We start from the raw sequence: 71734 nt of genomic DNA on the forward strand, positions 1-71734 counted from the left end.
CTTCGTGCCGAAACAGATTATGAGGACATCAAAATGAGGGCAAGAATGAGGTGTAACCGGGCTCCTCTGTCAAAGCACACACCATACAAACCTCTATCAGCTTCACCCCAGTCAAACTGTCATGGCTTCCCTCCCAAAGAATCCTGGGAACTGTGGCTTGATGAGAGGGCTGACAATTAGGAGATTACTAGGCGTCACTCATGAAACTACACAGAACTCTTGTGCCAGTTTAAGCTTACGGTGCAGATAAGGCTGCTAGTATCAGTGGCTCTGTTCACGGCACCTGCCAATTTAGGGAACCTTTTTCAACCCAATGGCTGCATATCCTCACAGGGAACATTCAAATGGCAGTGGTGGGTGGTACCAGAGGCAAAAATCCAGTGGATATGTGACTCTTACTTTCAAATAGCAGGCAACATGAGAACGGGCCTTTTCTGTGGTGGCCCTGATTGTGGAATGCTCTCCCCAGAGAGGCCTGCCTGGCACCATCATCACATGTCTTTAGGCACCAGGAAAAACAATCCTTTTTACCCACTGAATAATCTACAGGCTGTTAAAGCTGTGGGGTAGGTGGACTGTTATTATGACTGTTTTAGTATGATCCTGTCTGTTGTTATGCTTTTTATTATGTTTTCATTATTGTGCTCTGTAAAATGTCTTCTTAATGTTGTACACCACCCTGGGATCTTTGGCAGTGTATAAACAGAATAAATAATGATGATAATAATAATAATAAAACATTCTAGCCACACACAAAAGTCAGAGGTTCCTGCAGCCACAGCTCTCTGTCTTCCATGCAGGCAAGCAAGAGTCATTGTCACAGTTCGAGCCAGGCAAAAGCACTTGAGGCGGCCACGGATCAAGGCCAGGGAGGGGTGTGGCCTGTGGGGTTAGGGGCGTGGCCTAGTGAGAGTCCCGAGGGCAGCAGCATTCAACCCCCGGGGCCTGAGGTTTTCCGCCCCCTGTACTAACGCCTCAGACCTGGCCACACACACGCACAAAACCCTCAGCAGACTAAATAGTCAAAATAAGACATCATGGTGTGAGGGACAGTACTAATTAGGCAAAAGATGCACCCCTTACCTGTTCCAGCCAGTCTTGAGACCCCAAAAATGTATGTAAAAAAGTCAGCAGGGTGTATATATCTATAGCTATATATATATGTGTGTGTGTGTAGATATATATATTTGTATATTTAAAGTGTCATAAAAATAGCAACAATATTTCCTATCAACACCCTGGAGTAAATTCGACCTTGATGTAAATAGCAGCAATTGTTCCCCTGGTTTGGCAGGGGGCGGGGGCCGCTCAGTTACACCACGGCAGAATTTGGACCACAAGAGCATCGTTTGCACAAGTTGTAAGCAAAGCCCAGCCAACCAAACTAACACAGAACTGATTCGATTCACAAGCACTGGTGAACACCTAGTAAATGCACACTGATAAAGAACTCCTTAAACTTTTGTTTCGTTGTCTTTAAAATACGCTGCGTCAGTAAAAGGCTGGGTCATTTTGATTTCCACACAAAAAGAGAGTTTGGGCAATGGGATTAAGTATATTTCCCTTGTTCTGCGCCACTTAAAAGGCAGTCCTAAATATTCTATATAGCCCAAATTCAAAAGTTAAGCTTGTGTCTCTATACAAAAAAAAAAAGGTACAAAGTCAAATGGTGCCATTATATTACATCAATTATCCATAATATCACAGTGCTAGTTTTTAAATGGCTAAGAGAAGAGAGGCTTAATAGATTTAAAGAGTTCTGTAGCCATGCAAACCCTTTATGCATTGCCACGGATTGCTGATCGTAGCCTTACTCAAACAAGGCAATTTCATTTAAAAGTGCTAACTGCAACAAATTCAGCTTGCTCATGTTTAGTTTACATGTTTCGTGTTTACTTTAATAATCACTGGAATGTATTTCCGCAATGCCATCCGCTTCCTCCCAAAGGAGATTTAAATGATATGAACGCCAGCCTGAAAAGGTAAACTTTTTGAAAGGAACAGTTCTAAAGCCTACAAATTCCTGGTCACGTACTAACTTAATTTTTTTTTTTTAAGGAAAAAAAAACCCTTTTGCAATTTTTAAATAGATCACTCTGACATGTCTTCAGAATATGCTAGCTTTCTGATTAAGTTCACACCAAATCTCCGACTTCTGGCCCACTGAATGAAGTTCCTCAGTCATCACCCTCAGTTCTGGTTTCACCGGATTCTGTGCTGTCTCCCATGTCCTGATGTGGCGAAGCACCTGGAGGAGAAAACGTTTACTGGCTGTTTAGTTTCAGATGAACGTTCACTCGTCTGCAACATTCAGCCGCCTGAATCAGTCCCTATTTCATGCTAAGATCAACACTCTTGCAGCACTGTCAAGATACCAGTCCTTGACTTTATATATCCCTTTCTCTTTTTTAAATTAACCAATTTGTTTTTTTAAAAGTGCCAATAGAACAAAAGGGAGGGGGTTTCAAAAATGTAAACTATAAAGTGTCACCCCCGGGAACGACAAAAATATAAAGATACAGCTCCAAAAGGATAATAATACTCATGTCATCTACCCCTTTCTCAGCCTCTTCATAGGAACAGAGAAAGCTGTCTTATATGGAGACCTCATCTGCACTACACATTTAAATCAACATCATAGTACAGTCATACCTCGGGTTACAGATGCTTCAGGTTGCGTTTTTTTGGGTTACGGACGCACCGAAACCCGCAAGTACCGGAACGGGTTACTTCCGGGTTTTGGCGGTTGCGCATGTGCAGAAGTGCTAAATCACGCTTTGTGCATGTGCAGAAGCACCAAATTGCAACCCACACATGCGCAGACACACCGCTGCAGGTTGCGAACGCTGTGGGTTGTGGACATGCATCCCACATGGATCACGTTCGCAACCCAAGTGTCCACTGTACATTGGTACCTCCGGTTGCGAACAGGATCTGTTCCGGAGGTCCGGTGGGATCCTGAGGTTTCTGCAACCTGAGGATCACTGTTCTGTGCATGTGCGCAGCGGCAGACCGCTTCTGCACATGCGCATGCGGTGAAACCCAGTCCGATACTTCCGGGTTTGCCGCTTTTGTAACATGAAGTTTACGTAACCAGAGGGTTACGTAAGCCGAGGTGCTGCTGTACTCTAAAACAGTCACGGCTTCCCCTAAGGAATCCTGGGAAGTGTCGTTTGTCAGCGGCACTGAGCGTTGTTAGGAGACCACCCTAATCCCCATGAGAAATTGCAATTCCCAAAATGGCTTGATGTGTCAGAGTGGTGCATAAGCGCATCCTTGCAGAGAGAGAAGTCAAGAAATGGTCAAATGAACATTCTTGTCTTGCTCCTGCAGCTCAAGGTCACGAGCTCAATGAACTTATGAGGTGTGTCAGAGGCAAATAACTGCGCTAAGGAGAGTATAAGTGGTCTTGTGTTATCAACAATCTGTGGGCTGGAACCTAACCTTCCTGCGTTGGATCGCTGCTGCGAGGGTGCTTTGCTGGAAACACTTCATTGCTCTATTCTGCAAGCTGCCAGTCTGGAATGAGAGGCAGACCGAGGTATGACCCCTTTCTACTACAGTCCTGAATGTGTTTAACTACACAAGTGATCGAAACCTCTTAGGACCCTAGGAATGCTAGAGAACTGTTCTTCTACTAAAGGTAAAGGGATCCCTGACTATTAGGTCCAGTTGTGACCGACTCTGGGGTTGCAGCGCTCATCTTGCTTTATTGGCCGTGGGAGCCGGCGTACAATTTCTGGGTCATGTGGCCAGCATGACTAAGCTGCTTCTGGTGAACCAGAGCAGCGCACGGAAACACCGTTTACTTTCCCACCAGAGCGGTACCTATTTATCTACTTGCACTTTGACGTGCTTTCGAACTGCTAGGTTGGCAGGAGCTGGGACTGAGCAACGGGAGCTCACTCCGTCATGGGGATTTGAACCGCCGACCTTCTGATCGACAAGTCCTAGGCTCTGTGGTTTAACCCACAGCGCCACCCGCGTCCCTTGAGTTCTTCTACTACCTGTCAGTAAAAATATACTGTTGCTGACCTTACTCAACTATCCGGCATATTTTCTTCTACAAGCAACCTCCTCTGTTCAATGCATAGCTGTCAACTTTTCCCTTTTCTTGCGAGGAATCCTATTCGGAATAAGGGAATTTCCCTTAAAAAAAGGAAAACGTTGGCAGCTATGGTTCAATGACACAATTCGGCGTGGAGCTGTCTGCGCTCTGCTCATGCCGTAACACAACAATGAATTCCTCTTCCCAGGAAAAGTCGGGGAAGTGTCGCTCTGTGGGAAGCCATGGCTGTTTAAAGTGGCGTGACACAGCCTTATAGCAATATACACTGCAGATGGGGCCTTCCTCAGAGCACCAGTTAATCTACCTCAGCAAGGTTGCCAGAAGTCAACAAAGCTTTCTAGGAAAGCACTCTGGCGATTGTCAAAGGGACGCACCAGGGTGGAGATGCTTCATCCTGCTGTATTCTTTTCAGAGGGGGGCAGGCTTCTCCTTGGAAATATTGGGGGGCCTGCCCCCCCAGATGGTGCCCCTGCAGGGAGGCCTCTAAAAGAAGGTGGGGAAACTTGGAGAAGACCACTTCTGTATTCCCACGGTCTTCAGATAAGCAGCTTGGAGGGTGACACAGAAAGGAAGACCAGAGGCCTCACAGCTCTCAAAGAGCTGGGAAGGGATGTCAGGAAATCGGCAGATTGTACACACAGCCCCTGTGGCTTCGGAGGCAAAGGGGCATGTGGGATTCTGAGGGGAGCCAGGAGGGTTGCTCTTCTTCCTCCCCGATGAAGAGCAGGACCTCTTGCACCCGAGGAAAGAGCAAGAATGAATTCCAGTCGCCCTCTGAGGGTGAAGTAAAAGAGGTTTCGTAACATTTCGTGACTCACGAGGTGCAAAGCCAGTTCCATGGCACTTCGTGTCTCTGAGGGGCAAAGAAAGAACCAATCCTATGACAGCAGGATAGTTCAGTCAGGAAGAGCATGGCACTCTTAATCTCACGGTTGTGGGTTTGAGCGCCACATTGGGCAAAATATTCCTACATTGCAAGGGGGTTGGACTAGATGACTCTTGTGATCCTTTCCGAGTTTATGATTATGTTACTTTATTACTTCAGGACAGTGGTACCTCGGGTTAAGTACTTAATTCGTTCCGGAGGTCTGTTCTTAACCTGAAACTGTTCTTAACCTGAAGCACCACTTTAGCTAATGGGGCCTCCTGCTGCTGCCGCGCCGCCACTGCGCGATTTCTGTACTCATCCTGAAGCAAAGTTCTTAACCTGAGGTAATATTTATGGGTTAGCGGAGTCTGCAACCTGAAGTGTCTGTAACCCAAGGTGCCACTGTACTCTGAAGGGTGAAGAAAGAAGCTTTGCCCTATAAAAGGTGACCTATGAATACAGCCAACCAACCAACTAATCAATGCAGCAACTAGGGGCAGTATTTAGGGACAGTCAGTGAAGAGGTACCAGCTTGCCATATTCTTTTCCAGGAGATGTTGCACAACAGTGAGCTGGTATATAGGCATGGCATACCCTTCCGCCATTTTGAAAGTGTCATTTCAGGCTCCCCTCCCACCCCCTGGTAGAGGTTAAATTAAATGACCCATACTTTCAAGATCCATTTTCTGCTGTTGAGCCCTCTGCGCAGCGAGGGCCTTCTTGTCCTCCATGGATTTCAGATCGTCCGGTGGCCAACGAAGCTCTCCGCTTTCAACATCCCCCGTCTCGGATGGCTCCACCACAATGGAGGGTAATCTTTTCGACAGCTTGGGGTACTTTTCGTGTGCCTCTGGAAAAGCCTAAGGCGATATTTCATTTCATTTTTTACATTATTTATTATTTTTTGACATTTCTCAACAGAGAGCAAGGGGCAGACAAGTCTGGCTCTCGGGTGCATCAACCCACTGGGGAATTCATCAGGACATGCCCTATGGAAATGAACGTGAACTACACAAAAGCAAGGGGGTTGTTCTTGTGCAGCTCCTGTTCAGCTCAAGGAGGCGCATGGAGGAGAATTTTCTGTGGATCATGCTCCATATTAATGAGTGGAAGTTGAGAACCATTTGCATTTTCTGCTTCACACACCAAAAGGATTTGGAATGGTTGAAGACAAAAGCAAAGATTCATTAACAAGCTGATTTTCCAAATTTCAAAAAAGAAGAAAGGTCTTAACATCACCTAAATGTAAAGGTAAAGGACCCCTGGCAGTTAAGTCCAGCCGTGAACAACTCTGGGGTTGTGGCGTTCATCTCGCTTTACTGGCCGAGGGAGCTGATGTTTGTCCACAGACAGTTTTTCCAGGTCACGTGGCCAGCATGACTAAGCCACTTCTGGCGAAACCAGAGTAGCGCACGGAAACACCGTTTACCTTCCCGCCGGAGCGGTACCTATTTATCTACTTGCACTTTGACGTGCTTTCGAACTGCTAGGTTGGCAGGAGCTGGGACTGAGCAACGGGAGCTCACCCCGTCGCGGGGATTCGAACCGCCGACCTTCCGATCGGCAATCCCTAACAACACCTACTTTTAAAACAAATAAATACCTATTATGTTTGTGGAAGGGGCAGCTTCTTCATGACCAGTAGGTTTGAATGCAATGTCTTCCTGTGGCTATATGCCTTGTTGAGAACGTTATTTTACTGGAGAGTAATCTGGAGGAGCGTGGATTTAACTGATAAAGGTTTATTTTCTCAATTTGAATGCGGAGTCCTTTTCACTCAAGGATGAACACGTCAGCTTGAAACATGCCAGAACATTGAGAAAATGAGTTTTAAAGTAAACCTTCATTGCACCCATGTGGTTACCTCTCTACAAATTAATGATTTGAAGCCGTTCTCATTGGAACGAGAGCCAGGGGTCCCTCCACCCACAACTTCCACGTTGCTTGCTAGCTAAAGTGGTTGCCGACCAGACATGGTTGCCATGGAGGCAATTGAAAAGGAAAAATGGTTTAACATTCACACACAGTCTCTGGTAACAAAAGGCAACGTTTGCACTACTAAATCAAGACCTTCATCTTCAACCCTTTGTGCTTTACTAGCGGTGCTGCGTTATGAGTTATTCATGGTTTCTTGGGGCAACAGTCGTTTGCTGTGATGTGTTGCTATCGATGCCTCATCATTCTGGGGAAGAATATGGCGCAATGCAAACAAGAACAACTGGTGTTTAATAACCCGCTGTGAAAATGCGTGACAATCCCCAACCCAAAGCACGGTGTATGCTCAATTAACAAATATATTTTGGTAGGTGCAGAGAGGATTGCCAGTGAGCCAAATAAATAAATAGCTGGAAATATAAGAAGAGCCTGCTAGAACATCAGTTCCAGCATCCTGTTCTGACAGTGGCCAACTAGAAGACTCTTGTAAGCTAGCATTCCGACAGTGGAGGTAGCAAATACTTGAAATGGATCCATCAGTATCAACAGGGATGGTTGACTCCATTGATTCAAGTTGATGACTAATGTAAGTCCACGGATCTCAATGAGGGGTCTACCCCAAGTAGGACTTATTTAGATACGACACTCTGTCCCAGGCCACCACCATTATATGCTTTCTCATTCATCTCGGTGCTGTCAATGCCACTTGTCGGATCATATTATTCAGGAGAATGAATGCAGCTCTGCAAGGGAAAAGATGCCTCATTCATTCGAGCACATTTCTGGCCTCAGCCCTGAATAAATATGTGTCGTCTGCCTGACCACCTGTTGAGTGGCAATGGTAGCTATTCTCAATCTCAGAGCTGCCTATGCAGTTAGCAAGAATCCTTTTTTTTTTAAGTGTAACACTCAAAATGATAAAAGCTTGTTCTGTTGTGAAGGACTACATGAGTCCTCTATACCCAAGTACCACTGAAGGAGAGAACCGTAAGAAGAAGAAAAACACTTAGTAGGTTAATATGTCTGTGTGGGTGTACATGTTCTGTTGCACTAAGTTCCAGAAACTTGGTGGATTTTGACATTTACTTGTAGTTCTTGAGTTTCTTCCGAGGTTTAGAGGAACTGGTCAGAAATATTTGAAGGTCTATCAGTAAATTTCAAGTCCTCCTGACAGCTCTCAGCAAAATGTCATCTTCATTCTCATCACTTGCTGGCAGAAGAAATTTGCCACGCACCATGGGCGTATAAATGTTAAACCTCAATACATTCATGACAATTCCCAGTAGGCTGCCTAAACTCTTAAGAATTACCAGTAAATATAAACCACAATCCAAGTTCTGACATTTACTATAACTAACACATATTGAGAAGAATTCACACAGTAAGCATAGGAATTGTTACCAGTAATATCAGAGGCGTGAAGAAACATGTGATATTCTAGCATCAGACATAATTCCCCAAAAGATGCCATCCAGATCTGTGGCAACATCTGGGTAAGAAGTGCTCATACCTTTCGTACCTTGTTCCAAACCCCAAATTAATTAAAAACTTAAATCTCTAAGAACTGCAATGCTCTACACTCAGTTGGGCTTAAATTCTGAGTAGACATGCTTAGCATGGTAACAGTGCAATTCTACATTCATTTACCATGTTTTTTGCTCTATAAGACTCACTTTTTCCCTCCTAAAAAGTAAGGGGAAATGTGTGTGCGTCTTATGGAGCGAATGCAGGCTGCGCAGCTATCCCAGAAGCCAGAACAGCAAGAGGGATTGCTGCTTTCACTGCGCAGCGATCCCTCTTGCTGTTCTGGCTTCTGAGATTCAGAATATTTTTTTTCTTGTTTTCCTCCTCCAAAAACTAGGTGCGTCTTGTGGTCTGGTGCGTCTTATAGAGCGAAAAATACGGTAATTTGGTGTAAGTTCCACTGTGTATAATAGGATTTACACTGGGGACAAGGATGAGTTCCAAACGAGGCTGCCATAAAGGTGCAAATTATTATAAAGAACTGTATGTTGCTTTAAAGGAGGTAGGCAACCTAAGGATCAGGGACCGGATCCGGCCCAATCGCCTTCTCAATCCAGCCCACGGACGGTCCAGGAATCAGCGTGTTTTTACATGAGTAGAATGTGTCCTTTTATTTAAAATGCATCTCTGGGTTATTTGTGGGTCCTGCCTGGTGTTTTTACAAGAGTAGAATGTGTGCTTTTATTTAAAATACACCTGTGGGTTATTTGTGGGGCATAGGAATTCATTCACCCCCCCCCAATATAGTCCGGCCCACCACATGGTCTGAGGGACGGTGGACTGGCCCACGGCTGAAAAAGGCTGCTGACCCCTGCTTTAAAGACATTAAGACTGCAATCCTATCCACATTTGCCTAAAGCTTACCCCTGAGTAGGATTAGACTTAACTGTGGATGCTTTTAAACCAAGCTGCAAAAGTTTATTGAATTACTACTGTTAGGTCCTGGGGGGGAAACGGAGGTCTCGACTCAGGTAAAAGCCTGGCCTACTAAACCTCTGTGGTTATTAACTCAGTCTGAAAAAAGTTCATTTGGGGAACACCTTGGGATGCCTATGGATTGCTCTGACGGCATCATTCTTACCTTATTATTTTGCATGTTAATCCCCTGTAAATGGACGCCAGCCAGGACAGAGAGCAGCTCTCCAGTTTCTAAAGCAGAGGTCTAAAAACAGCTGTCCAAAATTGCTGCAACCAGAACGGGGTCCCCATTCCAAGTGTTGACCGTTCCAATGCATAAATCAGGACTGGGTAACCTGTGGCCCTCCAGATGTTCTGGACTATGATTCCCATCATCCCTGACCATTGAAAAAGGCTGATGGGAGTTGGAGTCCAACATCTGAAAGGCCACAGGTTCCCTATCCCTGCTGTAGATCCTGGATATACCTTTTCGGTTTTATGCACTTAACTGATGACACGTCCAAGTGGCTGCACACCTGACTGCTCCGCCTGGGCTATGAGGAAACATTGTTAGCTGCCATTAAAGCCGACATGAATTTCGCCCCAGGCTTCAAAGGAACAGCAAAAGAAGGAAAGAAGAAAGCCAGGCTCCTACTCCTTATAAAACCTTTTAAAAAAGAATTCTATTTATATATACAGTGTACCTGTAGCATGCCCTTCTCAGTGGCTCCAGAAAGCTAAATACTTTTGACAAACATTAAATAGATAAAATGAGTTGGCTGTAGCATGGTGTGTAATTTGCCTACATTTACCTGGCTGGAGGTGCCTCCTTCTTCCTCAGGCTGGCTCAAGGTAAATTCCTCCATAACAGGTTCGCGTGTGTTCATCACCTCCGTCATGCTGCAATTAGGAGAGGTTTGGATGAATTCCATACACAATTTAAAAATCTACATCGAGGGATGACCAAACGTGTCAACGCTGGTTTCTTTCCGCCTCTCATTTTCCCAGTCTTAAGTTCAGCTTGCCACATTTCTACATCATTTTCCGTTATATAAAAAACCCCAACAACTCACAAAAATAATTGCTTTTGCACATTTTGTTATGTAGCTCTCCACAGTTTACACATAGTTGCAAGTACTTGCACCTAATGCATTGTAACGCTGTATGCAAAATTTCCCCACGTATATACATTTTTGTAAACATTTTTTTAAACAAAATTTGGAGAGGTGAATATTTCAGGAACTGTGAAACTGATAGGTTCACATTAAAGTAAGAACTGAGCTGAATTTCCTACCCTATATACATATACATTATAAAACTCTGTGCCCCTTTAGAATTTATATATCTATATTTACACTATACAAGTGAAGTAACCTTTGACACTTGAGGTGTATATTTTTAGATGCTACTCTATTCTTGAGGCTATAATTTGTTTCGAACTGTTAGTAATGTTGTACGTTCAACGGTTGTGTCCCACCCTTAGATCTCAGGGCGAAGAGTGAACAATCAATCAATCATCACGAGCAGCATAATGATAACTGTAGATCCATTTAATGGAACTGTGGGGGAACTGTTCAGCAAAGAATAAATACCTTGTAGCAATGCAATTGAACCGCCCTGCTCACAGCTCTGCCAGATGGTTGCTCCTCTGTCTGGGTTCTGTTATGCAAAGCTCTTTAAGGATCCTACCCTTATGAGGTATGCATGGAATTCATAGGCACGCTGATGCTATTCTAGGGTGTTTGAAGGTTCTGCCCAACGGAACAGCCTGGAGCAATTGTCTTATGAAACAGGTGAACTGTCAGTTCTCTCCCCCCCCCCCCCGGCCTCATTCACTTCATTACAAGGGAACACATTCAGGGTTAAGTTTGCCAACACCTGTCTCCTTCCCCACCTGCTCTGGCGCCCTTCCAGAAAGCAGTAATGACCTCAGCGAGACGTGAATTCTGGGCTAAGGACAATTGTACACAGTCGATGTGGACTTAATCTGAGTCAAGGTCAAGTCTATAAAAATGTTTTAGAAGTGTTGCTGATAGGCAATGTTCTGCCTTACCACGCCAAACATATTGTATCTTCACCCACATTATTATGGTCTCTTTTTTGTCCTCATCAGCCTTTTTCAACTGCTCCACCGACATTTGACTTCAGCCCTATCCACCACCAATACGTGGCCCCAACAGATGACCCCCAAGGGAATGCAGCTGTCAACTCTTACGCTAGGAAAGAGATTACATGGACAATGCTTCTTTGAAACATATGCTTTTACTCTGTCCCACACTTACTAAGTTTCGGGAGAAAGTTCTGGATGCTTGTAAGATTTTCAGAGGTGAATATGCTCTTGAACTAGATACCCATTGTATGGAAATTGACAACGGGACAGAGAAAATGGATTCTACACACCCTAACGGGTGGCACGACAACATTGGCAACAAATGAGCAGACACCTTATAGACACAGACTTTCTTTGGATAAATACAATGCTATTTGGAATGAGTTGACACAGAATATATTAGGTTATCGAAAAGTATATGTGTATTAGGATAATAAGAACATACATATCGGTATATTAACGTATGGTAATGTAACACTGTTGTTTCTTTTTTCATTCTCACTCACTTTTTTCTTCTTCTTTTTCTCACTCGGTCTTCTCATAAATGAAATTCTCTTAACAAAATATTAATAAAAATATTGAAATAAAAATAAATAAAGCAAAAGTTCCCTTGCTGTAGCTGAACCTCGGGAGCAGAGGACAACCAGGGGGCAGGATGACCATTATTCCCCCTATGCCAGAGGTGGAGAACCTGTGCCTTGTAGGCTCTCCATTTGGCCTGCCAGGCCACTTCGTCCAAGTCACGCCCATCTGCCCTACACCATAAGAAGAGCTCGACGGATTGGCCCAATGACCCATCTAGCATCCTGTTCTCACAGTGGCCTACCAGATGCCTCCTGTGGGAAACCCATTAGCAGGACTTGAGCACAAGAGCTATTCTCCCCTCTTGTGGCTTCCAGCAGCGGTGTACCTTGGTAATATGGCACCCTGTGCGAGGCCAAAATTTGGCACCCCCTAAGCCCCCTCTCTGCGGGACATGGGTGGCACTGTGGGTTAAATCACAGAGCCTAGGACTTGCCTAGGACTTGCCAATCAGAAGGTCAGTGGTTCGAATCCCCGCAACAGGGTGAGCTTCCGTTGTTCGGTCCCTGCTCCTGCCAACCTAGCAGTTCAAAAGCATGTCAAAGTGCAAGTAGATAAATAGGTACCACTCCAGCGGGAAGGTAAACGGTGTTTCCGTGCGCTCCTCTGGTTCGCCAGAAGCGGCTTAGTCATGCTGGCCACATGACCCGGAAGCTGTACGCCGGCTCTCTTGGCCAATAAAGCGAGATGAGCGCTGTAACCCCAGAGTCAGCCACAACTGGACCTAATGGTCAGGGGGCCCTTTACCTTTAAGCCCCCTCTGTTGCTTCCCAAAGCCGGGTAAGCAAGGTGCCAGGCTTTGAGAAGGAGGCACGAGGCTCTGGGAGGGTCCAAGAGCCCTCTAGTCTTCTTTCCAAAGCTAAGCACGCAGTCAGGACCCCGCCAGAGCCCTCGCGACTCCTTCCCGAAGCAAGCACTTAGTAGGCCTTGGGAAGCAGGCAGGAAGGTGCTCTCTCAGCTCAGCGCCCTGTGCACTGCCCCAAATCCGCCTCTTGTTTCCAACAACTGGTATTCAGAAGCATAACGCCTCTGACAGCAGAGGTAGAAGATAGCCATTGTGGCCAGGAGCCGCTGCTGCACAGCCTCCAATGTAGGGTAGGTAAAACTCTGACTCAGCTGAAAGGCGTTTTGCCGGCACTGGTGAACAGCTGATTGGCGGTGCCTGCAAAGGCCTATGCAAAATGCTGGGCAAGATAAGAGCTTTGAAAGGGCCTTCTGAAGACACGTGTGGGCAAAGAATAAAAATTAAAATAAATCACACTATGACAGGTGTCTGGCTCCACCCGCCTGTCAAATGCGGCCCACAAGGTGTGTGGGGGAGATAGCTACCTGGCCCTTTGGCCAGATTCATTCCTCCTCCTGCCCTGCCCCACCAAAACCCTCAAGTTGTCCCTCATTCAGCACCAAAACAGCAGGCGTTCATGTGTATCCGTAATCATAAGAGCTACCTAGCCCCACAATTTTTACTCCCACCCTCCACCCACTCTCCTGAGCAATACTCTGCACTGGTGAGATTCTAGTGTAGAAAAAAATCATTTTGATTCCGAAGGCAAATGTTTTCAGGACAAATAATAATTACTGTCAAGCCTCACGGGCTGCTCACCATGTTGATATGCATCCAGTTCATTGCCACGGACTCTGTGAAGCATATCATTAGGAGATTTAGGGCAAGGTGTCAGCAGGATGCTAATGATACCCAGCTCTACTTCTCTGTAACATCTGAATCAAGAGAGGCTGTGTGCATGTCCTAAGCTGGTGCCTGGATGCAATCACAGGTCTGATATGGGCTAATAAACTGGGCCTGAATCCTGATCATACGAAAGACCCTATGGATCAGGCATAGGCAAACTCGGCCCTCCAGATATTTTGGGACTACAACTCTCATCACCCCTAGCTAACAGGACCAGTGGTCAGGGATGATGGGAATTGTAGTCCCAAAACAGCTGGAGGGCTGAGTTTGCCTATGCCTGCTATGGATAGTCAATTCCCAGGTATGGAAACTGGATTGTACACTAGTTCTGGATGGGCCTGAGCTGCCTGTAAAGGCGCTGGTGTATCACTGGGTGTTCTCCGAGATCCTTAACTGTCATTACAAACCTCACAGCACCAACTGCCAACTTCAACCGACTACAATGATTTCTGGGCAGTGAGAGGGGCATGCACTATAGAACCATCTAGTACAACCCCTTGCAAGGCAGGAATCTCAGCTCAAGCATCCATGACAGATGGCAATCCATTGGTAATTAAGACAATTAAGACTACTGCAATGTACACGGACAAGAGGGCTTTTCCAGATCTTCTAACTCAGCTCTTTTAGTTGAAGATGCACAAGGCTGAATCTGAACCTGGGACCTTCTACACCCAAAGCAAGTGTCCTGCCACTGAGCAATGGTTGTACCCCCAGTTGGAGTACATGCGACTCCCCACTGACACAGTTGGAGAGGGTGTCCGTGCACATAAGTCAAATCAAATAAAGTGAGGAGACCCTCTAAACCAATGTTTCTTAACCTTTTTCTGATTGTTGCCCCCTTCCAACCTTGTTTCCTTCCTGTGCCCCCCCATCCTACCAGTAGAAAGGTAGCTATTTAAATGTTTTGTTTGTAAATAGAACATGTTTTATTTAATTTTTTTATAATTTATACAAAATACAATTACATAAAAATTTATACTTTAGGTATTTCTCAATCAAGGTGACCCTTGGGCTTGATGACCAGGAACAAACTTTTTAGTATCTGGTTCTGTTGTTGTGAGGGATAACCGGAGATCACCTCTGTTCATTATGTTAAGGCGATTCCGTGTTAGGTTGAATAAATAAATTCACATGACTGAAACCTCATTCTCCCAAATACAAAATGCCATGAATGTTTTCTTTTCTTGGTCACTTCTCTCTTTTCTTCACTTCTCACTTTCCTCTAGTCTGTGACTCCCTAATCTTGTGCCATGGGCCCCCATTTGCACAATTTTCACCTGTGCCCCCCTTAAAATATCCTGGGGGGCTCCCAGGGAGCCATATGGCTCCTGGTTGAGAAACTAAAGACCCTCCCTGCAACATGCTCTCCAATACAGACCAAAAATACTGTATCCAAAAATATCCACAACTAGAATTAAAGCTCTGGGACTGGGAGGATCGAGCTGCTGCTGCTGTACTACCACACACGTCAGCTGTTAGGCAGGGAGGCTGAGCAGCTGAAACAAGACTTGCTGCACCTCCGGTCTCTTTGGGACTTACTCCAGCCTCATTGATGTCCTCCTCCGGCCCTTAGGATGGTCTCCTTGCAAGCCACGAGGACCGTCCAGCTCTCTCCCACCATTTCCGTGTTTAATTATTTCCCATTGCCTTGCATATGTGCTACGTCGTGCGAGTCTAGCAAGCGTAAGTGGAGAATCACCTGTACCATGTTTAACACAGGCCTAAAAACATCCGCGAACCTCTAAGCCAGATGCAGCCTATCTGCAATGTATGGTGGATCTCCAGTGTTTCAAAAAGTCTCCTGTGTTGCCAAGTATCAAGAGACTGCAGAAATAAAAGGGCCCACCCCCCAAAAAAAAGAAGAAGAGGAGGAGGAGAAGAGGAGGAGGAAGGGGGCAGAAATTGAGATGTAATACATCGCTGGCGAACTGCGTTCAGTTGTCTGGGACACTGCGACAAGGGGCAATGCCACTGGGAGTAAGTTAGTAGTGCTTTAAGGAGGAGGCACTAACTTTCCAAGGGCGAAAAACCTCATGAGCAGACTAGATCGGGGCCTGTAATGAGATGCTACTGGCATCCCAGCTGCTCGCCACGGGACCTATCCCTCAAGAAACAGCTGCTGCAGACATGCCCAGAATTAGGAAAGACAAATGGCTCCGTCTGGGAGGGGGAAAGCGGAGCATGTTGCATGCCACAGCCACAACAGATGCCTGAATGAATCAGCTTCTGTGCTGATTAAATTAGACCATTCTCCTCTCTCTTCCCTGCTTCCGTTGCACGTAAAGGGGGGATTTTGTGGCGCAAGATGGCAGGACGGGTTATACTTTATGCCATTCCAGGGGGGGAAAAACAGAAAACCAGATACATGGCGGAGGATCAGGTTTGATCTAGGAGGAATTAAAAACGGCTCACGAACTCCACACAGAAGTGCTTGCCCGAGGGAAGAGGCGAGGTGGGCAAGGAGCGCGGGAGGAGATAATGCTGCCTGCAAGAGCAGCGAGGCTTAAATATCGAGGTATCTCCTGAAAATTACTCCGCAGAAATATGGCTAATGGGGAGGAATTGCACCTGCCCATCCATGCAGTTGCAAGATAACAAATGGGCTCCGTGCTAAGAATTCTTTATAGCTGACTGTCAGTCACCAGGAGGTTCAAAATCCCTGAGGATGGGGAGGCAAGCAGGGACTGAAGCCACTGTCCTAGACTGAGGTCAAACCATAAGATGCCTCCCTTATAGTCCATAAGGGAGATGGGAAGCAGTGGGGGGAGAGCTCTCGGACAACTGGCAGAATAAAAAATGATGCGCACAGGATGCTTGGGAGCTGGCGGTTTCTGGCTAGAGTGGTCTCCAGGAAATCCAGATTGTTGCAACTTGGCACTGCGGCTTGGTGGGAAACATTGGCAGGGAGAATTTAATTGCTTCGGGAGCAGAGAAATGTGGTGTGCATAGCGTGTAGTAATGTGAGGGCTGAATTTTCAAAACCAAAGATTTTAAAATAAATAAATGATTTAAATATGTAAGGTGCTGGTCTTCCTGACCACTGATGTCAGGGGTAAAGGTAAGGTAAGTTGAAGGACCCCTGGACCGGTTAAGTCCAGTCAAAGGTGACTATGGGGTTGCGGTGCTCATTTTGCTTTCAGGCTGAGGGAGCCGGCGTTTGTCCACAGACAGCTTTCTGGGTCATGTGGCCAGCATGACTAAACCGCTTCTGGTGCAACGGAACACCGTGACGGAAACCAGAGCACATGGAAATGCTGTTTACCTTCCTGCCACAGCGATACCTATTTATCAACTTGCACTAGCATGCTTTCAAATTGCTAGGTTGACAGGAGCTGGGACAGAGCAACGGGAGCTCACCCTGTCGCGCGGATTCAAACCACTAACCTTCCGATCGGCAAGCCCAAGAGGTTCAGTGGTTTAGACCACAGCACCATCCAATGTCAGGGGTGGATCTGTAGCGACTCCACAGTGACAAATGCCACTCCGCAGATGTGCAACGGACATCTTTCCTTTGTCGTCTTTTTACATGTTGCAAGGATGGCTTTCAAAATCAGGGCCCAGGATTGAATTCCAGCAAATAAGAGCCCCAGCTGCACATGGAAAGCAAAGGTTTAAAATATGATGGCATTTCTGGAAGCTACTTTGGAAGGGCTGTGGCTCAGTGGTAGAGGATATGCTTTGCCTGCGCAAGGTCACAGGGTCAGTCTTGAAGCGCCACTCTCTCAGTGGTTTGGTTTGCACAGCAGACTAAGCCAAACATCAGCTTAGCAAGACTGTGCAAGCTCCTCAGTCGTCTTCTTTTGCTGCCATACCACACTAAACCAAGGTTAGTTTTAGTGTGCCATCCCAACTGAGGCTTGTGGTGAAGCTCTCTCCGCATCAACCATGAGTTGTAACAAACCTGGCTGGTTCTAATTTTCTCTCCGCAATTGCTGCAGCAGGCATCAAAAACGTGTGCTGAATAGTCTGCCTTTGGGGGGGACTACAGAGAAAATCATGAATATATACAGGCTACCCCTATTTTGTGCCCATTCAAAGAATGTGCAGCCATGCACAAGTAGGCTGTGGGCCATTTTTGGACCTGGAAGAGGGAGGAATGGAGGTGGAACAGGGGCAGGGTATGGGCACAGTGGGGCAGACTTAAGCATGCTCTGCTGACATGCACAATGACCCAGAATGCAACCCCCATGCAAAGCAGAGGTTGCCTGTATGCAGTGCTTTTTTCCTGGGGGTACGCAGGGGTACGCATACCCCTAAACATTTTGTGAATCTTTGTGCTTTTGTCCATTTACTGTATTTATTTTTCCCGATTTGAACTATAAAATGGTGATTTTCTTGAGTTAAAATGAGAGTACCCCCTAAACATTTTTTTAGAAAAAAAAAGCACTGCCTCTGTGTGTGTGTGTGTGTGTGTGTGTGTACACGCACAGAGGGATCCTGGTAGCCCTGTGGTCTAAACCACCAATCCTCTTGAGCTTGCTGATCATCAGGTTGGTAGTTCGAATCCGCACAACGAGGTGAGCTCCCGTTGCTCTGTCCCAGCTCCTGCCAACCTAGAAGTTCGAAAGCATACCAGCACGAGTAGATAAATAGGTACCACTGCGGCAGGAAGGTAAACAGCTCTGCTATCTGTCACGGTGTTCCATGCGCCAGAAGTGGTTTAGTCATACTGGCCACATGACCCGGAAAAGTTGTCTGCAGACAAACGCCGGCTCCCTCGGCCTGAAAGTGGAGATGGGTGCTGCACTCCATTGTCAAATTCGACTGGACTTATCCGTCCAGGGCTCCTTTACCTCTACCTTACCTTGACACTCACACACACAAATAATGATAATAATTAAACAGCCCACAGTGCCTTTATAGGAAATAAACCTGGTTCGTCATATAGAAGCTGGCAACATAATGTTGACCATGTCTCTTTCAGGCATATGTCCTGCTGTGTCCTATAGTGCCTTCTTTCAGGTCAATAATTACTCTTCTTGTAAACTTTGGTTTAGAAGAAATCCTTGATCTTTGCGGATGTTCCCACACTTTTAAATTATATTCCTGCGATGTGAGGACTAACAGATGGGCAACAGAAGTGAATCTTGAGAGCCCTTATGGCTTCAAAGAGACTTATACTTCAAGGCTGTAAGGATAAACACTCACCATCCATTTCTCAGTAGACTGAAAATCTCACTGCCCTTTCTACATCTTGTAATAGCCAATATCTGGATTTCAATTTGGACGTATGGACCGCTTATACAAAGTCAGGAATGACAGATTATTTATATTGTTAATGTCAGCTGATGATGTTTTCATTTTTTGATGTTTCATATTTGCAATAATAATAATAATAATAATAATAATAATAATAATAATAATTGCATATGCTAGCACCACTTGATCCATCATGGTTTGAAGGTTGATGGCATTATGCAGAAATAGCCCATTCTCCAGTCCTTTCTAGGGTTGCCATATTTTAAAAAGTGAAAATCCAGACACAAAAGTCATTGAGCTTTTTTCCCTCCCCCATCCCCAAATATAGTTTTTACCAATTTCACACACACACAAAAAAAATCAACACTTCCGATATACATTTTTGCCACTTTTCGAAAATTCCGCCCGGATGCCATTTTCGACAGATGAATCTCAGCTATATCCAGGAAATCCCAGACGTGTGGCAGCCCTAGTCCTTTCTGGACTGTACCACTTTGGCACAGGAAGTGAATGGTTCAGCTCCCCACAATAAAACAGTGCATGTGAAAAGGTTGCATATTGGCAGTGCAGTTAGAAGAAGACAATTCGGGGGGGGCAGGTTTCAGGGTTCATATTATTTTTTATTCTCACAACAAATTGCATAAGGCAGGTTAAGCTGAGGAAGAGGCTGTGTTCGGACTGTGTGCCAAACCATAGTTTCTAAAAACAAACCATTGGCTCACACTATGAAAGGGAGTAGTGAGGCCTACCTCAGTCAAGGGCCTACCTCAGTCAGGGTTCCAGGATCCAGGGAAGCCTGCAAAGGACAAAGGAAATGTGCCACCTCAGACAGTCACGCCAATTCATGGATGGCAGAGGAAGAGCTGAGGGGTCAACCATAGGACCAAGGCAAAAAGCACAGCCCCACAGGTCTCTTCTGCTTACTTTGCCTATTTGCATGAGAAGAGAGTGATTTTATGCTTTTGTGTATGGCTTATCCAACCTTAATTAATGTTTCTGGTCTAAGGCACGGTGAAATGGAAGTCGGTTTTGGTTCTGAAATCTATTAAGCTTCCTGTAACTGGCAATATCACCGAAGAATTGATGCTTTTGAATCATGGTGCTAGAGGAGACTCTTGAGAGTCCCATGGACTGCAAGAAGATCAAACCTCTCCATTCTGAAGGAAATCAGCCCTGAGTGCTCACTGGAAGGACAGATCCTGAAGCCGAGGCTCCAATACTTTGGCCACCTCATGAGAAGAGAAGACTCCCTGGAAAAGACCCTGATGTTGGGAAAGAATGAGGGCACAAGGAGAAGGGGACGACAGAGGACGAGATGGTTGGACAATGTTCTCGAAGCTACCAGCATGAGTTTGACCAAGCTGCGGGAGGCAGTGGAAGACAGAAGTGCCTGGCGTGCTCTGGTCCATGGGGTCATGAAGAGTTGGACACGACTAAACGACTAAACAACAACAAGCTGGCAACAAAGAGACAGAAACCTATGAATTAGAGAAAATTTAAAAAGATATTCTGAAATCATCATTAAGTGCTGTCAGAAGGCCACTGAACTTCGTCCATAATGAACTCGGTCAATCTGAGATGATTCGCTAGATGTAAAATTAATCTTTCACCCAGGCCCCATTTCACTGTCCAAAGTTGTGCAAATTTCTTCCTGTCTTTGTCTAAAATTTAAAACACTAATTGCTCATGCACAATAAAACATTTCCCATTTTAATGGCACTTTTTACCATCTCTCACGTTACTATTAAATGCTAAAATTGCCAGTAATAAATAGTAGCCATAGCAATGGAAATGAAAACAATAAATAGTGCCTAATGAAGCAAAGGACTGAGTTCTCCTTCGATGGATGAGCTGCTCATATGCAGCCTTTATTGTCTTCTAGCAGGGAACTTTTGGGACATTTCTACTTACCTGCAGGCCTAGTTAAACTGGAAGGCAAAAATGTTTTTTATAACTGATTTGTTTGTTTTTCTTTTGGTGGTGGGATCACTTTGGAAGAGGAGCTTTGCAGAGGTCAGCAGTGGGCCTGGCGAGGTTTCTGCACTCCTAAGCCATGTGTAAGTTCAGGTGTTAAAACAGGACACCTCCCTCCATGGCACAGACCTGGATTTAAACCCATGGATCTGCTGCCATTGAGCCTTGTCCGGAAAGGAAAAATGGTTGCTATACTATTCAGTGAAAGCAAGTATCTTCAAAGTCTTCTAGCACAGACCTGTGGTCTTGTTCAGAATATGTGCTTGGTAGACAGCCCACACTTGGGAAGTGAAACTATCCCATATAGTTACATAAGAACATAATGCAAGAACATAAGAACAGCCTGCAGGGTCAGGCCAATAGCCCATGAAGTCCAGCACCCTGGTCTCACAGTGGTCAACCAGGAAACAAGCGAGCAGAACTTGAGCACAAGAGCAACACTCTCCCCTCCTGTCATTTCCAGCAACCAATATTCAGAAGCATTGGTGCCTCCAGCAGTGGAAGTAGAGTAAAAGGTAAGAAAGGTAAAGGTAAAGGACCCCTGGACGGTTAAGTCCAGCCAAAGGCAACTATGAGGTGTGTGGCGCTCATCTCACTCTCAGGCTGAAGGAGCTGGCGTTTGTCCACAAACAGCTTTTCCGGGTCATGTGGCCAGCAAGACTAAACCGCTTCTAGTGCACGGAGGACCGTGACGAGTGCCAGAGCACATGGAAATTCCGTTTACCTTCCTGCCGCAGTGGTACCTATTTATCTACTTGCACTGGTGTGCTTTTGAACTGCTAGGTTGGCAGGAGCTGGGAGAGAGCAACGGGAGCTCACTCCGTTGTGGGGTTTCGAACTGCTGACCTTCCGATCAGCAAGCCCAAGAGGCTCAGTGGTTTAGACCACAGCGCCACAGGTAGAGTTTGGTCATCTTGGCTAGTAGCCATCCATAGCCCTTTCCTCCATGAATTTGTCTAATCCTTGGTAGTTTCTTGAAGCTACCAAGTGTTTGCACAATAACATAGATAGATGCAGCTTTCTTGTTCTGCCAGTGAACCATCTATGGCCACCCGTGGTCTTCTGTCATGGATGCTTTAGCTGAGATTCCTGCATTGCAGGAAGTTGGACTAGATGAACCTTGGTGATCCCTTCCAACTCTATGATTCTGCGACCCCACAAAGGCATTATTTCTTTTCTATGAGAAGGAGCTGGGAGGCTGGGAGCTGGGTTAAACCACAGAGCCTAGGACTTGCCGATCAGAAGGTCGGCGGTTTGAATCCCCGCGACAGGGTGAGCTCCCGTTGCTCAGTACCTGCTCCTGCCAACCTAGCAGTTTGAAAGCACGTCAAAGTGCAAGTAGATAAATAGGTACCGCTCTGGCGGGAAGGTAAACGGCCTTTCCATGCGCTGCTCTGGTTCGTCAGAAGCGGCTTAGTCATGCTGGCCACATGACCCGGAAGCTGTACGCCGGTTCCCTTGGCCAGTAAAGCGAGATGAACGCCGCAACCCCAAAGTCGGTCACGACTGGACCTGATGGTCAGGGGTCCCTTTACCCTTTACCTTTTATGAAAAGGAGCTAAGTTTGCAACTGGGTACAAATGCTCTCAAGAGTGCAGTCTGCCAGGAGGACACATGATCTAATTTTGAGAATTTAAACCACACATGAAGCAGTTTTTTTGGGGTTTTGTTTTTTAAAAAATTAATATTATTTTTTTACAAAAACAGGAAGAGGAGGTTGCACACATGCTAATAGCCACAGCATCTGAGCATAAATATCACATTTACCTTCCAAGCACATGAATGGATGCTGTCTCCAGAAAAACCTATGCCTGCTGCCAATGTTCGCTTTGGGGAGGAAGTGTTTGTGCAAAGTGCGTCAAACACTCGACGTATCTGAAAATGACAACCTTGGAGTGAATCAGAGGATGTAGCAAAAGTGAGGAAGCTTGGAGAAATGGCAAGGAAGGATGAGTGTGACGAACGTGACGGACAGGGAGAGAAGAAAGTCCTGTGTTGGAAGTTTCATACAATTCCAAAGCCAAGAAGAAAACCAAATGCCAGTTCCGGTGTATAAATTTGCTGGGACCAACCAACTCTCCTTTCTTGAGTAGAAATGATATCGTCACCTTATCTTTGTGAAGGCTTACCTGGCAAAGCTATTTTGGGTGATGCTGAGTAGTCTGCAATACCTGGGGTATCTCCACCCAAAAGCTGAATCATCATAGGGAGGTAAGAAGCTACCTATGGTGAAAAAGTGGCCTCGGCCCAATATACCTGAAGGAGCATCTCCACCCCCATTGTTCAGCCCAGACACTGAGGTCCAGCACCAAGGGTCTTCTAGCGGTTCCCTCACTGCGAGAAGTGAGGTTACAGGGAACCAGGCAGAGGGCCTTCTCGGTGGTGGCATCTGCCCAGTGAAACGCCCTCCCATCAGATATCAAGGAAACAAACAACTATCTGACTTTTAGAAGACATCTGAAGGCAGCCCTGTTTAGGGAAGCTTTTAATATTTGATGTTTTATTGTATTTTTAATATTTTGTTGGAAGCCGCCGAAAGTGGCTAGAGAAACCCAGCCAGATGGGTGGGGTATAAATTATTATTATTATTATTATTATTATTATTATTATTATTATTATTATTATGGTCCATCCAACTCAGTATTGTGTAGACTGACTATACTGGGTCTAAGATGGGAGTCTCTCCCAGACTTACTAGGAGATGTCATGGATCAAACCTGGGACACTGCTAAAATGAAGTGAGTTTCGGGTAACAAGGAATAAGGTGCTGGTTGGTGTGTGTACAAGAGGTTCAAGACTCCACACAATTCTGTTAATCCATTTCCTGGGCTCAGAACTTTTAAGTTCTTAAGTGTATGGCTTTTGCAACAGACTCGAGCTGGCGGATTTGGAGATTCTGGTTGAAAGAAAATGAAGTCCATCTCACAAGGCCTAAACAATTCCTACCCCTGATCTAAACAATTATTAAAACGGACAAGGATAGCCCCCCTGCCAAAAGCACATACTAAACTGGAACAAAATGAAATAACACCAGCAGCTAGGAAACTGAACCAATAAGACAAAGCAAGCAAAGAACAGAACGTTTTTTTTTATAAAAAAAAAACAGACAATGCAGTAAATCAAATTAATTCCACCCCCCAAAAAACAACTTTGAGTAAGCAAGACAGACTTTGCCTGGAGCCTAAAAGATAAGAAAGAAGGTGTGAGATTACCCTTTCAGTGGGTGGGTAGTTCTCAAGCATTAAACATTGCTTACTTGGTAGATACTCCTACTTTTAATTTTTCAATATTCCACATCGATCTCTCAGCCCGTGGATATAAATATGGTTCTCTAACCCCAGCAGGCTAGGAGTTACAGATGGAAGTGGACGGCAGGTGACAACGGGTTTGGCATCCCTCCTCCCACCGGCTGCGTCTCCCCTCCAAATCACCCCTGGTGCTGCTTCCCCTCATAGCCTTTCCAGCCCAGGTTCCCTCACAGGACGGCCACAGAACAGCTTATCGCTGCCACATGGGTACTGAATAAGCCCAGTTTTATTTCCCCCTGGTAGAATTACAGCAGGGCCTTGCTTCTTCGAAGTTCCCGCATTCTGAAAAGTACGTGAAAAGCCGCAGTCATGAAAGCTGCTCAGCACACACGCTTTGCTTCTCCCCACCCCCAAGGAATCCTTTGCCAAAAGTATTTTTATGCCAGCCACAGCTATTTCCTCAGACGCAGAAAAGGCGTTTTCGCCAAAGTGAATAGCAGCAGTTTGCGCGCTGCGTGTCCTCCGGTGACTTGGATCCCAGCCCAAGCGATTAAACAAACCTTCTTGTTTAGGAACCCCTTCTTTTGCCAGGATTCATAATAGCAGATTAACCACACACTGATTTCATTCAAAGAGGGTGATTAGGCAAAATTGTCCCTTGTCTTCTAATGCCTATTCCTTGACCAAGCCCCGGGCCCATTAGCATGAGAGAGAGAGAGAGCACACACAGGCAGCATTCGGGTTACGCGTGTGCCCAGCAATTACCTCCGTGTTTCCAAGCTAATATTAATAATCCTGTTCCTCCTAACACAACCCCCCCCCGCCACCGCCCCCAACTCCCTTCCAGAATTCGGCTGAAAGCTCCAGGCAATTTCACCCAATTATCAAATCAAAGACGATGACATCTTTCCTCCTTGTGAAATTCATCACCCAGTTCAAGTTGCTTACATCTGTTTTGAAAATGAGACCAGGGACAGTAGCCCTGGGAGAAAGCTTTCTGCTCATGATATCAGCACCCGCCAAAATTCTGCCTGGTCCAGTTGACCTCATGTTGCTCTGTGAAAAGGCAAGCAGTTACAAAAGCTGCTATTGTGCATGGAACAATCTATCTGGATGAGAATACGTAAGAACATAGGAACCTTCTCCATGAAGCCAGTAGTCCATGCAGCAACTTCCTGTTTTCACAGTGGTCAACCAGAGGTCTATGGGGATTCCACAAACAGGACCTGATTTGTGCTTCCCAGAGACTGGCGTTCAGCCATGGTAGAACATGGTCATTGCGACTAGCAGCCACTGATATCATTATCCCCCATTAATCAGCTTTTAAAGGATGATACCTGAAGGAGTGTCTCCACCCCCATCGTTCAGCCCGGACACTGAGGTCCAGCACCGAGGGCCTTCTGGCGGTTCCCTTACCATGAGAAGTGAGGAAACATGGAACCAGACAGGGGGCCTTCTTGGTAGTATCACAGACCCCCATGGAACACTCTCCCATCAGATGTCAAACAGATAAATAACTATATGACTTTTAGAAGGCAGCCCTGTATAGGGAAGTTTTTGATGCTTGATCTTTTGCTGTGTTTGATGTTTTCATTTGTTGGAAGCTGCCCAGAGTGGTTGGGGCAACCAAGTCAGATGGGTGGTATAAAATTATTATTATTATTATTATTATTATTATTGGCATCCAAGTTGGTGATAACCACTACCTTTTGTGGGAGTGAATTCCATAAACCAGGCATTTTGGTGTTCAACGTTTTGGTGCTGACCTTTAAAGCCCTAAATGGCCTTGGCCCAGTATACCTGAAGGAGTATACACCACCATCTTTCAGCCCGGACACTGAGGTCCAGCTCCGAGGGCCTTTTGGTGGTTCCCTCCCTGCGAGAAGTGAGGTTACAGGGAGCCAGGCAGAGGGCCTTCTCAGTAGTGGCGCCCACCCTGTGGAACGCCCTCCCATCTGATGTCAAGGAAATAAACAACTATCTGCCAAGTCTTAATTGTCTTATTTGTCTTTTGTCGCAGGCATTCACCCCATTTGTTTCCCACCCTACTGTCAAGGATCTGAAAGCAGCATTCATGTGTTACCTCATTTCACCCTTATGCCAGTTTTTTATGGTAGGATAGACTGAATAGCCAAAGGTCTCCCCATCAGCTTCATAGCCGAGTGTGGATATGAATTCAGGCCTCTCTAATCCCCATAGAGGCTCTTGCAGTACAAGTGCTGAATTAGTCTGTTCTCTGGCTCACTCTGATCCAGTGTGGTGATCCTTATCTGCTGTGTGCTGAGTGCTTCTCTGTGGTTACTCTCTCAGGAGGGATGGGTGGGCAGATATGAACACTTAGCACTTCGGAAGGTTCCTGAAACCAACAGTGGCAATGATATAAAATGTGTAAAATTATTCTCCGAACACGACCCAGCAGAGATAAATTCTCCCTCATGTGGGGGATCCTGTTTAAAACCTCCCACTCCTTTTTGGATTCAAATCTCTTCTCTCTTCCTCCCTTCTCTCTCCTAAGCAACTGGGGAAAGCGAGGAATGTCAGGGACTACAAATTAGAGAGTTGTTTTCTATTCTCTGTTTCCAGAAGCCGCTCTTGTCTCCTCCCACCCACGCTGTGCTTGAGTTCCCCCTGGTTTCTATATGGCCGGAGATACCTTCCTCCACACAGATGTGTAGATTAGCTCTAATGATGTTGGTTTTATCTCCAAAAGCCAGGGAGATAAAGCAACTTATTGATGTGAAGATTCAGACGTCTCCGAATGGAGCACACTGCATGTTCTCGAGAGCAAAAGGAAGTGGGAGGCTGCTCTTTCTGGATAATATGGGGGGGGGGATCCTACAAATCTTCTGGGGGTTGGAAAATGCCTTTAATAGACCAAGCCATCTCTTTCCGCAGTAGAGAAAACAGAAGAGGCTTTCTACAGCACACTTTGTAAATACAAATATAAATGCCACATGTATTTCCAAGGGCATGTACACACTGGGTGGTGTGCATTCAAGTGCTGGATGCAAGGCACCTTTTTGGGGTGCTGTACATCTCCATGTCCCCCCTGTCCCCAACTATTTGTAGATCTGAAGTGAATTCTGCTGGAAGGGTTACAAAATCTATTCCCTGGGATATCTCAGTCGGCAGAGCATGAGACTCTTAATCTCAAGGTTGTGGGTTGCAGTTCGAATCCCCGCAATGGAGTGAGCTCCCATTGCTCTGTCCCAGCTCCTGCCAACCTAGCAGTTCGAAAGCACACAGGTGCAAGTAGATAAATAGATACTGCTGCGGAGGGGAAGGTAAATGGTGTTTCTGTGCGTTCTGGTTTCTGTCACGGTGTTCCATTGTGCCAGAAGCGGTTTAGTCATGCTGGCCACATGACCCGGAAAGCTGTCTATGGACAAACACCGGTTCCCTCAGCCTGAAAGCGAGGTGAGCACCGCGACCCTGTAGTCACCTTTGACTGGACTTAACCGTCCAGGGGTCCTTTACCTTTACCTGCACTTCCCAAACGCTTGATAGCTACCTGTATATGCAGAGGGGCCTCTTTCAGGTCATCTTTTTTGGGGCCAGGCCTACCAACATTGCAGGGCTAACCATGCTTAACTTGCCTATGAATGAAATGGGCACAATATTAAGCAGTTCAGCAACTTAGCCTCCTCTGTATACCTATAGATACCCTCTGTTTATCAATATATCGACACACCAATTCATTGAACAACTTGCCACGGGTGAATGGTGAGGAGATTTCACCCCTCCCATATCCAAGAATCTGCTGATGTTCTCTGCTGATTCTCCAGAGAGGAGGGGGCGGTTTCTGCTCTCTACTTATTCCGCTCCAGCCTCACATCAGAGAGAGAGACTGAGTGTTAGAGAGAGATCGTGTGTATAGATAAGGTTGCTGCTAAAAGCAGCTGCAGACACTCAGTGCAGTTCAGCATTTTTCGTTTAGACCTCATTTAGCTCTGTATATAGTTGTGTATTATAGTTTTAGATAGAATAAAGAAGATATTCTACAGAGCTGCTCTCTGAGTCGTTTATGCTCTGCTGTACTTTGCTATAGTCTGCTGTGCGACGACTGTCTTCTTGTGGAAGTGAATCCGGTGCTCACAACTCTAAGCTGTGAGTCCATAGCACTTTGACCTGTTCCTGTGCAGAAGGTGGTCTCTGGAAGTGCTACCCAGCTCGCCTAGCCCAGTCGGGGCTGAAGTGGATGAGTCCAGTTGGTGGCACTGGCTCAAGGGCGATGCTGACAGATGGGTCCTTCATTGGTTACTATTGTCGCCATCTTGCGTTGGGGGTGCTCAGATTCTCCAAGTCCATAAGGACAAACTAGAAGCAGAATTTTTGAGGTGGATTCTCATGAAGACGTTCTTGCCAGCCAACTCAAAGCGTTTCCCCCTCGATTTAGTTTATTGAAGAGGGATCCATATTTTCAATAGCTCTTACTTTTGTTTGCTTCAGGAAAAGCTTTTACTGCCCCTGATTTCCAAGCAATGCCTTTATCTTCTTTGGAGGGAAAAAATGACAGTATTCTCCAATATGCAGCATATACATGTTTGGGGTACTGGGGAGGTAGAAGATACAGTAGAAGATACCTTTTTGCATTGTACCTTGTATAGAGATCTCAGAACTTGCCTTTGGGGATACTTTTTGAGTTCTACAGAAGGTTGGAGCCTGACTGATATTACTTGTGATCTACTGGATTTTGGGAAATTTCCATTCCACGTTAAGGAGTAGACATGGAACTGTTACCGGTCACATGTCTGTTTACATTCCAGCACTGTTTTGCTGGTGTTAGCGGAACTTCCACTGTGTTATTGCTTTTGCTTTTGACTCTCTCACCGAAAAGACAAAGAGAGAGAGACATGTTTCTTTGTCCTGATTTATGATTAATAAATCCATATTTGTAGTATGCTTCCACAAGCCTCACTCCTATTCTGGGTGCGCAGTTTGCTCTGCTGATATAGTGTGCCCTGGCTTTGAAGCCCAGGTCGCTGATTTACGTCGGAGCAGAGGCGATGGGTCTTTGCAGCGGGACGGCTGGAAGGAGAGGACCCAGCTGGGGCTGGCCAGCTGGCCTTGCAGCCCTCTGCATGCCGACAGACAGAGCACAATAATGATAACAATAATTTTATTCTTTGTACCTCACCCATCTGACTGGGTTGCCCCAGCGACTCTGGGCGGCCTCCAACAAATTAAAACACAGTAAGACATCAAATGTTAAAAACTTCCCTATACAGGGCTTTGATGCTTTTGAATTATGGTGCTGGAGGAGACTCTTGAGAGTCCCATGGACTGCAAGAAGATCAAACCTCTCCATTCTGAAGGAAACCAGCCCTGAGTGCTCACTGGAAGGACAGATCCTGAAGCTGAGGCTCCAATACTTTGGCCACCTCATGAGAAGAGAAGACTCCCTGGAAAAGACCCTGATGTTGGGAAAGATGGAGGGCACAAGGAGAAGGGGACGACAGAGGATGAGATGGTTGGATAGTGTTCTCGAAGCTACCAGCATGAGTTTAACCAAACTGCGGGAGGCAGTGGAAGACAGGAGTGCATGGTGTGCTCTGGTCCATGGGGTCACGAAGAGTCGGACACGACTAAACCACAACATACAGGGCTGCCCTCACATATCTTCTAAAAGTCAGATAGTTGTTTATTTCCTTGACATCTGATGGGAGGGCATTCCACAGGGCGGGCGCCACTACCGAGAAGGCCCTTTGCCTGGTTCCCTGTAACCTCAGTTCTTGCAGTGAAGGAACTGCCAGAAGGCCCTTAGAGCTGGACCTCAGTATTCAGGCTGAACGATGAGGGTGGAGATGCTCCTTCAGGCTACAATACAAACAAAGTGGCCAGATTCGCAATAGCAGCTCAAGAAAATCGCCACAATTTTCTAAACATGTACGCCATGGATTGCAAGGAGGACCATTCACAATAGTGTTTTGTTCTAAATGTTTGGTGCGTGTTCAGCCTATATAAACAGAACACTCTGAGGCAATTCTAACTAGACTTCCAACAAATGAAAAACCACTCATCCATCATTCATGCTTATCTCCATTCATGCTGCAAAAACCTGGGTGTAGCACTCTTAACTTCTAGACTTTAAAATGCAGAGCTACCTAAGAACTTAAGTGAAGAGGTTTTTATCTCATCGTCATTATTCTGAGACAACAAGCGATACATGGGAAAAAGAATTTGGGGGCATTTCAGGATTGCAGGCAAATACTAGACTGCAGGAGCCACAGTGGAAAGCTGCATATATTTGTGAGGTAAAACTAGGTCACCACAAAAATAAGGCTGAAATTATTTTCGGGGGGGGGGGAGGAAATCAGACTAGTGAACAAGTGCGACTTACAGGGTCTACTAAAACCTCAAAGTCTACCTCAACTGGAGTTCAGGAGGAAAGACACATCCCTAGAATTTTAGCTGGTAATTAGACAGCTTAAGAGGGGGTTGGTTAAGTGCTCTGTGCATTTTCCTAAATATAAATAAATAAATAAGGTGCTTTTGAACATGTGGCTCAAATACATGGCTCAAATCTGTTAACAGTTTCTGAAAAATGCACTCCTCACTTTCTGCTCCTCCTCACAAACTTTCTTCATTTCAGTAGCCTAGTTTGCAGGGGTCACTGGAGTGAAAAAACTTGCAGATATACCACAAATTGCCCAGGGATCTAACACTAGATCCCAACCATCTGCCTGCCCATACCTGGACTGGCCTACTTACTGAAATGAATGTCCACTTTGAATGTCCACTTTGATGCGGAATCAGTTTTTTTCATTGTTGATTGCTATTGGAAATGGCTGAAAAGTAGCTACCCCTTGACAGTGCAATGGGTTGTGGTCAGTGTTGGCCATACAGAGGCCCTGTTGGTGGTGGCTCCACTGGGGGTTGCCTGGTTGGCTGTGAGCTGTGAAACGGTCTTCTTGGTGGTATCCCCCACATTGGTGGAATGCCCTCCCTAGTGAGGTGCCTCAGTCTCCCAGCATGGGACCATTCCTGTTACCCAGGCATTTGATGGCTGAAAGTTCTATGCATGGAAACCCTGAAATTACTAGCTTGAGAGCAAGTCATTAATTTTAGGTTTAAACTTTTTTTTTAGTGGTTTTAATTGCATCCGTATTGATATGGTTTCCACCCTGGGCTCCTTTGCAGGAAAGTGTGAAGTATAAAGCAATTACAAACTAATACTAATAATACTCATGGTATAGATATTCATGGGCACGAATAACTTAGGTCATCTAATTTCAGTGAGTCTACTCTGAGTAACACTTAGTTCAATACAACCCATAATCTCCATATTTGGGGGCGAGTACCTCCTTTTCTTTCTAAATTAGTTTTTCGAACGTTTAAACATGTCAGCAAGGCAATCTGTCTCTCTTTCTTATCGGTACAACAGCAATTAGAAAAACCCAACATGTTTGAAACTAATCTTGTAATTTTCCTTTGCTGCATCAGCCTGAACTGCTGTTTATGTTAACTGCCACTGTCATAATCTTCTCGCCCACAGTCTCATCCGGCTCAAGACTTTGTCTGAGCACAAGACACGTTGGCGCAAGGACCCTTCGTGTCCTTAAAAAGCTGGTTCATGCCCATAAACAGATGAACAAGGAACTTGAAGACAACCCATAGGCATTGGGTTGGCCACTGTGAGAACAGGATACTAGATGAGAGAGACCTTTGGTCTGATCCAGCAGGGCTCTTCTGATGTTATTGTGCGCACTCCAAATTAAGAACATAATGCTAAGTCAAACTACGGCTTCGTATGAATGAACACAGGGTGTGTTGCAAGCGTGGGAATGCAACTCAGCTTGTACTGGAGGCTGTTGAGTCCGCATGGGGAGAAAGCATACAGAGAGACAAACCTCCAAGCTTCCTAGGCCGTCCTTTCACCCATACCCTCCAACATTTTGAAGCCAAATTCCAGGACGCCATTTTCCCAGATGCCATCTTCCCATTTTTTATTGCGTGAGGATTGCGGCCATTTTGATTGCACACTGCAGCTCATCCCCCCACAAACAAAACAACACATTTCAAGGGTGTAGCGTCCAGAAACATGCAATTTGGGGTGCCACACAAGATCATAGCCTCAAAAATGTGTGTTTTTTCGGGGGGGGGGGGGATTCATGCAAGATCACAGGGAACATGACAGAGGGCCTTTTCAGTAGTGGCCCCCTCCCTGTGGAACAACCTGCCTTCAGATGTCAAGGAAATAAACAACTACCTGACTTTTAGAAGACATCTGAAGGCAGTCCAGTTTAGGGAAGTTTTTAAGGAATGATGTTTTTATTATATTTCTAGATATGTTGTAAGCCACCCAGAGTGGCTAGGGAAACCCAACAAGATGGGCAGGGTACCTTTGGAGAGGAAGCGTCTGAGAACAAAGACAAGGCACAGCTCTTTGTATTGTCACCTTAGTTAGCTTTCAGGCTGCGTGTTTACCCTGCGCGCATATTCCAAGAGACTCCTTGAGGTCACAGTGGTGTTGCTCCTACCCCAATTAGCAATAATAATAATGATAATAATAATAAATTTTTATGTATACCCCGCCCTTCCCAGTTCAAAAGCTGGGCTCAGGGTGGCTCACAACAAATTTAAAACACTTAATTGTAAAAGCAGCATAAAATACACTAGAAGAAGAAGAAGAAGAAGAGGAGGAGGAGTTTGGATTTGATATCCCGCTTTATCACTACCCAAAGGAGTCTCAAAGCGGCTGACATTCTCCTTCCCCTTCCTCCCCCACAACAAACACTCTGTGAGGTGAGTGGGGCTGAGAGACTTCAAAGAAGTGTGACTGGCCCAAGGTCACCCAGCAGCTGCAAGTGGAGGAGCGGAGACGCGAACCTGGTTCACCAGATTACGAGTCTATCGCTTACACCACACTGGCTCATGAATAACAATAAAATTCAAAATTCAGAAATCAATTTAGAAATCAATTTAATTCTGCTGCTGGCGCACTTGCTGCGAGCTAAGTTGCAGCTTGACTTAGAGCTCGCAGCCAAGTGCGTCGCCAAAAGCTGGGCTCGCGATTTGCCTTGCTCCAGACGAATCATGAGCTGCAGCCAAGGTTTGTTCTGGGATTTACAGTTCACCCTTTTTGTCTGGAGGAGATAAACCATGAGTCCAGGTTCAAACATGCTACATCAAACAGTGGCCTAGCTCACTACAGCACAGGATCCGGGGGGGAGGGGGAGAGTGCAGCAACTGCGATCTCCCTTTTTGGAACCATAGCATTTGCGCTGAGCCATAGTTTGCCTTACCATGCCACCTGAACCAGTGAAATGTCTTGCGCACAAAACAAAACAATGGACTGGATGCAATTTCAAGCTGCCTGATCAACGAAAGGGCTAATAATGTATTGGCAATATTTATGAAACACTATCAATTGTTTCATAATTTATAAACAAAAGCCATATAATACGTGAAAGAAGTCACAAATGCTTAGAATGGTGTGTGACCACAAAGAAACAATTGAATTTGCTGGGATAATGAACTGTAGTACACTTTTGAGTGAGAGCTGATCCGCAATCACCTTATGTACCTTTGGGGACTGTTAACTTGCTGACGAAGAAATATCGTTAAAGCAGTTCATTATGCCAGAAGAACTGTTCTGTTTGCTGTTTGTTGCTGCTGTGCTTACAGCACCACCCGGCTCTAGTTCATTCTCAACCAAACTTTGATATAGATATGAACCTCGGAAAGGCGTTCTGCCTCAACTTCAGTGCTTCTTTGTGGTTACACACCATTCTAAGCATTCCTGTTGATGGAATATTTATTTGACTTCTATTAGTTTGTGACTTCTTGGTTTTCGTTTATGAATTAAGAAACGATAGTGTTTCAGAAATATTGCCCAAGTGGTACCTCTGGTTGCGAACGGGATCTGTTCCAGAGGCCTGTTTGCAACCTGAAAAGAACGCAACCCGCATCTGTGTGTCTGCGCATGCGTCATTTTGCGTGTCTGCGCATGCGCGAGCCGCAAAACCCGGAAGTAACCCATTCTGTTATTTCCAGGTCGCTGTGGGACACAACCTGAAAATGCGCAACCTGAAGCAAATGTAACATGAGGTATGACTATGTTATTAGCCCACGTGTTGCCTTTTGTTGATCAGATTGTTTCGTGTTGTAACACAGAGGATTTTCTTTGTCTGTACAGTGGTACCTCAGGTTAAGTACTTAATTCGTTCCGGAGGTCCATTCTTAACCTGAAACTGTTCTTAACCTGAAGCACCACTTTAGCTAATGGGGCCTCCTGCTGCTGCCGCGCTGCCAGAGCACGATTTCTGTTCTCATCCTGAAGCAAAGTTCTTAACCTGAGGTACTATTTCTGGATTAGCAGAGTCTGTAACCTGAAGCGTATGTAATCTGAAGCGTATGTAACCTGAGGTACCACTGTAATAAAGGCAGCCTCACAACAGGGGATGAAAAACCCCATGCTCCATTGAGCTGAACATGGCAACTTCTAGGATGTTCTTTCTTATGCTAACCTGAGTGTTGTCCCAAAAATGTATCTCTTCTGCAATTATTTTATAGTTAGCATGCATCTTTCGCTACCATTACTGGACTAAGTTATATCTCGATTAACTTAGGATTTCTCTCAACATTCAAGGGTGAAGAAACATTTTAAGTGCAGAAGAAGAAGTGGTTGAACAAGGCCCCCCCCCCCTTTGCACTGGTAAAGGTAAAGGACCCCTGACGGTTAAGTCCAGTCGCAAACGACTCATACATATATTTTATTTCCTGGTTCCCAAGTTCCTAGCATGCCATGGAAGAAGAATCATCAACATCATTTTCTCCTTCGCTGGAGATTTTTTAACAGACGCTGGATGGCCATCTGCCAGAGATTCTTTAGCTTTGATTCCTGCATTGCAATGGTTTGGGGCTAGATGGCCCTTGAGTTCATTTCCAATGCTACAATTTTATTATTCTATGACTGCGCTGCCTTTTTCAGTACCTACAGGGAGCTGGTGGCAGACATGATCCTAGTTCCTCCACCACCATCTCCTCTTCATTTCATTTTAATTTTGGACAGGGTTTTAGAAATGCGAATGTTCCCAATCCGTCAGACAGAGACGCATGCTGCTCACTGTTCTTTACTGAGCTTGAAGTGCAACGACCAAATGTCTGTACATGGTTTCCCCCGAGCAGAAGGCTGTGTGGGCAAGTCTTTCGGAACATAAGCAAGGACCAGACAATTGTCAAGACAGGGGAGGGAAATAAAATGTGGGGAGGGGGGAGAAAAAGAAGCAGAAGAGATTCCAAAATGTCTGCTTCCCTCTCTCTCTCTCTCCTGTCCCTGACCCCTGACCAGCAAATAATGTTCCAGTTCATTCATCCCACACAGTTAAGCTACAGAGGCAAATTATTTACGGCAAGAAAAGAGCAAATTACTGTATTTTTCTGTGCCTAAGATGATGCTTTTTGCTAAAAAAAAATTTAGGCAAAAGTTGGGTGTTGTCTTATACAGTGGTACCTCGGGTTACATACGCTTCAGGTTACATACGCTTCAGGTTACAGACTCCGCTAACCCAGAAATATTACCTCAGGTTAAGAACTTTGCTTCAGGATGAGAACAGAAATCGTGCTCCGGCGGCGCGGCGGCAGCAGGAGGCCCCATTAGCTAAAGTGGTGCTTCATGTTAAGAACAGTTTCAGGTTAAATACGGACCTCCTGAACGAATTAAGTACTTAACCCGAGGTACCACTGTACACGGATAGTGGATGCAAAGGGGAGATGTGCGATTAATGGCAGCAGCAAGCAGGATATCAGCAGCAGTGACTGGGCGGGTGATTGGTGGCTGCAGCAAGGTCTGATGGCAATTGGCTGCGGCTGTGGCAATTGGGCAGGCGATTGGTGGCTGTGGCGAGGCAGGCAGGCAATTGGCGGCTGTGGCAAGTGGGCGGGTGGGCTGTTGGTGGCGGCGAGAGGGCAGACAATTGGTGGCTGTGGAGAAGTGTGCGATTGGCAGTGGCTGTGGCAAGCGATCGGTAGTGGCGGGCAGGCAGGTGAGTGACTGGCGGAAGTGACCTTCTCCCCCTTCCCAAAAGCTAAATAACTTAATTCTTAATTTTGGGTTTAAAAAAATAGGGGTCGTCTTATACATGGGAGCGTCTTATGCACGGAAAAATACGGTATGTTCACTGGTGATACATACTTCTAAAAGCTTGGGGCACAAACTGGCTGAAGTTCAGTACAGTGGTACCTCGGGTTAAGAACTTAATTCATTCCAGAGGTCCGTTCTTAACCTGAAACTGTTCTTAACCTGACGTACTACTCCTGCTGCTGCTGTGCGATTTCTGTTCTCATCCTGAAGCAAAGTTCTTAACCTGAGGTACTATTTCTGGGTTAGCGGAGTCTGTAACCTGAAGCGTCTGTAACCTGAGGTACCACTGTACTTCCATCCCCCACTGGAGTCCTGAAATCTTTGACTGGATTGTGTCCTTGGCATCTACAACAATGGGCAATGAAATATAATCAGACTTCTAAGTGGTTTAAGAAGTAAAAAGGCCAAATACACAAGCATTAAAATATAAACATCCATGTCCAAAATACCATAGTTACTCGAATCTAATGCTTACCTTTTGAGGCCAAATTACGCTGCGAAAATTAAGGTGTGCATTAGATTCAATGGCGCTTTTGACTCGAGTAAATATAGCTTACAATAAAACAATCCCATTAAGACAATACAGCGAGTAGAACAAGAGACTCGGGTCGAGAGACCAGTGTAAACAGGTGTGTCTTCAAAAGCCGGCGGAATGCCAATAGAGATGACGCCTCGTATTTCAGCAGGGAGTACTGAAATTTTCTAGACTACTGGAAAATTTCCAGAATACTGGTGTCACTAGTGAAAAGACCGCTTCCCTATCAAACGTGTAGGATTGCACTGTAAGGCTGTAATCCTATGTGCACAATTCCTTTGGAATAAGCCTCATGCAATCCAATGAAATGGTTGGAGCGGATGGAGGGGAGGAGTGGTGCTGCATATATGGCCACCTGGCCACCTACTGTTAACTGGGATGTCAGGGGGTGGTATGGTAGCAAGGTTAGGACAGTTTGGTCACAAAGATTGGCTCTGCTGGTGCAACTGAGCCACCATGACCTCTCTGCCTTCTGCCCCACCATCCAGATATGAAGGAGCAACACCACTGCTGGGAGGAGATGTCCACAGCAGCACCCCTCTCCATCAGCCATTCCTCCTACCCAGGAAACATGCATATTGTGGTTGTTACAATTCCTGATCTATGATTGCAGTCATGGGATTGTTGTCTATCACATGATGGTGTATGTTTTGACTCCACAGAGTGGGAAGTGACAAAGACAGGATGCTTGTGTTACTGTGTTCCGTGAAGTGGGACTGTTGTCCTTTGTTCTTTTTCTCTTTGCTGTCTGTTGCTAGAGAGAGAGGGAGCCATGTTGCAGTGCTCCGTGTGTGTTTATATGTAAATAAAGTAGATTAGCCAAAATGCTGAGTTGCTGAGGTCTGTCACGCAAGGTGCAAAGACTCTGCGGATCCCTAAGTGTGCCGGTGTCGGTGTCGCTGAGATGTTCAGGCTGAAGAAAGCTTTTGAAGCTCCCGAAAGAAAGACCAGGAGGGAGAGAACATGCCAGTCGGGCATGTGTCTCTGCCAGGGTCCTACTCAAGTGTAGGCTGAACTCCTGACAGTGGTACCTCCGGTTGCGGACGGGATTCATTCCGGAGCTCCGGTTGGATCCTGAGGTTTTCACAACCGGAGGTGCCTGTTCTGCGCATGGCGCAGTAGAGTGCTTCTGCACATGTGCACGTGGCAAAACGCAGAAAAATACTTCCGGGTTTGCCGCGTGCGTATTCCGAAGGATACGTAACCAGAGGTGCTTGTAAGTAGAGGTACCACTGTATTACGCTTACATTTTGCTTGAATCGACCACAACCTGGCCTTTTATGCACGCAATGCTCATTCCCCACATTCAACCAAAACACTTCTTGCTTTGTCAGATCTGAAAGACATAGAGCAGGCCACTCCATCAACTGGGCCACAGGCTCCCCTGACTCCCTTCACTTCCACCTGCACAGACTATGAGAAGCACCATATAGTTGCACGAAAATGCAGAACTTTATTAAGTCAGCAAGAACCAGAAAATAAGTCGCATTGGTCAAGACAGCATACGGCATGCCACACGTGGGTGCCGTTGCATCGTTGTTGACCATGTGCAATTCAGAACGCAGACCAACTTGGACAAATATTGTGAGTCACCTAATAAACAAATGCCAAAAGCAGAGAGCATTTTATGGCAGCGACAAAAATAATATTGAATATGGGTAGGCAATATTCACTCAGCTCTAGCAGGAACACAGGGAAAGAGACAGATGGGTTAGAGTGCAATTCACTAAAATTTAATGGGACATCTGTCAATCATTGCAATTAACTACAGACTGAACCCACAGATTACAGTTATAATAGGTACTCTCTGTTCTATGGGAGTTTATTTCGAACAATGTATGTATGGTTAGGTTTGTACCATTATAAGGAATCGGGGGATGTCTCGTTGTGATTTCTTTTCTCTTCTTTTCTTTCTTTTTTTTACAAAAAGCTAAAATCAATTTAAACTAAGTTTCCAATGTACTAAGGATTGCAACAGAGCAATGTAATGTAGTGTCTCGGAAGTTAGTTCAGTTGCACAGAAAAGGCTGCACTCAACCACGGGGTGAAAAAGAAAGGAAATTGTTAGTGAACAAAAAAAACCCCAGCCCTGTGGGCTCCAAAGCAAGAAACTGTAGCCAATGTGCTGAAGGTAAATGTAAAACAAAGAGAATGAACTGAAAATGACAGGCCTGCCACCATTAGATTATTGCAACTTGATGTGTGGTTTTAAGGTCATGACCCTGCGCTTCATTTGACATTGGGAGTCCTAGGATAATGCAAGCAGTTTTTGCTTTTTGGTGTAGCTTTATCATAAAACCATGCCTTATTCCCCTCCCCCTTTCTTTGGTAGAATTCTTTTTTAAAGTTTCAAAAGTAGTTAGACAATGCCTTCAAGAAAGCACTGCCCTGGAAGAAATAGGAAGCTGATTTCTACCTGACCACACTATAAACAGTATATAAATACTTTCATAAATAAATAAATGCGAAATAGGAATTTGTTTGATTAATTTGGTAGGGCTTATGCACCCCCCCCCCCCATTCCAGAGAGACGGATGGAGAGACCGAGAAGCGCCTCTGAGCATGGACAGATTGCCCTTCCTCACCAGCCAAACCCATCTCATTCTCAAGGTTTCCTCGTAAGAAAGGTGCCTTTCCATTGCAGACGTTCTGTTTACAGGCTGTGGGCAAAGACAGATGCTGTGACGAGAAGACGCACAACTTTTCCAAATTCAAACCAGTCCATGAGCACATGTGAAATACGACAAAGGACACCAGGCTTGATTTGCTTAATGGCCTGCCAGAAGTACGAGGCCTACTGAGCAGCGCAGAACTTGGAGGCCCTATGCAAAGGAGGCTCAGCGGTTGCTACGGTAACAGGACAAAGTACTGCCACACAGGAGACTGGCACTTGTGCTCCTATCTTCCCCTCGAAAATTATCAGGAGTTATTTGTTTGCTTATCTTTATCCTTATTTATTGGGAGAATTTATATATTGACCTGCGCAGGTTCATAAGCAAACAGCAAAAGCACTAAAAGTGCCTATACATACAACACAGTCACATCATCATCGCACAATAAAACCATCTGTGTTTAAGAAGTACGTGAAAAATAATTCCAAAGTCTGGGAGGCTAAGAAGGGTTTTTGCCTAGAGGATATCCCATTGCAAGTCTGGCTTGTGGGTTTCGCATATGTATTCAGTTCGTCGCTGTGAGAACAGGACAGTGGACGACTTGGGCCTTTCGCCTGATCCAGCCAGGCTCAGCAGCTGAAAAGGCCCTTACTCTGGTCCCCACTTGCTTTATCTCTAAGGTAAAGGTAAAGAGACCCCTGACCATTAGGTCCAGTCGTGGCCGACTCTGGGGTTGCGGCGCTCATCTCGCTTTATTGGCCGAGGGAGCCGGCGTACAGCTTCCGGGTCATGTGGCCAGCATGACTAAGCTGCTTCTGGCGAACCAGAGCAGCGCATGGAAACGCCATTTACCTTCCCACCAGAGCAGTACCTATTTATCTACTTGCACTTTGAGGTGCTTTCGAACTGCTAGGTTGGCAGGAGCAGGGACCGAGCAACGGGAGCTCACCCCATCGCGGGAATTCGAACCGCCGACCTTCTGATCGGCAAGTCCTAGGCTCTGTGGTTTAACCCACAGCGCCCCCTGCGTCCCGCTTTATCTCTAGCCTTCTTCTAATCCAGGAGAGGATCATTGGAGAGGATCTCAGCAACAAGCAGGCCAGCTTGGTCCCCTCTCCCTTCCATTGCCGTTGCCGTCCATGAGCTGAAGGCCACCTGTCGGAAGCACGGATCCTCCAGGACTTGTAGATGTTCTCTCTGCAATGGAGAACTCTGGGAAATAAGAGTTCTGCGTAGTGAAGGAATCCACCACGAGTGAAAGCTGACTCCCTGCAACTCACAGAAGTGATGGGGACCAGGGATTCCTGAATTTCGAGAACACCCGAAGCAGGTTTCGGATGACAGGGGCACCAGAGAAGGACTTCTACAGAAGATCTAAATAGCCAGGATGTTGGACGTTCCTCATGGTACCTGAATCCCTAGCCATGCTAAGGCTTTAAACATCAGAAAGGAGACTAGAATCATCCTCAACAAACAGCGTTTGAAGAAGCAGACACCATTGATTTGCCACCTGGCTTGTTTTGTACTTATTCTGACAGCTCCCCTCCCTGCTCTTACATCTCGCACAAGTTTCTTTTAAGTAGGTTTCCTTGCATAAATCAATTAGCACATGTAAATGAGCGTGCATGCCTGAAGGGGGGGTTGCGGAGGCGTCCCCACCCCACCCCACTGCCCATTTCCTCTAGGAAGGATGGCAACTTATATCCACAAGTCAGCTTGGCATGCCCAGAATTGGACCTATGATTCTTGAATCCCAGGCGAAGTTTGAAAAAAACTCTCAGTAGAAAGGAGCTAAAGGTGAGAGAGACAGATAGCGCATGATTAGACAAAATTGGCAGGATCGCTTATTTTTCAATTCCTCCACTCTAGGCATCGTTTGGTGCCAGTTTCCTGTAGGGCTTAAGCTGGGAATAATGAGCATAAGGTAAGATAGTGAATGCAAACCTTCTTTAGAAATTCAACTCCAACCCACAACAAAAGTTTGAAATGTTGGGTGGGGGAAAACACTGGCAGCCATGTATTAAAAAAAGGAAAAGATTTCTATTCCGCCCTTCATAATAAGATCTCAGGGCAGTTCACAGAATCCATAACCTTCCACGTATTGGGACCTCAGCTTGTTCAGTTTCAAGATGGGCACACACAGCCCCATCGTTCTGCCCGGACACTGAGGTCCAGCGCTGAGTGCCTTCTGGCAGTTCCCTCACTGCGAGAAGCCAAGTTACAGGGAACCAGGCAGAGGGCCTTCTCGGTAGTGGCACCCGCCCTGTGGAACACCCTCCTACCAGATGTCAAAGAGAACAACTACCAGACTTTTAGAAGACATCTGACGGCAGCCCTCTTTAGGGAAGCTTTTAATGTTTGATGCATTACTGTATTTTAATATTTTGTTGGAAGCCGTCCAGAGTGGCTGGGGAAGCCCAGCCAGATGGGCGGGGTATTATTATTGTTATTATTATTATTAATAATAATAATAATAATGTCCTGTGGTTGGCGCCTTGGTATTGGAGATTGCATCTAACCAACTATCTGTCCCAGCTGAAAAGGCGGTGGGTCCAGCAGCTCAGAGGCAGAGCAAACGAACTCCGAGATCTTCAGCAAAATTCCCAGCATGCCCAATTAAAATATCCCCATTAGCAGAGCTTAAGAGAGTCGTTGCATGTCCAAGGAGGCCACGCTGAGCTGGAGAGTTATCAAGGTCTATCTAATCTGCTTCCAGCGTAGCCTGACTCATACATTTATGTAAGGCACCGTCATACATCCATGTAGAAAAACATAAAGTGGGCTCATCAGTTGCACATGTTAATTCATTTGAATCTGTGTTAAATAGTTTAGCTGCATGGGGGGGAGGGTGTGCATGCAAAACGACTGTTGCTTAACAGAACCCACAGGCAGCGTCCTCTGTACCCATAATATTGACTCCAAAATCAGCCGTCTAGGCTCTGTTTTGCTTTCGGAGGTGTGTGTCGGGGGCAGGAATCGCTTCTCAAAAGGCTGTGCTGTGTGACATTTTTTCCCTTTCTTCCCACCAAGCACTGAATGTCTTGCTCGCCAAGCTCAGGGACATAAAACGCTGCCTTTGTCCAGGTTACGTGTAGGCGGGCAACGCACAAGTTTCCTTGCTCCCTTCCTCCACCTCCGCTTCAAGGCACTTCAGTCGAGAAAACTGCTTTTTCAATCCCTGGCTTCTGTCAAACGATTTATCACTCAATGGTGGCAAATTAAGGGATGGCTTTGTAAGTGCAGGTAAATAGGGACTTAAGAGTAGGGGCCCTCCACTCCCCAGGTGTGGCAGCTGCTAAGTTGGAAGGCTGGAGACAGAAGTCAACAAGACAATAAGAGCCCATGCATTGCATAAAGGAGGTCCCAGATTTATCCCCAACATCTTCAGGTCAGGCTGGGGAAGACTCTGGTCAGACAATACTGAGCTAGATACACCAATGGTCTGAATCAGTGGCTGTGTTCATCTCCGCCAAACTAAGCAGTTGGCTCCTTACCTCTCTCGCCCTAACCTAGCCACTGTGATCCATGCGACGGTCACCTCCAGACTGGATTATTGTAACTCGTTCTACGTGCCCTTGAGACTGACCCAGAAACTCCAGCGGGTGCAGAATGCCGCGGCGAGACTCCTTACGGGGTTCTCACTGCGGGATCACATTCACCCAGTGCTATACCAGCTGCACTGGCTCCCGGTGGAGTACAGGATCAGGTTTAAGGTGCTGGTTTTAACCTTTAAAGCCCAATACGGCCCAGGACCCTCGTACCTACGGGACCGCCTCTCCCACGGAGGACCTTACGGTCTTCAAATAAAAACATCTTGGAGATCCTGGGCCACAGGGAGGTTAGGCTGGCCTCAACCAGAGCCAGGGCTTTTTCGGCCATGGCTCTGATCTGGTGGAACGCTCTGTCACAAGAGACTAGGGCCCTGCAGGACTTGACATCTTTCCGCAGGGCCTGCAAGACAGAGCTGTTCCACCAGGCCTTTGGCCAAGGCACAGTCTGACCCCCTCCTTTGGCAGTCCTCACAGAACTCTAGCCCAATGGTTGCCATTAATATAATTTGAACTGATTTTATAATGAAATGATTTTAGAAAGTTGTATCATTTTACTGTTGTTAGCCGCTCTGAGCCCGCTTCGGCTGGAAAGGGCGGGATATAAATAAAATATTATTATTATGCTAAGTCGTGGCACGTGGTTTGTTTAAACCAGGGGCAGCCAACGTGGTACCTTCCAGACTATATTTTTATTTATTTAGGAATTTATTTGCTGCTTGCATTTTGAGAGAGGGGAAGATCTCTAAGTGACCTACAACATATCTTAACACGTCATCGATAAAGACCAAGTACAACAAAATCCCACATTGTAAAACACCTTACGAATTAGGGCATCGTCTTAAGACTCAGAACAAACGCTGCGCATGGAAAACAGCTACAAAGATACAATGAAAATCCCACGTTTTGAAACATCATTACCAGCTAGACAAAATATCCACTTGCTAAACATCGAAATAAAGGGTTACAGATGAGAATCAACAAAACAGAAATCTTTTGTGGGGCTCCAACTCCAGTTATCCCTGACCATTGGGGATAGCTCAGTTGGTAGAACGTGAGGCTCCGAATCTTAGGGTTGTGGGTTTCATGTTGGGTGAAAGATTCCAGGGGGCTGGACTCAGTGACCTTCATGGTCCCTTCCAGCTATGAGTCTATGATTCATTGGCCATGCTGATGAGACCTGGAGTCCAGCAACACCTGGAGAGTTGCACATTGACTAACACTGGTTTAAACCAGGGTTCAAAAATCGCCAGGGCACAAGGTGCACTTCACACCAAGTGAAGATGCCCGGGCGCCAGGATGGCGTCTGACGTTGTCACCATCTGGAGTGCATGCCTGGGGGTTCTTGGATCTCGACTGTCTTCACACACTAGCAACACATCCTGTATAATTCTATCCGTTATCTTTTAGCTGTGCAATTGGAACGAAATTCAGGAACCAAAAGTATTGAAGTTGTGTTGACTTTTGAGCCGTCTGGCTGAAAAACGGCAACTAGGCATTCCATTTTGGCGACTGTAACCCTGGTTTAAGGAGCCGTTCGGTGCCTAGTTTATATATCTGAATTTCTAACGATGGTTTAAACAATGATGTTGCATTACTGAGCTCTGGAGTGCTCCCATTCCGCTTTCCCCTTAGCCCATCCAGGAGTAAGTCTGGACTTAGCATGACACCCAAACCAACATTCATGGTTTGCTACTCTCCAAACCACAATGTGAAGCCAAGGTTTGTTCTTGGCTTCCCACTGGTTGTGGCTTTCGGAGAGAAGCAAAGCACCAATGCTGGTTCAGACATCAGACAGCCAGTTGGTTGGTTGGTTGGTTGGTTGGTTGGTTGTTTCCTTCCAGCTGGAGGAAGAGAGTCGTGCAAAGAGAAGCCCTTGAACTGCATGTGCCAACATGCAACTCTTGCACATTGTGGTTTAAGCAAACCACCCACCTTGGCTCAGCATTACAGGCAAACGCAGCCAGTGTAAGGTGTCTTCCTATGTCCTAACAGTGGTTGTGTGGTACCAACCGCAACTCTCCCATCTCAAGAACAGCGGCATCAGCAATCTTTTTTTGTTCACAAAGTTGTGCATGTTTTGGTGCTGTTACTAAACTCTGCAAAACAACCACCGGAGATAGCAGTGGGGTGGGGGGGTGAGAAGAAATGTGTGTGCTCATCACAGCCAGCAATAGCTCAATCACACTCCCTTAATGGCATGAAAATGACAATTCCTAAAACCACTCCAAAATATAGAAAATGGGTTCTCACTGCTTATGTCCAGCAGAATCAAAACTATTGCAATTTAAGGGATTGGGTTTTAATCCTCCACCCACCCAACTCCCCTAAGCCTGTTAGCATACAAGGGAAATGCTAGCTTTTTCCCTAACATGAGGAAGTGAAAATGCAAGCAGGTATCTGTGCAAATTAACGGGAACATTCTTACAGTGCTTTTTCTGCCTGGCAGTCAGTCTCCGGGATTCATAGAATCATGGCCAGCCAACCTCTGCTTAAAAACCTCCAAGGAAGGATATTCCACCACCTCTCGTGGGAGTCTGTTCCACTGCTGAACAGCTCTTACTGCCAGAAAGTTCTTCTGAATGCTTAGTTGGAATCTCCTTTCTTGCAACTTGTAGCCATTGGTTCGAGTCCTACCCTCCAGAGCAGGAGAAAACAAGCTTGCTCCATCTTCCATATGACAGCCCTTAAGGTATTTGAAGATGGCTATCATATTTCCTCTCAAGCCCTTTTTTCCAGGTGAAACATACCCAGCTTCTTCCAGTGCTCCTCATAAGGCTTAGTTTCCAGACCCTTGATCATCTTGGTTGCCCTCCTCTGCACACCTTCCAGCTTGTCAACATCCTTCTTAAATTGTGGTGCCCAGAATTGGACACAGTATTCCAGGTGTGGTACTATTACTTCCCTTGATCTGGACACTATACTTCTGTTGATGCAGCCTAGAATAGCATTCACTATTTTTGCTGCTGCATCACACTGTTGACTCATGTTCAGCTTGTGGTCCACCAAGACCCCTAGATCCTTTTCACCTGTACTGCTAGTAAGCCAGGGGTCCCCCATTCTATATTTGTGCATCTGGTTCTTCCTGCCTAAGTGCAGAACCTTACATTGTCCCTATTTAAATTCATTTTGTTAGCTTGCACCCAGATCTCCAATCTGTTAAGGTCATTTTGAATTCTGATTCTGTCTTCTGCGGCATTAGCTACCCCTCCCAGTTCGGTGTCATCTGCAAATGTGATGAGCATCCCCTCACTTCCTTCATCCAAGTCATTTATAAAGACATTGGACAACAATGGGCCCAGGAAAGAACACTGCGGCAACCCACTTGTTATTTTTTCCAGGATGAGGAGGAACCCTTAATGAGTACTCTTCGGCTTTGGTCAGTCAACCAGCTACAAATCCACCTAACAGTTACCTCGCTCAACCCACATCTTACCAGCTTCCTCGCGAGAAGATCACGGGGGGACTTTGTCAAAACAGGGAGAAAGTTCATACCTTCAATCAGAAATGAACGTTGCTGCCTGTTTTACAGGGCATAGTGGATTCATTATTTCTATAAATGTAATTGTAGGTGTGAAATTTGCCAACCTGATGGGAAAATGTCAGAAGGCGGGGGTGAGGCTTGCTTTTTTTTCACACCACCAGGTTAACTGCAAGGGAGAAAGAGAGCGCTGCTGGGCTGACTAAATTTGGAGCCTTTGGAGTTTCTGAAGAATTGGGAAAAGGTGGAACAAATGAACGCTAAACATAGATGCCGTGGTAATTTGCCAGGTTCCATTTGTGACATAGTTGTGGTGGTGGTGCCCCTGGTGCGGTAAAAAAAATCCCCCAAACCTTCCTTGTACCCAGTTCTACCCAGTTTACTTTCATTTGTGGGAAGGATCAGCAGTTAAGATGCCTAAACTCCTGTACACAGTGCTTTTTCCTGGGGGGATGCAGCGGTACGCATACCCTAAACATTTTGTGAATCTAAGCCTGGCCTCATTGAGGGGCAGTATTTCAATATGAGGAGGAAAATGAAGGTAAAGGTAAAGGGACCCCTGACCATTAGGTCCAGTCGTGGCTGACTCTGGGGTTGCGGCGCTCATCTCGCTTTACTGGCCAAGGGAGCCGGTGTACTGCTTCCGGGTCATGTGGCCAGCATGACTAAGCCGCTTCTGGCAAACCAGAGCAGCACACAGAAACGCCGTTTACCTTCCTGCCAGAGCGGTACCTACTTATTTACTTGAACTGTATGCTTTCGAACTGCTGGGTTGGCAGGAGCTGGGACCCAGCAATGGGAGCTCACCCCATCACGGGGATTCAAACCGCCAACCTTCTGATTGGCAAGCCCTAGACTCTGTGGTGTAACCCACAGCGCCACCCACGTACCTATTTATCTACTTGCACTGCATGCTTTTGAACTGCTAGGTTGGCAGGAGCTGGGACCAAGCAATGGGAGCTCACCCCATCGTGGGGATTCGGACCGCCGACCTTCTGATCGGCAAGCCCTAGGCTCTGTGGTTTAGACCCTAAACATCCACGTCCCTAAACATTTTTTTTAGAAAGAAAAAAGCACTACCTGTATATACCAAGTGGAGAAGAGTGGGAGGGAAAAGAGGCAAGATGTACACACAAGAGCATGCATTTAAACCTAGGTGCATCTCTGTACGGCACTGCTTTCAACGGGAAGCACACCCAAGCTAGTCCACTGCTGTAATGCATGTCAGTTTGTGCAGCTGCTGCTTTTTCGGAAGGAGGGAAGCCAAGAATAGTGCTGGGTCTGGGAGGGTGAAAGCGGGCACATTGCTAGGGGGGCATGTTAGGGGGTGGCAAGATTACTTACTGGCTTGTTGCGGAAGCGCTGCCCTGTTACCCACCTGGAAGTGCGCAGCTGAAGAGGCCTCTGCCTTCTGGGGCGGCATTTCTTAGCGCCACTAAATTGGATTGTCAGTTTGGCTCTCCCCCCGCCCCACCCCAAACCACAGCAGGTAGACTAAAGAAGAATGCAAAGCCTTTCTAGCAAGGACTAACACCAGATTGCATGGGAGCAGTGCAACTCCACTGCTTATCAATATTGATTATGGCAAACAGCCAGCATACTGCCCTGCTTCTTTATCCCCCGGCACCTCTCTGCGGAAGCCCCAGTGCAACTGGTGGGGCTCAACTCTGAGTGTCTGACTCCTAGACTGTGCAAACTGCCCCCTCATCCGCCCCCATCCAGCAGCAGACTTCCGCTTTGGCAGCTAGGGAAGAGGCCATCCTCAGCTTGGCTGTGTGGCCACAGCAGGCAGTGCACTGGGCTCGAGGCTGGGGAGAGCAAAGCGCAGTCGGTTTCAAGCACTGCGTGTCTTCACTGATGGGCAGGACCCATCAGTGCCAGCACTCAAGGTGGCACCTGGTGGGAGCTTCGCAGGGGAGGAGAGGAGTGAACAGAGCTCCCTGCCAGCAGCAGCAACAGCAGCGTCAGGCAGTGCCTGGCTGGGCCACTGAGACCAGCTAGAGAGGCTGAGAGCGGGCGCTACAAACTCGCAGGCTGCGCTGGTGATGCTGTTCCTCTGGGGGGCACTATCGCTGCTCCATCACTTCCTCCTCCTAGCAGGCTCCTGCCATCGCCGCTGCTTCCTTAGCAGCCCACTAGAGGGCCCTGGAGCACAGCCTGGTGAGTCTTAGCAAAGCAGGGACCAAATGGGAAGCTGGGCAAAAAAACCACATTCCCTTTGTCCGTCTGTCCCTCCCCCCCCCCGCCGGGGCTCTTGAACAAAACTGGGGTGGGGGCTTTTGAAAGAGTGGAATGTGGGGGGATCAAGAGAGAGAGATTTCTAGTATAACAACAACAACAACAACAACAACAACAACAACAACAACAATAATATTTTGGTAGCTTCTAGTTTAGGAGCCACTTCTGCACCATGCAAATGCATCAATCAGCTATATATATATATATATATATATATATATATATATATATATTCTGCATGTTGCAGGTGGCAATTTAGTGCCACTGCCACAAATGAGGAATGCGCCCCCCCCCCCCGAGTTCACAATGGGGGTGAGGGATGGGGGCGGCAGTGCTGCTTTTACCACCTGCGGCAAGATTTACAGCTCTGCCCCTGGCCACGTAACACCTGCAAACTCAGAGGTTGTTCAGAAAAGCAGAAATATCAGAGACACAGTGTGGAATTTCCAAAGACATGAACTGAGAACACAGAGTGAGCCAAAGCAAGAAACTCGAGAGAAGTAAAAGCTTCAGGTTTCTCGCACTCCTAGCATTCAAAGATCCATCTTTTAAACACTTTTGTCATTCATCAAGGATGTTTGGGCAGCACATTTTCTCAATGCAACAACAGAGACCTTTTTCCAGAGCAACCACCATTATTGCCAAACACTTTGCTTAATATTCTCTCCCACTGCCACCCCCCCTCCAAAAGAAACCACTCCTTGCACATCATTTCTTGCTGGCAGTACATTCTAACAAATACAATGCATGTAACCCTCCTCATTTTGTGGAATGGCGGTGGAGAACATACTTGTCATGCACTTGCAGGCACTTTGGTGCAGGTGGGAAAGACGAGCTCTGAAACCCTAGAGAATGGCTGCCAGCCAGAGTGGACACTACTGGCCTAGATCAGGCATAGGCAAACTCAGCCCTCCTGATGTTTTGGGACTACAGCTCCCATCATCTCTAGCTAACAGGTCAGGGATGATGGGAATTGTAGTCTCAAAACATCTGGAGGGTCGAGTTTGCCTCTGCCTGGCCTAGCTGGACTGAATGCTCTGGCTTGGTGTAAGGGAGGTTTATGTGCTGGTATTTGTTCTTTCAGATATTATGTGCTCAAGGTACACAAGCACTTCCAGGAAGGAGCACGATGCCTTTTGCAAGCAGCCGTAATACAATGCACAGGAATCTGCGCCCACTCGTTTTCTGCTTTCACAAGGCTAAGGAAGAGGCGGGTGTGCAATTTGCAAAGTACCAATGCTAAACAATGGCTCAAAAAAGATGCGGCTGGAAGGATGCTACTAGCAGCATCCCTAACTTTTACACCAGCCTTCGCCAGCCAGGTATTCTCCAGATATTTTTTTTAGGCTACGGTGTGGCTGTGCTGGTTGGGGCTGAAAGATTTATACAGCCTGGAGTTGAAGCCAAATGCCCTACAGGGTTGCTGAAGGCTGTTTTACATGTTCCCCCATCGCCATCCTGGTGAACAGAGCATTGGCCTTAAACCTGAAAGACGTGGTACTAGAATCTGCCACAGCACATTGTGGACTATTTCACCCATGTACATTTTTAGGTGCTTGCACTGAAACCGAACATGCCTGAGAGCGAAACAGGTGCTTACAAACCCATACATCACACAAATACAGAGAATCAGAATTGGAATTGGGGGTCGCTTTGGGGTATGTTCAGCAGCCAGCCTGGCTTTGCAACTGCAGAACGCGTTCCAATAGTTCTGTAGGCAAATCCTTCGCTTTGAGACTTGGTTCGCCTTCTGGGGGCTCCTGAGCTGGGACACGCAAGACAAGCTGATAATTATAGTTACAACTTCTCTGTGCTCAGTTTGCAAGTACTATGCAAACTATCAATAATGGCAAATTGGAGACATGCAATTATTTCACTGGCGTTCACGCAGACAGCAGTTGCTCGCTCCGACACTTACAGAAGCCAGTTTGCTATTACCGTCATTTTTGTTCCCTTTTGGGTTGTCTGTTGCAAATCTTTACCATTTCTCTCTTTCCGCTTCATGCAACACACAGGATGTTTCGTGACTGAGGGCGAAAAGCTGCAGATTGTAGATTAGACTACGATTCCATATAACCATCTTATTTCCACAAATAAAAGGTTGCACTTAAAAACTGGATCTAGGAGCCACAAGTGTTTTCATTCTTCCTCTCTCCTTCCCATTTTGCTCCTCCGTGCTGCAGGCTGCAATCCTAAACATACTTTTCTGGAACTAAGCCCTGTTGAGCTAAATTCTATTTGCTTCTGAATAGACATGTATTGGACAGCACTGCCAGTTCCCGGCTGGCGATGCCGCGTGCCAGTGAATTCTTGTTAGCAAACTGACGCTGAAATCTTAACTTTCTCCTAAAACCTTTCACCACTGCTCTACATAAGACACAAACCCCTATGATAGACCAGAGGAAGGCATCACCCTGGTTTAAGTTCTGGGAAAGTAAGAGCTAGAAGAGAAATTACCAGATCCTCCAATTTAACTCCCCAAAGAAAATCCCCGACCGCAAAAATGATCCTAACTCACAGGTTTAACAGCTACTGTTGTTCTGATTCCATCATGCATGTGTGGTGCTAGTTCTGCTGTTGATACTTAACCTTGGTTCTTTACCAATTTCCTTCATATCCTCACCACTTATTCCTCTCCCCCCCCCCACCCCGGTTCAGTCTTGACATTCTGCATTCTCGGCTGCACGTCTTCCTTCTGCCACCGATCTGTGCTTGCCAAAACGGTAAGTGTTTGACTTCCCTGGGCATAGCTCAGTTGGTTAGAGCGTGGTGCCGATAACGCCAAGGTTGCAGGTTTGATCCCCATGTGGGACAACTGCATATTCCTGCATTGCGGGGGGTTGGACTAAATGATCCTCAGGGTCCCTTCCAATTCTATAACTTTTTTGGATCTACTCCCCCCCCCCTTTATTCTTACATTCACCAACTCAAGCCGGGTGCAAAAGATATATAGTACAAACCCCCTGTTTATTTTGCATCCAGGGATCTCCCAATGCTGGTTTGGGAAGCATAGCTCAGTCATTATGAACATGAGACACATAAACTCATGGTTCTGGGTTCAAATGTCAGGCAAAAGATTCCTGCATTGCAGGGGGTTGGGCAAGATGACTCGTGGGATCCCTTCTAGTGTTTTGACACACTCTCCACCCCACCCTTCAAACCAGCTTCAATCCAATTAAGAAAAACAATGTCCCAACTGCCTCTAAACACCTTCCTGAGCTCAGGAACAAGTTTTGGGAACTAGAACTGAAGAGGGCTCACTAGTCCTTTTGCACAGAAGTCACAATCCTGCTCCAGTTTGCTCCTCTGAGCACTTCCGGACAAAGGGTGGCTATTTAAGGAGCATTCCTTCTGATTTGTTTGTGCAGAGGTAAGAGGACCCATGGCGTCAAAGTTCCCCCACGCGTGCCAGTAAATGTTCCCATCACTTTCCTTATCGCAAGAAGCCTGATCTGTTCAGGAAAGCAGGTCTGTTGCACAAGACTTCCTAATCAACGCCCATGGAGAGACCTGGATTTGCCAGTATATGGCTGAATCCCACCCAAAAATAGCAGCCAGTCCAGAAGAGCTCTTTGTTTCTTTAAAGGGGTAAAGGGCACCTTCTTTTTCCTGCTGTTGCTGATGTTAATCAGTCGAAAGTCAGCAGCCCTTGACAATCTACTGCAAAACACGCAGAGATCTACCCGTTCATCCCAATCTACCTTCTGCCCATCCCTGGAGTAGGGACTACTGGAAGTGGGGGCTTGCTTGGGTTTAAAGGCATTTGCTGAGAAAGCTCCTGGCAACCTCCAGGTTAGCTCTCCTGAACCTATGCACAGTTTTCTACACAGTTCCTTCAAATTTCTGCACCTTACACCAGCCCAGACTCAGCTCTCGCCCTTGTGCTCCCCAGTCACCTGCCCCTGTGCTTGCTCTGAAGCAGAGGTTTGGATGCCCCCCCCCTTGTCCTGAATGCTGTAGTTGAGATTCCTGCATCGCAGGGGGTTGGACTAGATGTCCTTCAGGGGTCCCTTCCAACTCTATGATGCTATGATTCTTCTCCTTCTACCTCATCCTTTCCACCGCCTCACCTCTGTTCCTTCCACCCCTCAAGCCGCCATCCAAAGCACGCTTTCTTGGAAGACAGCCCCGGTAAAATCAACAGGGCTTGCTTTGGAGTAAATGTGGCTCACAGCCTACTCTTTTTGCTCCCCATCTCTGCTTTTTCCTTCTGCACTGTGACACTTCCACACAGCCCTCCTCCAAAGGCCACTGCCAGAGAGGGCCAACAGCGCAGGGTTGTTGTTGCTGCTGCTGCTGCTTTTAAAGGGCCAGACAAACATCTGAAGGTAACATTATCAGAGACAGGTGAACCAGAATATCCATATCTAAAGGATAGCTCTGGTGAGGGGAGGCTACAGCTCTTGCCCCTGTGTCCTGCCTATGAGCTTCCCAGGAGCAAATGTTGGGAGACCCCCGACATTTGATCAGGCAGTGGGATCATTATATCATACCTGCCTTATAGGGAGTCACATCTAGCTAAGTATCACCTACACTGGCTGGCAGCAGCTCTCCGGGGTCTCAGGCAGGCTTCTCTCCAAGCCCCACCTGGAGATGCTGAGGAATGAACCTGGGACCTTCTGCATGCCAAGCACCAGGGCTTTTCTTCAGGAGGAACTCACAGGAACTCAGTGCCGGCACCTCTCAGGTGGGTACCATGGCCATTCTAAGAGAACGAGGGCGATTGCATTCATGGTGAGTTCCGGCACCTCTTTTTAGAGAAAAATAGCACTGCCAGGCACAGCTACCGCTTTGCCCTCCAGCTATGTCTGCATAGCTCAGTTGGTTAGAGCATGGGGCTGATAATGCCAAGGTTGCAGGTTTGATCCCCTTATGGGACAACTGCATATTCTTGCATTGAAGTGGGTTGGACTAGATGACCCTCAGGGTCCCTTCCAACTCTATGAATGCCTCTTTTCCTGCCTCCTTTCCAGCCCCTCAACTGTAACCCGCTTCTTCCTGCCCCGCTCGTCTTGCCTCCGGATTCACAGCTGTCAACTTTTCCCTTTTCTTGCGAGGAATCCTATTAGGAATACGGGAATTTCCCTTTAAAAAGGGGAAACGTTGGCAGCTATGCGGATCCCTCCCTTCTGCCTCCCCCTGCCTCGGGTCCCAGCACCCTTTCCCTCCCGGCCCCCCTTGTCCCCCTCCCTTGCCCCTCCCCACCGCTCCCCCTTCTTCCTGCGCCCTCGGGAGCCGGGACGGCATCCTTCCTTCGTACCCGGCCACCGCGATCCCCCTTTCCTGGGGCGGGGAGAGACGCGGGAAACCAGCACGTCTCCGCTGCCCTGGCAAGTCCGGCGCAATCCACGCGGCTCTTGCGCTTACCTGTCCGCGGCGCAAAGATCCGAGGCGCTGCTGCCGCCGCCGCCGTCGCAGCTGCTGCTGCTGCTTCTCCTCCTCCGCGCGCGCGCAGCCGAGGCGGAAAGAATCGGCCAGGCAGCTTTAGGAGGCGCGCGGCGGCGATCCAAGCGCGGGGCGCGCAGCCTTCCGGAGCAGCGAAGCCAGCGGGAGAAGACGACTCAGCACGCGCAGCACCGGGCACCGCGCAAAGCTGGCAGCCGCTGCGCCTCGATCGTGGCACGCGAAGCAGCGCGGAGACTTCCAGGAAAGGGGGCGGAGTGGAGAGCTGGGGCGGAGGAGAAGCGAGCAAACCCCACCCTCGGGCTGGGGTGGGGGGAGAGCTGTGCGCGGCGGCGAGCCCTCGGGCGAGCGGCAGCCCCACGTCGGGCCAGGGGTTGGGTTCCTCCCTTGGCGATCCCGGCGCGCCCTCTTCCTCTCCACCCGACGCCGTCTCTTGCCGGGCGCTTCGTGGCGAGTGCGGGCGAGGCTGCTGGGGTTGGCGATGGAGACTGGAAGAAGACACCCACGCCCCTCTCTCTCTCCCTGGGAGCAGAGGGCTCTCGACGGCCTTACCTTTCCCGCCCGGACCTGGCCACAGTGATCCACGCGACGGTCACCTCCAGGCTTGACTACTGTAATTCGCTCTACGCGGGGCTGCCCTTGAAGCTGTCCCAGAAACTCCAGCGGGTGCAGAATGCTGCAGCGAGGCTCCTCACGGGGTCTCTGCCATGGGAGCATATTCACCCAGTGCTTTTCCAGCTGCACTGGCTCCCGGTGGAGTACAGGGTCAGGTTCAAGGTGCTGCTTTTGACCTTTAAAGCTCTTCACGGCCTAGGACCCTCGTACCTACGGGACCGCCTCTCCCAGTATGCCCCATGGAGAGCCTCAAGGTCCATAAATAGCAACACCCTACTGGTCCCGGGCCCTAAGGAAGTCACATTAGCCTCAACCAGAGCCAGGGCCTTTTCAACACTGGCTCCAGCCTGGTGGAACGCTCTGCCTCATGAGACCAGGGCCCTGCAGGATCTGATTTCTTTCCACAGGGCCTGTAAGACAGAGTTGTTCTGCCTGGCCTTTGGCTTAGAATCAACTTGATTCCCTCCCCCTCTTTCTTTTTCCTTTCTCCTCCTGTGATGAGGCTACATTTCAATATTTTAATATTGTATTTTAATCTTGTTTTTAAGTTGTATTCATTCAACTTGTTTTTATTATTGCTTGTTAGCCGCCCTGAGCCCGGCCTTGGCTGGGGAGGGCGGGGTATAAATAAAAATTATTATTATTATTATTATTATTATTATTATTATTACTGCCCTGAGACCTCCAGGTATAAGGCGGTATATAAACCCAATAAATAGAATAATACTGCTAGCCCCAACAGCTCGGCTCCACCACCGCAGTTGGAGGCAGCAAGAGCCGCTTCACCGTGGAGCAGGCTCCCAGGATAGGGGCCGTGGGCTCTCCTTCCTGTGAGGTTTCCAAACAGGGGTTGGTTGGCCATCTGCCATGGACGACCTAGTTCAGGTGCCTGTAGTGTGGGGTCGACTAGATGACTCTGGGTGCCCCTTCCAACTGTCCATTTCTGTGATCACAGCTGATTCCTAGGGGCCGAGGTCCCTTCGCCCGCGCCCCTCAAGGTTGATAGGCATTGGCATTCAGATGGGGGGGGTGCCGTGATGGATTATGTGGGGCGGGTCTTCCTTGGGCCAACCCCCCAATATTTTATTCAAGTTGGCATCCCTGTCTGTGTTTCTATGAATACCAGTGGCTGGAAACCACAGGAGGGGAGAGCAGGCCTCGACTATGGTAATACACTTGTACCTCGGGTTACAGACGCTTCAGGTTACAGACTCCACTAACCCAGAAAGAGTACCTGGGGTTAAGAACTTTGCTTCAGGATGAGAACAGAAATTGTGCGGTGGTGGCGAAGCAGCAGGAGGCCCCATTAGCTAAAGTGGTACCTCAGGTTAAAAACAGTTTCAGGTTAAGAACGGACCTCCAGAACGAATTAAGTTCTTAACCCGAGGAACCACTGTATGTTAGGATGCAGGTGGTGCTGTGGGTTAAACCACAGAGCCTAGGACTTGCCGATCAGAAGGTCGGCGGTTCGAATCCCCGTGACGGGGTGAGCTCCTGTTGCTCGGTCCCTGCTCCTGCCAACCTAGCAGTTCAAAAGCACGTCAAAGTGCAAGTAGATAAATAGGTACTACTCCGGTGGGAAGTTAAACGGCGTTTCCGTGCTCTGCTCTGGTTCGCCAGAAGCGGCTTAGTCATGCTGGCCACATGACCCAGAAGCTGCACGCCGGTTCCCTCGGCCAATAAAGTGAGATGAGCGCCGCAACCCCAGAGTCAGCCACAACTGGACCTAATGGTCAGGGGTCCCTTTACCTTTACTTTACCTCCCTACTGAGGTGCGTTTGTCACCATCATTTTATAGTTTTAAGACACAACTTTATCAGCAAATGTTTGGAGCAGGATAGACCTGCTGCTATTAGTAATTGTTCTTTCGTGATTTGATATGTATTTTTAAGGGTTGTGTTATTTTGTGCATTTTTTAAAATCTGTCTTGCAAAACATGCACACACACACGGCTTGTGCAAAGTGTGGTGTAACATTTAAAGTAAGCAAAATAAAATATTAGAAAACAAGTCAAATGCTAAGCAGTTGAATCCTACCAGGAAGGAGCCGGCCTTTCCTCCTCCCTCTCCAAAAGGCCAGATAAGAGAGGGATCGGTCTGGATCTTGTCTGGATCTTCTCGGTGGGATCCTTTCCACGTTCTCAAGGCGATTGCCGTGAGCGCTGCCGTACTCCCCCTACGGAAGCATTTGTTCAGAGTCTATATTAAGGACCTCTTTTCACAGAACTGTTTTGATTAGGGAGAGAGTTAATCTGAAAGCACTTTGCGACACACTAAGCAGAGAAATTAGTAATATTAATAATGACTGGGCTAAAGTGGACTAGTAAATTGAAGTCAGGGCGGGTGCCAGGATCCTTGCTGAATTCCAGGACAAGCAGCACACACCTAATCTCTCAGTCCTTGTAAGTTTGTCACACAGTTTTGTTATCGTCGTTTAACCATTCATAGGTGCAGTGCATGTAACTCTTTGTCCCATCATGACCCCAGTAAGAATCCGCCCCATTTATGTCAATGGAAACTTCCATCCCATTGCAAATTGGCGGTGTGCAAAAGGCTGTGTGCAAACAGGACAGTGGGGGGGGGGGGGCAAAGAGTTAAAGCAGGGGTCAGCAAAGTTTTTTAGCAGGGGGCCGGTCCACTGTCCCTCAGACCTTGTGGGGGGCCAGACTATATTTGGGGGGGGGGGGAATGAACGAATTCCTATGCCCCACAAATAACCCAGAGATGCATTTTAAATAAAAGGACACATTCTACTCATGGAAAAACGTGCTGATTCCTGGACCATCCGCGGGCCAGATTTAGAAGATGATTGGGCCGGATCCGGCCCCTGGGCCTTAGTTTGCCTACCCATGACTTAGTGGGTACTGAAGCCAGAATCTTAAATTATCAGCTTATTCCATTTTGGTTTTTCTCAGTTTTCCAATCCAGTTCACCCAATTTCCACATCAGTTTGCAAACTTTAAGGGGGGAAATAATGAAAATTTATAAACATTTCTCTTAATACAGGTATTCATCCTAATCTGAACATTTTTTGCAAACCTAAGGTAATGCATTTATGTACATCATATGGGTGCGGCTGTGCACACTTCCCCCTAATACAGGGGTCAGCAAACTTTTTCAGCAGGGGGCTGGTCCACCGTCCCTCAGACCTTGTGGGGGGCCAGACTATATTTTTGGGGGGAAATGAACGAATTCCTATGCCCCACAAATAACCCAGAGATGCATTTTAAATAAAAGGACACATTCTACTCATGTAAAAACACGCTGATTCCCGGACCATCTGTGGGCCGGATTTAGAAGGCAATTGGGCTGGATTCGGCCCTCGGGCCTTAGTTTGCCTACCCATGAGTTAAAGCAACCCTCCCTCCTATATGCATTTTTGTGTGTTTTTCTATAATTTTTTATTAAATTTTCTGATTTACATTTTAGAATATTCATTTAAATAACCTCAAAATATCAATGATTTCCCTTCTTCTCTTTGCATGGTTCATTTTGCATAACATAAATCTCTGCATATTTTATACATACTAAACCATTCACTAAACCATTCAGTGGGGACGCGGGTGGCGCTGTGGGTTAAACCACAGAGCCTAGGACTTGCCGATCAGAAGGTCGGCAGTTCGAATCCCCGCGACGGGGTGAGCTCCCGTTGCTCGGTCCCAGCTCCTGCCAACCTAGCAGTTCGAAAGGACGTCAAAGTGCAAGTAGATAAATAGGTACCGCTCCGGCGGAAAGGTAAACAGTGTTTCCATGCGCTGCTCTGGTTCACCAGAAGTGGCTTAGTCATGCTGGTCACATGATCCGGAAGCTGTACACCTGCTCCCTTGGTCAGTAAAGCAAGATGAGCGCCACAACCCCAGAGTCGGCCGTGACTGGAGCTAATGGTCAGTGGTCCCTTTACCTTTAAACCATTCAGTATTCCATTATTACATCCATTGAAACTGATTTACACTGTTGAATTTATCTTAATGCTGCCCATGTTTTCAAATGTACACAATTTCCCCCATATATTCAATAAACATTTCCCAATCTTCTTTAAATGTACCTCCTATATGCATTTGGATCTGCAGGTCTAGAGTTCCGATCCTGTGTACGTTTACTTCGGAGTAAGCCACCCATCAACCCAGCAAAGCTTGCTTCTGAGTAAACAACATCCCACAGCACAGGACCCAGGATCGAAGAACTCTGGTCTTGAAAATGAGTGAGGTGGGTGGGTGTTTTGGATCAGGTTAGCCATATTGATTTGTATGCTGTTGGTGGATTATTGTCATTGTCCTGTTGGGCTGTGTATGTGATAAAGGGGAGCCATACCGGGGTGAAGGCGTCTTCTTCTGTTTGTCCCCGTGTCAGTTTCAGTTTATTAGTTAATTTTTCTAGTAGGGCTGTTTCCCATACTATTTGGTACCATTGGTCCATGCTTACTCCTGACAGGTCTCTCCAGTGTCTGGTTATGGTGTTTCTGGCTGCTGAGAGCAGGTGGGTTATGAGTTCTTTGTGGTGTAAATGGGCATTATTGTCTTGGAAGATGTTTAGTAGGGCCAATTCTGGGGTGATGTCTATTACTTGCTTAGTTATTTTACATATTTCTTGTATGGCTGTTGTCCAGAATAGTTGGATTTTGGGACACTCCCACCACATGTGGAGGTATGTGCCTGTGGAGGTGCACCCTCTCCAGCATTTTGGTGAGGTTCCTGGGTGTATTAGCGCTAGTTTCCTTGGTGTTAGGTACCACCTGTAGGTGAGTTTCAGTGTGAGTTCTTTTCTTTTTGTTGATATGGATTTAAAGGGGGGTTTAGACCACATTCTGGTCCATTGAGTGGGGTTAATCTCATAGCCTATGTCATTCTCCCATTGTTTTTTGATTGCGTCTAGGGGATTTGCGGGATTTTGGAGTAGTATTTTGTATATTGCAGATACCGTCCCTTTACCGTTTCCCTTTGTTGTTAGGAGGAGGTTTTCGAAGGTGGTCAGGGGCCTAGTTGGGGCCAACCCCAACCTCTCTCACCACCAAAGGAACACAAGTGAACAACACAAGCAACGCTGACACCAAACTCTACATACATTAAACATAATAAAAACACCGCCACCCGACCCCACCCCCATCCATCTTCCCTCTCTCCACCCCCCCTTTCTTTTTTCTTTCTTTTTTCTTCTCCCCCTAATGCCTCAACAAATGAAACGGATTTGTAAAAATGTTACATGGAAAAAAAAATACGAGGCACTACACTTTTGTAAAACAATAAAATCCTTAATAAAATATTTTTTAAAAAAAGAAAAGAAAAGAAAACTTCCCAGGCTCCTCTGCAGGATGTGGCAGTTCTATTGCAGAGGTACAGATAATTAGATGTGGGAATGGTTTCCTGAGCTGAAGCAAGAAAGTTTGAAAACAACTTCTTTAGATTTAAACCTCCAGTATTAGAAATAATCGAGATGTCATTTGAAAAAGAAACCTCTGAGGACAAAACTCAACCTGAGTAAGGATTCTAACAGACTAGACGGATTTTGGAGACATTTCGCTAGAATACCATGACATTTCCACCACATCTGGTGGACTGCCTTCCTATTTATTCAAGTCTTAAGATATTTGCATATTTTTCTCTCTTTAAAAAATAATAAAAATAAATCTACCCATCACCATCACACAGAGGATGACGTTACTTCAAGACATCCAATCAAACCCATTATTACAAATCAAGTCTGCTGCCTTTATGCAAGAAGAATAAGTCAGCTTCAGAACTGACAGTCAACATTCAGTTTGTAGGTACAGAAAAGGCCTAGTAAAATATTGTCTTTTCATGCAAAAAAATCCCACGTTCAGTTCCTGGCACGTCCAGGAAGGACTGGGAATGTTCCCTGCCTGAAATCCTAGAGAGCCACAGTTTGGAGGGGATCCAAAAATGTCAATATTACACATTAATGAAGCTCAAATTCAGGGCCACAAAACAGTGCAGCCACCACAACAAGGGGGGGAAAGGCACCTATATCGGCCTCTACTGTACTTGCTCACACAGAGACGATCTCTGTGCCTCTTCTTTGTTCAGAACAGATGGGAAGGTGGGTGTCGAATTGTGGCATTCAATGAAATGTGGCATATTTAAAGGAGAGAGGCTAAGCCACGTGCGCAGCCTAGGAGTCATTTTGGACTCACAGCTGTCCATGGAGGCACAGGTCAATTCTGTGTCCAGGGCAGCTGTTTACCAGCTCCATCTGGTACGCAGGCTGAGACCCTATCTGCCTGCGGACTGTCTCGCCAGAGGGGTGCATGCTCTGGTTATCTCCTGCTTGGACTACTGCAATGCACTGTATGTGGGGCTACCTTTGAAGGTGACCTGGAAACTAAAACTAAAACTAATCCAGAATGTGGCAGCTAGACTGGTGACTGGGAGCGGCCGCCGAGACCACATAACACCAGTCTTGTAAGACCTACACTGGCTCGCAGTATGTTTCCGAGCACAATTCAAAGTGTTGGTGCTGACCTTTAAAGCCCTAAACAGCCTCGGTCCAGTATATCTGAAGGAGCGTCTCCACCCCCATCATTCAGCCCGCACACTGAGGTCCAGCGCCGAGGGCCTTCTGGGGGTTCCCTCGCTGCGAGAAGCAACGCTACAGGGAACCAGGTGGAGGGCCTTCTCGGTAGTAGCACCCGCCCTGTGGCACGCCCTCCCACCAGATGTCAAAGAGAACAACAATTACCAGACTTTTAGAAGACATCTGAAGGCAGCCCTGTTTAGGGAAGCTTTTATTGTTTAATAGATTATTGTATTTTAATATTCTGTTGAAAGCCGTCCAGAGTGGCTGGGGAAACCATGCCAGCCGGGTGGGGTATAAATAAATTTATTATTATTATTATTATTATTATTATTATAGCCAATGCAAACAGGAAGTGAGCAGGAAAAGCAATAAGTCTCTTGTGCATTATGGATATTTGGGGCGACATTTACGGAGACTGTTCACAGGTGCCATTGGAGGTACTGGCAGGTTGCTGAGGTGGCAATCCCTGCTGTAAAGATAGCTGCCCAACTGAAATATGGAGTTGAGAGTGGATTTCATGCTCTTTATTCAGCTCATAGTGGTAAGGAGGAATGGAAGTTCCCGCAGTATGTCTGCCTTATATACATTATTTACACAATGGGCCCCACGTGATTGGCTAATTCCGGGATTCTCCTGTAGGCCAATCAGGTTGAGGATTCCCTTCCACTTGGAGCTGGATTGGGTGGCTCCTGTGGACCAATCAGACTGCTGCATTCTGAATCCTATTGTTCCAGGACCAATAAGACTGCTGCATTTTGGATCCTATTCAACCCAGTACATAACACCAACTGTATGTTGAAATGGGCATTCTGCCTCCTCTTTGGGAACAGCCAGTGTGGCAGAGTGGAGAATGTGGGACTGGGGGGGAGGCAGGTTCAAATCTGCTCAGCCATTAAACTCCCTGGTGCTTCTCTTCAGCTGTGTCTCAGCTGAACCTGTTTTACAAGGTGGTTGCCAAGCTATAAGGACATTATCCCATTGTAAATATAGATTCTGCGCTTTCAGAGGTTGCTCTGTTTTCCAGGCAATGGTCTGGGTGCTGACCATATGTTTGGAGACACTGGCTGATCTCCTTGGAGTTGCTCAGGATGTTGATGTCCATCGACTATGAAGGGCTTAAATTATGGCACATTCAGTCATAAAAGGTAAAGGTAAAGGGACCCCTGACCATTAGGTCCAGTCGTGGCCGACTCTGGGGTTGCGGCGCTCATCTCGCTTTACTGGCTGAGGGAGCCAGCGTATTGCTTCCGGGTCATGTGGCCAGCATGACTAAGCTGCTTCTGGCAAACCAGAGTAGCACATAGAAACGCCGTTTACCTTCCCGCCGGAGTGGTACCTATTTATCTACTTGCACTTTGAGGTGCTTTCGAACTGCTAGGTTGGCAGGAGCAGGGACCGAGCAATGGGAGCTCACCCTGTTGTGGGGATTCGAACCACTGACCTTCTGATCAGCGAGTCCTAGGCTCTGTGGTTTAATCCACAGCGCCACCCACGTCCCATTCAGTCATAACCAGTGCTATTTTTCTAGAATAAAAGGTCCTGGAACTCATCATGAAGCCCTCCCTCATTCTCATATAATGGCAATGGTGCCCACCTGAGAGGTGCTGGAACTGAGCTTTGGCGAGTTCCAGCTGGAAAAAAAGCCCTGGATATAACATTGTGGACTCCATCTCTTGCAACTTTTAATGAGTTTACCCAGCCACCCCTTTTCCATGCATTTGAAACTGATTAAAATAGTAAAGTGGCCCCTTACCCATTATCAAAAAAAGAGGGTCACAGGTTTCCATTAAAAAATGCACATGGTAATTTATATGTCCAGATGCAGATGAAAAATAACTACTATAGTGTGATTAGAAAGTGGGGGAGACTGTGACCAGGGGCATTTCCAGACAATCTGAGTATTGAGCGTTCATCATCATTTGCTTGCAGGGAGATTAGGTGATGTTGGCTGTTTAATGAAGATTCATCATCCTGATTTGTTTGTGGAGAGGTTAGATGATGCTGTCTCAAAGCAAGTGTTACCCCATCCTTTTTGGTGCATTTCCCCCTCAATCACTTTTTGCAAAGCAAACACAAAACCCGATCTGTTGGAGAAATGAGTTTGTTGTGCAAGACTTCCCAGTCAACTATAACTGTGCAACCTGAATTTGCCAGAATGTGACTGTATCCCACCCAGTCTGCTGTCCATCTGCCTACAGTTGATGTGATTTCAAGACCCACTTGATCTCCTATTTTCGGATTATTGATCTTTAAACCAGACCCAGACTGTCAATAGAGAACTTCTCAAAATTTAGGCCAGTCCTCTGTAACATAGGACACATGGCCACATTAGTCCATAGGGGTCAGATTAAGAGATTTGGAAGAGAGAGCCTACTCTTCAGTAGCAGAGTTAAGCACAATGATGATTGATTGAAGCACGTTAAAACTTTGTTAGATTTATATCTACCTTTAAACAAATGTCTGCCATGAAAATACCTAGGCTAGAATAAATCACAGACACTTAGCCTTGCATATGTGAATGTTTTACTCACCAAGTTTTCAGCAAACAAATTACAGCAAACAAATTTCCATCCTCTGGCAGAAAAATAAAGAAGAATACAGTTCCAAACAACTTTTAAAAGAAAATAACTTGTTTTCCTTACAAAAAGGATAATACAATCTTTGGGTTAGCAAAGATACAGGCTTTAAAATCTTCTTTAGAGAGATTCAGTTCACTTGCCAGGGAACTATGGCTGCATGGCTCCTTCCTTGCTTGTTCCAGGAAGCACAAAGAGAGAGAGAGAAAGGGGGTGGCAGCAGAGGCTGCTGAGAACCTGCTAAGCCACACCCACATTGGCAACTTGAGCGCAGGGCTCAGGTTAACCCTTTCATGCACACAAGTGTGAGTCAGTAACTGTACGTTACAACGGTTATCCCTAGAGTGTGTCTGCCTGTGAAATCTTCTTTGCAATTTTGTGCTGCTCTACAATGCCACCCTAGACCCTTTGGCGGGGAAGGGTAGGACGTACATTTAACAATAAATACAAAAATAGCTTTAAGCACCAGATCATGGGTTAATGTGCTGCTGGTCTACGCACCTTAAACATTTTATTGCTCATTTTATGTGAGTGACATTAAAAAAAGAAAAAACCATACACCTCGAGAGAATAACAAAAAGGTAACTTGATAAATTTTAAATACAAACATGACAAATAATCATTCCATTTTCCTGGAAGCTGACCCATCATTGCAGTGCAATAAATGTTGAGTAGTGCAGGCCTGAAACTACAAGCAGGAAATCCAGCAGGCAAATTAGCCACTGTATAAATGCATCACTTTCTAGAAGTGCAAATGTTGTGGGCCAAAGTAAATGGAAGTTGAAAAGCCTGGAAAGCACCTAAGAATGAGCCTGTAGCAGGAATGGTGTTGTTTGTGCACCTGGAAGACAATGTATGACCTTAGACTTGAGAGTGCCTCCTAGGACATCTTTGTATGTTACAGATCCACACCTGGATTCCCAGCAGGGCTGCTTCTTTTTAACAGCCAGAGCACACCTGAGCACAGTTCCGACACCTCTCAGGTGGGTACCATTGCAGGCTGGCACTCCCCTCAGCTGCTTCTTGCCATTATGTGCTAGTTATCTCCCGCTTGGACTACTGCTGACATTTAAAGTCGCTTCGACAGCTCTGAAGCTGGGTCCAGGGCAACTGTTTACCAGCTCCATCTGGTACACAGGCTGAGACCCTACCTGCCCACAGACTGTCTTGCCAGAGTGGTGCATGCTCTAGTTATCTCCCGCTTGGACTACTGCAATGCGCTCTACGTGGAGCTACCTTTGAAGGTGACTTGGAAACTGCAATTAATCCAGAATGCGGCAGCTAGACTGGTGACTGGGAGCGGCCACTGAGACCACATAACATCAGTCTTGAAAGACCTACATTGACTCCCAGTACGTTTCCGAGCACAATTCAAAGTGTTGGTGCTAACCTTTAAAGCCCTAAACGGCCTCGGTCCTGTATACCTGAAGGAGCATCTCCACCCCCATCGTCCAGCCCGGACACTGAGATCCAGCGCCGAGGGTCTTCTGTTGGTTCCCTCGCTGCAAGAAGTGAGGTTACAGGGAACCAGGCAGAGGGCCTTCTTGGTAGTGGCGCCTGCCCTGTGGAACGCCCTCCCAGCAGATGTCAAGATAATAAACAACTATTTTACTTTTAAAAGCCAACCTGTTTAGGGAAGTTTTTAATGTTTGATGTTTTATTGTGTTTTTAATATTCTGCTGGAAGCCGCCCAGAGTGGGCGGGGTATAAATTATTATTATTATTATGATGAGTAGTCCAAGATGAACATTTCAAGTCAGAACGGAAGCTGTCCATATGTCCCGTGACTCAGAAAGGTCAGCGAACCCTGGTGTAATCAGTACTGAGTTGTTAAGGGTGCTGGGAATCGTAGCTCTGTGAGGGGCAAACTACAGTTCCCAAGTTTTTTTCGGGAGGCAGCTGAGATTTAAAGGAATGACACATATGCAGCCTCTCTGTTCTAAGATGTGTCATTTGAGCTGGTCCTGTTTGCAAGTTTCCCCACATACTCCTTTTCCACCCTGGAGCAAAACGGTGTTATTCGCTTCAGCTCTGAGGATGCTTTAAGATTTGGCCCCTCTCCGGGTTCAGCCTTCAAGGAAGCTGCATCTGGGTTTGTTGTGCAAGGGAGAAGTGGGGAAAGGAGGAGGCAGGCCTGCATTGTTTTGGCCTTCCGGCCCACAAACTGAGCTTACACTGGCAACGGATGTGGGTGTCACCTCGTAGCTCGCAGCAAATCGATGTGACTTTTAGAGCTGCATGGCTGCCAGCCCGTTTCCTTGTAGGTGGTGGTGGTGGAAAGCTGGGAATAATGTGCTTGCTTTCACACTGTATCCCAACAGCTTGTAATTCAATGCTGGCAAATACACAGGAGCCCGTTGACCTTTTCTTCTAGCATGCAAATACTAGGGGGCAGGAGGGGGGCACACACCCAGAATACACACACACACACACACACACACACACAGTTCCCAAACTTTGCCCCCCACCGATCACTTGGAAATTGCTGAAGGTTTTTGAAGACCACTTAATTATTATTTTTTCCTTGCTCGTTAAGAGCAGTTGCAATGCACTGTGCTAAATGCTGTGCCATCTTCAATTATATTTGCATTGCTTCTTTATATTTATATTTGCATTCTTATCATGCAACCTACTGTATTGCCATTTGAATTCCATAGAATCCAAATTATAAGTACTTCTTATATAAGACACATCGTGGACCACATGAATAGAAGCTTGCGGACCACGGATGATCAGAAGACAACCCTTGCCATCGACTGCAAGGACCAGTTTATGTAGTTGGCAGGTTCAAGTAGGGAAGCTTTTCCTGAGTAATAGGATGCAGGGAAGGACTGTGTCTTTGCACTCCTGTGGGAAAAGAACTCTCCGCCCCACGTGCAAAAAAGTAGCATGGCAGGGAGAAGGGAGAAGCTGATTCCTGTTTCCTGAAATGCCAGAATTCATATGCAGTAGTTTGCTTCCTTGCTTGCTTTAAACCTGGGAGCATTCTAACATGCACCGTAATGCCTGCAGCCCAAAATAATAGAATCGTGGAATTGTAGAGTTGGAAGGGACCACAAAGGTCATCTAGTCCAACCCCCTGCAATGCAGGAATCTTTTGCCCAGTGTGGGGTTTGGACCCTCGACCCTGAGATTAGGGGTCTTGCGCTCTACCGACTGATGGTGGTAGTTAAGAAAAAGCTTTTGAATGTGCAGACTGGGCTTATCTGGTTTATTGTGGCAATGGTCTTGCCTTTTTTCAGCTAATACAAGGTTTGTGCGGTAACTCCTGGAAAAATTAGAAGCAACCTCATTAAACCATCCAGTTCTCTCCCCCCCCCCCCCCGCAAGGACTCATATGCACTTTTTGCAGGCATGTGTATAGCAAGAGATGCCAAATTTTGACAAATCTAGATGGCATCTGATGTTATCTGCACGCAAGCCCTGTTCTTGTTGCTGCTGCAGCTATTCTTGTCTGTTCTGAAACAATGTTCACAAAACGCTCTGGATTCAGAGGGTTCTCTCTCTCTCCTGTGTGTTTAAAAAATCTGGGCCACTTTGCTTGACTGAAGCTGTTATTATATAGCTGTCAACTCCCTTATTCCGAATAGGATTTCTCGCAAGAAAAGGCAAAAGTTGAGGGTGCAATTAGGTGTGATACAGAAAATGCATGTTGCTGTAGTTCGGTGAAAAGGCAGCTGCCTTGCATGCAGAACGTCCCAGGTTCAATTCTTGGCATCTTCCAGTAGAGCTGGGATTGTCCCCAGCCTGAAATCTGCACAACTGCTGCCTGTCCTGGTCTATATTACTAAGCTAGCTGGGACACTGATCTGATTAGGTGTAAGGCAGCTCACAGGTGTCGAGTTGCACCCAACATTTTTTTGGGGGGGGGGGGGCTGACCAGGCCTCCTTCCGATGCGACATTCATGCGCCAGGCCATTCTGGTCCGCACAGCTTCTCCTTATGCTGCACACGACAACATCCCACCAGGCCTCCTCAAGGTGGGGGAAGAGGTTGAGCCCCATCCCAGCGGACATTGTGGGGGCTGTAGAGGTCTCAGCCCCACAGAGTTGGCACACCTGAGTTGGCAGATTCCTCTTTTCCTCTCTTTCTGTTTCTCTCTCTCTCTCTCTCTCTCTCTCTCTCTCTCTCTCTCTCTGTGTGTGTTTTAAATACAGGTAATATCAGAAGTTACCAACGATGGGGAAGTCAGAGCTGTGGTGTCCGGGAAAAGAGGACATCCCCTGCTACTTTCACAATTGTCCCAATTCCTTCTTGGCTGCTGCCACCACCAGAAAAAGCAGCCGGTCTTCCATCCCACGGGGAGAAAGATAGAGGTACCATCGGTGCCAGATTTACATATAAGCTAAACAAGCTATAGCTTAGGGCCCCACTCTCTTGGGGCCCCCCAAAAAATGTAAAGGAAAAAAACCTGGATGTACATTTCCAAAATATAAGATAAAAAACAAATAAAATAAAACCTACACACAGCGTTTTATGTTTTGTAGGCTCCTATGATGTAAGTAATGGGCCCTGCCTGCTAGCCTGCTCCCTAAAATATCACTGGTTTGCTCATTTCTATATATAGGGTGCCTATATTCTGCATGGACTGGTTGCATGGCAACATGTGCGAATGTCTTTAGATACCTTTTTAAGATGCTGTCTAGGTTTGCCATCGCTTTTCTCCCAAGAAGCGGACATTGGCTCCCTCGGCCAGTAAAGCAAGATGAGCGCCGCAACCCCAGAGTTGTCCGCGACTGGACTTAACTGTCAGGGGTCCTTTACCTTTACAGGGAAGACACTGGCTTGATTTCAATAGGCAGCGAGTTCCAAAGTGCAGGCGCTGCTACACTAAATAGAATCATAGAATCATAGAGTTGGAAGAGACCACAAGGGCCATCGAGTCCAACCCCCTGCCAAGCAGGAAACACCATCAGAGCACTCCTGACATATGGTTGTCAAGCCTCTGCTTAAAGACCTCCAAAGAAGGAGACTCCACCACACTCCTTGGCAGCAAATTCCACTGTCAAACAGCTCTTATTGTCAGGAAGTTCTTCCTAATGTTTAGGTGGAATCTTCTTTCTTGTAGTTTGTATCCATTGCTCCGTGTCCGCTTCTCTGGAGCAGCAGAAAACAACCTTTCTCCCTCCTCTATGTGACATCCTTTTATATATTTGAACATGGCTATCATATCACCCCTTAACCTCCTCTTCTCCAGGCTAAACATGCCCAGCTCCCTTAGCCGTTCCTCATAAGGCATTTGACCATTTTGGTTGCCCTCTTCTGGACACGTTCCAGTTTGTCAGTGTAAGAACTCAAATGATTGAGTTCTTACAAAAGGGTATCATGTGGCAGCTGTACCAGTGCTACAAACAGGTTAGTGTATTATTCAGCCTTCTTCTTCTTTGGTGATCACTTCTCTTCTATGAATATGATTTTAACAGTGTGTCCGTAGGTGGCTGGGGAAGCCAATTCTGGATCTGCACATCCTTCCACAGCAGGGCATAGGTTTCCAGGCGGGAGTTGATCATGGTGAGGATTTGCCAAGTGTGCAAATCCTGTTAGCTTGTTTCTCCCTTTCGCCCTGAGTTCGTGCTTCTTCAAAGTCCATAACACCTTTGGTAAAGGCTTTTCTCCAACTGGAGCACTCTAAGGCCAGTGTTTCCCAATTTTCCATGCTTATATTGTCTTTTTTTAGATTGGCCTTGAGAGCGTCTTTAAAATTCTTTTGTTGTCCACCAGTATTTCGCTTTCCATTCTTAAGTTGGGAATAGAGTAGTTGCTTTGGAAGATGATAATCAGGTATCCAAACCACATGACCAGTCCAACGAAGTTGATGCTGAAGAATCATTGCTTTGACACTGGTGATCTTTGCTTCTTCCAGTACACTGGCATTCGTTCGCCAGCAAATGTCACACTAATAATAATAATAATAATAATAAAATTTATTTATATCCCGCCCTCCCCAGCCGAAGCCGGGCTCAGAGTGGCTAACAATAAAAGTAACACAGTTTACATAACATCACAATCAATTAATTGAAATGCATTCTAAAATCGATTCATTCTAAAATCAATTCAAAATCAAATTAATGGCAACCATTGTGCTAGAGTTCTGTGAGGATCACCAAAGGAGGGGGTCAGACTGTGCCTTGGCCAAAGGCCTGGTGGAACAGCTCTGTCTTGCAGGCCCTGCGGAAAGATGTCAAGTCCCGCAGGGCCCTAGTCTCTTGTGACAAAGCGTTCCACCAGATCGGGGCCACGGCCGAAAAAGCCCTGGCTCTGGTTGAGACCAGCCTAACCTCCCTGTGGCCCAGGATCTCCAAGATGTTTTTATTTGCAGACCCTAAGGTCCTCCGTGGGACATACCAGGAGAGGCAGTCCTGTAGGTATGAGGGTCCTAGGCCGTATAGGGCTTTAAAGGTTAAAACCAGCACCTTAAATCTGATCCTGTACTCCACCGGGAGCCAGTGCAGCTGGGTGAATGTGATCTCACAGTGCGGACCCTGTAAGGAGTCTTGCCACGGCATCCTGCACCCACTGGAGTTTCTGGTTCAGTCTCAAGGGCAGCCCCACGTAGAGCGAGTTACAATCTATGTCCCCTTTTTTGGTGATGCGTTTCCTCTTCTTTTGACAGCATGTAAGTGGCCACCCGGGCTATAGTTGTTAAAACTGTGACACTGTACTCAGCAGCCAATGAGAGAGGGCCTCAAAAATGGGGGGGGGGGGGAAGGGGAGAGAAAGGAAAGGGCCAGAATTCCTTTGCATGCAGAAGGTCCCAGTTTCAATCTGCAGTTTCTCCAGGTGACAAAGGCTGCTGCCTGAAACTCTGGAAAGCTTCTGCCAGTCAGTGTAGACAACACTGAGCTAGATAGGCCAGCGGTCTGATTCATTATAAAGCAGCTTTCTACCTTCCTAAAGGTCCTTAGTTTTCTTTTAAAGCTGGCACTGAATTACTATTAAGGTAGATGTGGATTCAGGGCTGTGCAACTGATTCTACTGCACTGGGTGCCAACCCGAGAGGGCACTGCCGGGCATTTCAACTATAGCGTAGTTACTGAATTGAGCAGAACAGAAGGCAAGAGGCCGTAGGGCTGTCAAATTTTGGCCCTGCCCAGGGTGCTGCTGAAATATGAAAGACAAAAGACTACCTGAAGGAGCATCTCCACTCCCATCATTCTGCCCGGAGACTGAGGTCTAGCGCCGAGGGACTTCTGGCGGTTACCTCACTGCGAGAAGCTAAGCTACAGGGAACCAGGCAGAGGGCCTTCTCGGTAGTGGCGCCCACCCTGTGGAACGCCCTCCCACCAGATGTCAAAGAGATAAACAACTACCTGACATTCAGAAGACATCTTAAGGCAGCCCTGTTCAGGGAAGTTTTTAATGTGAGACATTTTAATGTATTTTTAATCTTTGTTGGAAGCCACCCAGAGTGGCTGGGGGGACCCAGCCAGATGGGCGGGGTACAAATAATAAATTACTATTACCCGGTTTAAGGAACGGGTTTTGTTTTATTTTGCTCCACAACTCATCTCGGACTGCTCTCTAGCTGCTCACTGTCAATGGGGGGGGGGGCCTCTCTCCTTTTTACAAAACAAAATGAAACTATTTAACAGCTTAGCATCTAATGCAGGGCAATAATTACCCAACAAACCATGAACTCTGCCAATCACTGGAGGAGGCTGGGCGATTTACAGCTTACCAAAGAACAGATGCAAGCGTTGCCTTTTCGTCTTGCTGCTTAATGCCTCTCTAATAGGCCCCCTTGGAATCCATGTTGTTTTCAAACTGTTCCCCCCTCCTCACCCTCTTAAATAGAGTTTTAAGTCGTCTCTCCAAGTGCACTGCATACAAAGGGAGAGTCAAACGACTCTGGAAAGCTGGAGGTGGTGGTGGGGAGCTGTTTGAGATAATAGTTTTAGGTACCACAGGATGGGACAGATTCTGACTTTCTTTTAAACAAATGTATTGTTAGAAGTTGCGGGGGTCAGTCTGGATGATGCCCTGGGTAACCCTTTGTTGTTGTTTAGTCATTTAGT

The 71734-nt window shown here is 46.7% G+C and overlaps 1 protein-coding gene and 1 long non-coding RNA gene across 3 annotated transcripts; one reads left to right on the top strand and one right to left on the bottom strand.

Moving 5' to 3' along the window:
* Positions 1 to 1871: 1871 nt before the first annotated feature.
* Positions 1872 to 54122, bottom strand: LBHD2 (LBH domain containing 2). 2 transcript variants are annotated; one of them, XM_080993317.1, is made up of 4 exons: positions 53963 to 54122; positions 10106 to 10193; positions 5608 to 5797; positions 1872 to 2248 (listed from the first exon to the last, which is right to left on the bottom strand). In XM_080993317.1, the coding sequence occupies exons 2-4, from the start codon at positions 10190 to 10192 to the stop codon at positions 2178 to 2180; spliced, it is 348 nt and encodes a 115-aa protein (XP_080849443.1). In that variant the 5' UTR covers position 10193; positions 53963 to 54122; the 3' UTR covers positions 1872 to 2177. The 2 variants fall into 2 exon arrangements, with proteins under 2 accessions (XP_080849443.1, XP_080849442.1); XM_080993316.1 differs by lacking the exon at positions 53963 to 54122 and adding an exon at positions 10886 to 10998.
* On the top strand, positions 11093 to 11867 carry LOC308470372. The gene is made up of 2 exons (XR_013982397.1): positions 11093 to 11290; positions 11407 to 11867. It is a non-coding gene; the product is annotated as an uncharacterized lncRNA (long non-coding RNA).
* Positions 54123 to 71734: the final 17612 nt, after the last annotated feature.

Source organism: Podarcis pityusensis, assembly GCF_964106645.2.
Source record: "Podarcis pityusensis genome assembly, chromosome: 1".
In the NCBI taxonomy this organism is placed as follows: domain Eukaryota; kingdom Metazoa; phylum Chordata; class Lepidosauria; order Squamata; family Lacertidae; genus Podarcis; species Podarcis pityusensis.

What these genes read in the sequence shown, in the direction of transcription:
- LBHD2 (XM_080993317.1), bottom strand. Translation starts at nt 10,192, where the DNA reads ATGACGGAGGTGATGAACACACGCGAACCTGTTATGGAGGAATTTACC. An exon ending in AAGGAGGCACCTCCAGCCAG is followed by an intron (nt 5,798 to 10,105) that starts GTAAATGTAGGC and finishes ATATCGCCTTAG; the next exon opens with GCTTTTCCAGAGGCACACGA. An exon ending in GCAGAAAATGGATCTTGAAA is followed by an intron (nt 2,249 to 5,607) that starts GTATGGGTCATT and finishes TTTCTCCTCCAG; the next exon opens with GTGCTTCGCCACATCAGGAC.